Genomic DNA, 72,089 nt, shown 5'->3' on the forward strand with positions numbered 1-72,089 from the left:
GACGCTTCTCTCCTGATCGAAATCGAGCTTTTATGTTGATGTTTTGGAGTTGATCAACGAATCCATTAAGAGAGGAGATGATGGTTTCAACAATGTGAGAAGGAACAAAAAACAACAAGCAAGAAAAATATGCAACAAAGTAAAGCACACAACGCTCCAAATGCTGTGATTGATACAACCAGAGCATCATTATCTACAATATTGCAAGATAACAAAGTCTATTTCATTTAGCAGCAGTTTGTCTTTCAGTGTTTAACAGATGTGGAGGAAAGTGACCCGCTTCACCTTGACTCGAAGGGAATTCATTGGCATGAGAATCACACTTTTTCATTGCGGAGGTAAAACAATAAGTACGGCTCTATCAGAATTCTGTGTCGACATTGTAAAACATAACTTTATTACGTCGTCATATTACATTACATACATGAAGTTTGCTCTCTGCATTGAATCCATCCATAGCCAATAGGAGCAGTGATTATAGTAAGATTTATGAATACAAATAGGCTTGAATTTAACTTTAAATACGTGTTGCAGTGACGGGTTGTGTATTGTTTACAGTACTGAATAGCACCAGATCACTGACACATACAATTAAAATCACTAAAATATTAATCAAATAAAAATACATATTTGACAAATATGATGAAAATAATTAATATGCCTCTCGTTCTGTATCGCACGCAAGGACGCACGCACGCACGCACGCACGCACAGACGGACGCAACCCGTCAGTAATTGCCATAGAAACCGGACCGAGGCTACTTATGGGCCGCGGCGGTTCTGGATCTTCCCTTTACACTTTGGACTTTGACACGAGCAGCTGAAAACCTCCCGTGAGCCCAAAACTGTAAAGACAACTTTGAGAGAGACTCTGAGAGAAAGAAAACTTGTTGGCGAACAGAACACTATTATCGAGAGCGACTGGACCCTGAAGGACTTCAGTGGTCTGAACATCGAGAGAGAGACAGAGCCCTGCTGAAGCGACCCGGCTGTGAGCTGGACCAGAGCTGTGCAGGTAAAACCACTTTTACATTTAAAAACATCTTTTTTTTATCGTCAATGTATCCCTTTGAATTCTCAAAAGTGTTCTAGATCTGTTTAAAAATCAATGATTTCTCAGTTAAAAGTCTCAAGGTTAGAAAGTTTTAAGGTTAAAAAGTCACTGAATATTGTCTATCCTGTAAAATAATATTTAATCCACAGAATTTCTTAAAAATTGTAGGAGATGTGTGGAGTGTGGTAACAATTATCTTAGAGCTTCGAAAGCCCCGTTATTTTGTGTTTAAGGTATCGAAACGTCGAAATTTAACATAAAAATGTCAAAAACAAAATGGCGCCTGAGCCGTTTTTATGGAATTCTTAATACGTGCGTTCGGCACGTGACCTGCAGGTGACTCTGAGTTGGTTTGTTTTGACTGTGGAAGCGTAACCTATTGTACAAACATCTGCTCATTTTACGTTATCATATTAAATAAATGATTTATTAAACATCTAACATTGAAATTCACTTTGCTAGTTGTTGAGATATACTTTGTTTTCGGGGGACGAGAGAGCGATCTGTTCGGTAATTATGGGACTGCATGTGCGCGTGATATGCACCTCATAAATTGAGAGTATAATGAGTTATAAACTCAAGAGGTGACAGTGGTCATGTTGGATTAACATCGCCACAGTCAAGTGCGTCATGACGCTGGTGCTCAATATAAATTGAACACCATCACGCCGTTTATTCCAAACACTAAAGTCCTGACAAGTGTTTGGTGCAGATAAAAATAGCAGATAGACTCAAGCTTGTTAATTATTAGGCCTACATTGTTGTTTGGCACTTATAGAAATAGTAATACTGCTGGCAAAATCGATAACGACAATAGATATTATTATTGGCATTTGAATCTCTCGCTATCAATGTAATAACAACAATGTTTATCATCAAGTGTCACGTGCATTAAAATTGCTTCTGATTCCCTCGTCTGTTTAAACAGAGAATGAACTGCACTGTGTTTGATATTCCTGTTAAATGTTTAAAGGCTCAGCCTCTTGTGTTGTCTGTCGTTGTTATGCATATATGCTGTCTTTTTATCTATTTTAAACTTTGATTATTGCTCAATGTAATCCAGAAATATTTAATGTTATGGGAAATCCTTACGTTTGAAACTTTCCCTCTCAGCTGGTGTGAACGACATCATGGAAGAGGACGCAGGAGTCCCCGACTGGATCCCCTTTGACGACGAAGGTAATGAAGGTGAGTTTGACGTTGAAATTGTGAACGGTGGTATGATGATTGGTTTTTGGGAACAGGGGGTGTTCATTCCTCAGATCTTCCCTGGTGATCACATCCATGACTACGTGCGAGAGGACGACGAGGAAGAGGACGACAACGGACTCTGGTGGGACAACGAGGAAGACGAGGAGAGCGAAGACGAGGAGAACGAAGATTCCGGATACGGCTCCTTCTCGGAACAAGAGGAAGCGGACGAAGAGGAGGAAGACGATGAAGAAGTGGTAGAAGAGGAGGAAGAAGAAGATGACGCGGCGCCCCCAGCCCCTCAGAGGTCAGAAGAATCTGCACCCTCCACGTCAGGCCTCGGACACTCCACCAAGAGGACCAGAGAAGAGGACGATGAAGAGTGTGCACCCTCGTCATCGGGCCTCGGATCCTCCGCCAAGAGGACCAGAGAAGAGGACGACGGAGCGTCTCACCTCGGACCCTTCAGAAGATACTGGCAGAGGGATGAGGACAGCGACTCGGACTGAGGCCGACAGCCTGTTTGCTGCAGGATTGTAAAACCTTTATGTCTGGCAGGACTGATGAAGCACCAGACAGCCTTCCCTCGCGTCTGGCGGGGTTGGCAATAGGTAGCACTCTGCAGCAGAGGATTTGGTCCTGAAGAAGCTCCGCCCCCAGTTGTGTACTTTGGAATTTGGACGTGGGAGTTTGGAAAAGTCAAGACTCCCAGGAACAGCATTTGACTCTCTCTGTTTATTTGTTTAGTTGGGTGAAGCTGAACCAGACAGATGTGCATTAAAAACTACTAACGTTGAGAAAAGTTTCCAAGTCTCTTTTACTCAGGTATTTATGGCCGTGATACAGGAAGCAGCATCCAGGATCTCCTTTAAGACCGAGCAGAGCGGAAGGATGGAGGAGTACAGGACCAGATGGAGAGCGGTGGTCGCCTTTCTTCTAGTGGACGGAGTAAGTAATCTCTCTCCAGGACTGCAGAAGTATCAGTAATACGATTCCACCATTGGAGGTCAGATTCAACACAACAATGTAAATGTTGTGTCGTTGAGTTCAAAAGTATTCATCTCTTGTGTTTGTGTTTCACAGGGCAGGACTCCTCAGGTCTCACTGTTGGAGCAGCTGAGGGTGGAGGTCAACCAACTCGTCATCCCAGGACAACCCAGACACACAGCAGACCTCTGAACCATCTCAGCACCCCAGAGAGTCAGAGACCCAGTAAGTCCGGTCCTCCCTGCCTCTCCACCCGACGCCACCAGCCGAGAGGACGAGGACCGTCCCGTCCCCACCAGCACAGAGGACGGAGTTTGTCTCCATCTGCTTCTTCTGTGCTGGTGGGTTCAGGAAGCTCCTCACACACACAGGAAGCTGTCAGCAGCTGTTTTATCTGCTCAGAAATCAAGAAGGAGACTGACGGTTCAGGCTGAACGAGAAATAGTCATTCTGAAAGTTTTAAAGTGTTTTATTTGTCACATAGAATACAGTATGCTCATGTAACCTGTATGTCCAGTATTTATACCGTTTATTTACTGAATATGTTTCTACATATGTCTTTATATTAGAAACAATATCATAATATTTCTGATACAATTAAATGTATGACAAAATGTATGTATATTTAATGTCTTTTTGATTTCCATTTGACTCGAAGACATTACTGTTATAACTGGTAAGTATTGATATTTGTAATATTACATGTTGATATGAATAAAATGGAGGAACAGCCAGCAATGTGCAGTGTAATTCTTCCCAATTGTATTCAGATGAACTCATAAACATTTGTAATCTTTACTGATTGTCTACCAGAACAAAAAGTGGTGCTACAAACATGAAGGTGCAAGGGAACAAGATGTGACCTTAATATATAAGGGGGAAACAATGTGGTTACTTAATTAATTAATCATGTCCATAACACTGCTGTATCTTAATTATAAATGAACATCGTAGAACTTAACACTGGAGAGGCATCACAAAATAAAGAAATATAAAATGACTACACAGTACATTTGTGTTTTTTTACTTTGCAACAGAGGTCCGGCTCAGAGAGGATTGTCAGGTACAGACTGTCGGTCTAAATAGATCAATAAAACATTTGAGAGTCATTGCAAGATACCAAAATGAAATGATGAGATGAAAGTTCCTGTGAACGTGAGACTCAGTCAATAATCTGTAGGTATTACAGACAGTCTGCTGTCGCCCCCTGCTGGTCACTCTAGATGCTGTGCAACATGCTGGGGTTCATTTCAGGTAACATGTATGTGTTCATAAAGAGAACTGGCTCACATTACTTTGACATGTGGTCAGTTACTGTAAAACTGTAAAAAGGGTCTGCACTTATCCACAAGATGACCCTATTATCAGTTTGTTTTCTCTTATATTTTGTGCAGGAAGCCATTACCACTAATAAGATTAATAATACATATGTTTGTAAATGTATTGAGAGATCTGTGTACTGCCTTTTAACTACAAATGAATTCTTCACATGGGAAACACTATTTCTCTGCACACAACATGTGTGTTGGTGTGCAGTAGCTCAGTCCGTCTGAGTGGCAGTGAAGCGTGATGAGTGCAGTGTGCACAGGTCAGAGGTCCAGAACAACCTTGTCTAGTGTGTTTTGCAGAGTACAGTTATTGCTTAAAGTTTTTCATATTGTTGACATGATCGATGTTAGACATGAGTTGAATGTATTTGTCATAAATAATAGAACAGCGACATTTCACCAAAGGATATTCAGAATCTGTATCTGAATTCAAAATACTCATGATCAAAACATAGTTCCAGTTTATAAAAATAATGATATTATCCTGTAGATGTAATAGTCAGTAATGAGCCAGGACAGGATGATCTTTGTAAACTTTCAGCGATAACAATGCACAATACACTACTTAAACATTTAGTATCAGAATGAGATAAAAGCATTTGTGCAAACCCAGAGGTACTTTTACCCCCAACAGATGTTGAAAGCAATAATGGGCAAATTCAACATTTTTGACAGTTATGCATGCTTAAATCCTTGCATTTTATTCCATACAATCGTCTATGAAATGTTTTCAATCTTTAAACAATGTTAACTTTCCTCATAAATACTCTACATTGTTTCATGGTTTTCATATCATTTGTAATTTTTGAAATATTCCCAAATTATGATCCATTTCAATTTAAAAGAATCCGTTCATCTTTTCAACTCCTCTTTGGCAACCCTCACCTGACAGTTTAACTGCTTTCACTGCTCACACACACCACGCCATTTGAACTGACATCACAACTCCTGTCAATGCTCTGACACATTTCAAAAGGTCTCGTTGAGAAAAGAAAAGAAGCTGAGGGATATTTCAGCCTTATACACAAAATGACTATTTTATCATGTTTATTATTATTATTATTATTATTATTATTATTATTATTATTATTATTATTATTATTATTATTATCATAATGAACATCTTGGCGTTGTTTCTGAAGCTGCAGCACGTGTGGAACACGTTAGCCGATTAACCAGTTTGTTAAGTTTATTGGTGTCACCGGCTCCAATGCTGCTCCCCCAGCAGACAATGACGAAACACAAGTCACTGGCCACAACCGAACGGTAAAATATCTGCAGCATCCTCCTGCACACGTTGAAGGATCCAAGCTTCCTCAGGAAAAAGAGTCGACTCCCCTTCTTGTAGACAGCGTTGCCCTTCCGGTCCAGTCTGTCTTCACCTGTACTCCTCCACCATGTCCATGTCCTCTCCCAGGACACTCAGAGGTCTAGGAGCTGTCGTCTTCCTCCTGAAGTCCACCACCATCTCTCGAGTCTTGGCCAACCAAGTGATTCTCACCAGCCCACTCCACAAAGTCACTCACCACTGCCCTGAACTCCCCCTTCCGTCCATTCTTAATACACCTGACCACTGCAGAGTCATCAGAGTACTTCTGCAGATGGCATGACCCCCGTCATTGGTGTACAAGGTGAACAGGAAGGGAGACAGAACAGTTCCCTGTGGGGCTCCAACATCACTGACCACCGTTTCAGACAGCACACAGTCCATTCTGACAAACTGTGGTCTGCCTGTGGGGTAGTCAGTGATCCAGGAGATGGTGGACGAGTCTACCCCCACCCCCTGCAGTTTGTCACTCAGTAGCAATGGTTGGATGGTGTTAAAAGCACTGGAGAAGTCAAAGAAAGTGACTCTCACAGAGACACCGGTTCCATCCAGGTGCGACTGAGCTGGTTGCAGCAGGTAGATGATGGCGTCATCCACTCCCACAGGAGGCTGGTAAGGGAAATGCCGAGGGTACAGCGATGATTTCACCTGCGGTCGGAGGTGGGCCAAGATCAGCCTCTCCAGCACCTTCATCACATGGGATGTGAGGGCAACCGGCCCGTAGTCTTTGAGGCCGGATGGAATCGACTTCCTTTGGGTCAGGGACCAGGCACGACGTCTTCCACAGCACCGAGACTTCCTCCTACCTCAGGCTCAGGTTGAGGAGGTGCTGCAAGACACCAGACAGCTGGGAGGCGCATGTCTTTAGGACCCTGGAGCTGATACCATCAGGACCAGGGGCAGGGTGGAATAGCCCATTGATGTTGAGGGCTTAAGGGTCATTTATACTCGGGTTTTACGCAGAGACGCAAGCACGCAAGACATGCAAGGGCCCCCTTGCGTCGTCCCATCAGCCCTTCTGACTGACTATCCGACAATACTTCTGACTATCCGACAAAGCTACGCGAGCCGTTCGCAGCCCGCAAGACTGTGATTGGTCTGCTAACGCCATCCTTTCTGGGTCTCGCATTTCTGGTTTCATAGCATAATACCGCTATTTTTTTAAAGCCATAGCAGAAACAAGAACAATGGATCCCGTTGAAGAATGTTTTTTCTGAAGAGGTTCGCCAACAAGACGGCTGACGGGACTATGCAAGGGGCCCTTGCGGGTCTTGCATGCTTGCGGGTCTGCGTAAAACCCAAGTATAAAGGACCCTTAAACCTATTGAAGAAACAGTTCAGCTCGTTGGCGCTCTCCAGGGAGCCCCCTGGCTGTGTCCCTCCAACCTTGAAGCCTCGTATTGTTCTTCTGGAGTTTGGCCTCCAGCTTCCTCCTGCAGGAGTTCTTGCCCTCCCTGAGTTTCACCTTCAGGTTGCGCTGGACTCTCCTAGTCGCTTTGCTCTTCTGTCCCCCTTTAGGAAACCTCTTTAGATGTGCATGAAACCTTCATTCATTTTGAAAGCACTTATAAACCTGTCAACTTTAATAGCTCATAATAAAGCATAACTTATTACTCACCACCTATAAAGCCCAACAATCTGGCCAAAACACACCTCTCCCGACTCGTCTTCACCTGCTGAACCCTGCACCTCTCCTCCTCCGTGAGTCACTCAGTTCTCTTCTTTGTTACCAGAAATGTTGTGTTTGTTTTGTTTTGTTTTAGTTTGTTTTGTCTTTACATTTTTGTTTCGTTCCGTTATTCTCTCTCGTGTCCACAATGTAAAGCGCCTTTGTGTACTTAGAAAATGCTATAAAAGTTGTAATTATCATACTTTAAGAAAGCTCTATAGTCTGTTGAGCATTATGTTATTGCTCCTAACTGCAGGCAATAGTTCAGACCATCATAATAGTAATAATAATAATATTAATAATGGGATGCCATGATGATGCCCATGTGCAATCCTGTGATGTTGAGTGGAAGGGAGAGACTGTGGTCCAGTAGAGATGATGCACTGGAGCTGCAATAGTGTGTACTTAGACTACAGTGAAGCTAACTATCTATGAATTATATTATCTCGGCCATAACTTCAGTCCTGGGCATATTCATGTTTCAGCCGAACAAATCAAAAGGTGAGAACGAAGCACTTTCCTCTCAGAATGGAGACTTCTTCACTGAACTTTCAACTTTCATTTATATTTGTAAAAATAAGTCCAACAGATTAGAACATAAGAGCATAAAAGCATCAAGGTGTAAAAAAATGCAATAAATACAAGAGAATGATTGGTAACCAAAGACTTCATTGCTTTTTGTACGTACTTTTACAGAAAATAAATATTTAAACATATTTCATGTCCATTACGTGCGTTACATATTGAACAGCACACATTCTGGGATACATTTCATTCGGTGATGATTGTTGGGGATCAGAAGTGGCAAAAGATGAATTATGAAAATGCTGAAAAGTGCGACTGATCCTAAATGTGTCCCCTCGTGCACAAATTCAGACTGTTCCTCCATACACTGCATGAAGAGGACTTCTCATGGCATGTGCAGATGGTTGCTTCCAAAGGAAGTTCCACATGTGTCACCAATGAGAACATCTGGGAGAAGAGCATTTATCACAGGGTCTCAACTCAAAATACACCTCATAACGTGGTAAACGTGGTGTTTCCAGAGCTTCCTCACTGGGTAGAGACCTGCTGTCATGGAGATGGTTGAGTTGTCCTCTGTCCGGTTAGGAAGGTCACAGCTGAGACCGGCACGAGACGCCAAGAAGTGGACTCCTCCGATGTCCTTTCAGCGCCACTGTTGAGATCCTCAAGCTCTCCGCCTCTGCTTATGGTTTCAGTTAAAGAGGAATTTTTAAAAAAAATCCCCTCATGTCGTCCCCCGCGGTCTGCAGCAGTCCAACAAGACTACAGACACGATCATTAGCTTCTCTTCTCTAAATCCCAAAACTAGAACGCTCAAACGCAGAACGCGTGACATCATCGGGTATCGTGAGGCGCCGCTCCAGAGACGATGAGTTGGGGGAAGACGTTGGGAGACGACAGAGTTGAGATGTGCTGAGCACACGGGGACGTTCCACGAGGAAATCAGCGCAAGATCAGCCACTCGTCGTCTGAGGAGCGGCTTGATGACATCACCGGTTAGAGATGCAATTCTCTGGTTTTGGGCTTCGCTAGAGAGAGAGAGCGAGTAGGTTCACAGACAATGCAGGGACATTCCTCGGCCATGGAAACAACACATTAAACTGTGCCGTTACAAGCTGCTGGTAGAGAATATTATCACCATATCTCTGATTAATCAGTCAGATTAAAGCGGTGGAGGTGGAGTATGGAGTGTTCAGCCTATTGCTACAGACAGAAGAACACTCCCTCCTCCACACGATGCAGGGGACAACTCTATTACCCAGAATCCCTCAGGTGTACCACCTCTGCACATGAGTGTGGCTTCCAAAAGCTCAGGCTCCTCTTCCTCAGGGACCCGAAACAGATCCCCACGCAGAGCACGACACAAACATGAAATGTAACCGTATTAAAAAGTATCATCACTAATAATGGAGGTGCTTTGAAAGGGATACCACAGTAATTTAGTCTTTCAATCCTGTGAAGTTTCATAAGATGTATTTTTACTTTGTTATATTTTGTGTACGGAGGCCCTGAGAGGCAAAGCAACCACATGCTGGTGTTCCCCTTCACAGTGTGGTCTAAACAGTAATATATTAATAAGGATATAGAACTTGCTAACACACAGTATGTACCTCGTGTGATGAAATTAAAACTGGTCTTGTGGAAAAACATTTAAGCCTAATTCCAAACCGGACCCAAAAGCCTCTATCGGGGAGTGTTCACTTTATGTCATTTAAAATCATTTTGTATGAAACCATCACAGATCGCTTTTAAAAGCAGCTCATTTGTATCTCCAGTTTAAAAGATTAAAGAGTCTTTGTGACGGGTCGAGCACCGGGCTCGGTGCGATGGCGTCGAGGTTGTGGAGGAAACCGAGCTTTGAGGATCCACGCTGTGATTTCACGGAGGGGTTCCCGTCCTCTGCTGGTCGATGAGCTTGTTTCCACTGGATCAAGGTCCAGCTCCTTCGTGGTCCAGGTCTCCAGGTAATCCTGAGCCCGTAAAACCCCCGGACCACCAGACTGGATCATCGTCCGCCCCCCACCCCCTCCTTCACGTCCTGGACCCATCCACTCACACATCCAGGAAGCTGCACGGTGACGCCAGTCTGCTGTCGTTCAGGCGACCGATCACCAGCCGGCACGACCGACAGGAGCTTCGGTGGAACGAAAAGGCCACTTGTGGGACCGAAATCTGAATGTCGCTGTGAACGCGCTCACCCGGGTCCAGCTCCCTCTGCTGTCACCTGTCAGTGACACGTCAAAGAGAGGGCCGGACGCTGCTGTTGGCTTTATCCACATGAATACGATGCAGACGTCCCCGGCCGACGCCTCCTCAGGGTGCCGGCTCGGTGGCCGTCACAGACCCGAGTCCCTCGATAGGTCGATCTCATCAAACGTGTGTCCATGAAACGCAACACGCAGAGCAGATCACAGGGAAACGTGGGATTATTTCAAACCCTGCTGAGTTATGTCGACATTCACCGCCGTGTGTTTGAGCTTCAACACGCGGGACGGATACATTCTCCTCTGCACGGTTCACGTTCACCGCCTCTGCTGGTGCTCTGCAGCTCTCTGCTGCCACCTGGAGAATGATGACATCATCGGTCACCGGACCTCACGGACGTGCACGAGACCGATAAGACGGGGACAAAAAGACTCCAGAGGGAACCGTGAAGTTTTTATAGAAAAACAGCTCAGACTGAAAAAAAAAAATCTTTGAAAAATGTTGATTTGAGATATACTCCATAAGCTATATTTATGTTTCATTTCATTGTTTAAAAGTGCTTCATTTCTCTATTTGAACCCTGTGTGGCTCTGTGTGTTGGGTTTAGATCTGCACCGCTCACTGTCAGGAGAAAGGAATTGTGTGAACTTCAGAACACATTTCTTTTCTCCTCTGACCAAATCTAATAATTAATACAGAGCCTCGATTATAGACTAAATCACACTTCATTAAAAAAAAAAAAATCTCATGTTTCCATGGAGAAGCATTACAGCTAAACCGACATAGCAAATTAGACAAAATAAAAAGTTAAAATAACAAAAATGCCACTTTCTCGTTCCTCACGAGATCCTCTTCATGTTATAAAATGATGTTTTTCATGTTAGTCACAACCCTTTCCTGTCATAAGAACAGCTGTTTCAGCAGAAATCCTTCTTGTTATAACACAAAATCAATGGATCTCTTAGAAACGAGAACACTTTGTCCTCAGAACAGACTGATAATAAAGTTCTTATGAGCAGAACCCTCCTCACATCACTAAGTGTCAGTAGAACATGGAAAGGATCTCGTTCAAACAAGACAATGCTGTCGTTAGAAGGAGACACTGAGCTCTGTGTGTGTGTGTGTGTGTGTTAGTGTGAGTGTGTGTGAGTGTGTGTGTGTGTTTCGTGTTGGCAGCAGGACTCTAGTTTTGGCTCAGGTCGGTAAGTCTTTCAGGTTTGGGGGCAGGTTTTGGTACCTGAAGACCTCTACTCCATGATTAAAAAAAGCACTGATGATAAAGTGTGTGTGTGTGTGAGTGTTTGACAATATTCACAGTTGATTGGCACCAATGTTTTCAGCAGCTTCAGTTCTGAAAATGTCCGAGCTGCTAAAAGCAGTCGTCCCTGCTGCTCTGTTTCCAGACGCTCCAGCGAGTCCGTCTGGCCGGTCCGGCTGTCTCCGCCGACGGTCCGGTCCTCCTCTGTCCTGGCACCCCATCCCTCTCTGTTGTAGCGGGGGCATCCCAACACCAAGGCACTGGTAGACCCTGACGCTGAGGGAGGAGGGCCGCGTCCACCGCCTCCTCCTCCAGCGTCCGGGTGTACAATCAGCTGATTCCTGTTGTTCAGCGGCCGCTCAGGAGGCGGAGCTCGCCGCAGTGTCCTGTGTGGCTCTGAGCGAGGACGTGAGGTGGAGAGGCCAGTCGGTCCAGAAGGAGACTGAGCGTGGATGTGCAACTTAAACAAACGTCTGTATCCCTGAAGATTGCTTAAATGAGATTTGGCACACAGTGGCACTACATTATTGGGTGGTGGGGGAGGGGGGAAGTTAAACAGATCACAGTGTCCAGAAGTCTCCCTGGATCCACACTCCCTTTTGTAGATCCCTCACGTTGTGGAATACCTGTCACCAAACAACCAAGAGTGAATATTAAAAACCCAATAGACAGATGGAGAAAAGTGCTTTATTTACTATTGGGATAAAAAAAAAAGGCCACTTCACCAGTGCAAAGCAGCTTTAATCTGACGGATGCTCTGGACACGACCTGTTCACTTCAAACCACTCGTCGATGCAGCTGAGAAAGAGAGCAAAGAAGAAGAGATGAGGAGCAGCAGAGAGAAACACATGACAGGTGGTGAAAAAGCCCAACACGTTGGTTCTGGTGACATCTAGTAATGACCGGCCTTCACCACTAGATGTCACCAGATCCACCTTTAGGCTCAGTCAAAGCCAGAGCATAACTTTGTGTTGCCCCTCTTCACTTGCTCCCTCTTACCCTTTATGGTAGATGCAGAGGCAGGGCAGGCGAGCGATGGTGTCTCCCTGCACCAGCTCCTCCAGGCAGATTGCACATTCTCCTGCATCCTTGGTCAGGACGTCCTCTGTAAGACCACACCACACCACACCACAGCACAGGCATCAGTCAAGACTGTTGGGCCCTTCATAACAACACACTCCTGCTATGAGCAAAACCGAAAGCACATGAGATCAGAGTATCAGTTTACAGATGTTTGTATGTGTATTAACACGACTGATCCATATATGTATATATGCAACATGTTGTACACACAAACGTAGATGTGGCCTTCATTTGTCTTAATTCAACTTCAACACTTATTTCGTTTATGCTTCTATTTATTATTATTCATGCGAGTTGTCTACCGAACGCCTAAAAGTCACAGATATTGTCATTCTTGGTTTCATTTTTTAATCACAACCTTTTATTTCTGAACCAACATTTTAGGAAATATTTGGGCCATTTAGTTTCATTGACTTCAAAATTATAAAAAGTCCAGAACAATGCTATGCATAGCAGGAAAAGATGAGAACTGCAGAGTGTGTATACGCACACACATGCACACGCACACACACACACACACACACACACACACACACACGGACACACACACACACACACACACACAGTTGTAATTGTAAATCATTCATATCTTTTATGTATGCTCAAGTTGTAATTATTATTTCCAAAATATCCCTGTAGGCAGAATTAATGAGTTGACTTTGTGTTACTACAATCAGTCTGTGTGTGTGTGTGTGTGTGTGTGTGTGTGTGTGTGTGTGTGTGTGTGTGTGTGTGTGTGTGTGTGTGTGTGTCTGTGTGTGTGTGTGTGTGTCTGTGTGTGTGTAAACACTCAGCAGTTCTCATCTTTTCCTGCTATGCATTGCATTGTTCTGGGTCTGGAGTGAAAGTCTGCGTGTGCACCATTAAACCCATCACCTGCAGCAAAACACAGTCATTAGAACCGGCTTTATGTAACAGTGGATTAACCCACATAGGCCCAGAAAAGCTAGTTATTATGGTCTGTAGCACATGGCATCAGCTCAGCTGACGGGACGTCTTTAACGACCCGGCAGTTCATTCACACGCAGAGAAGAAGAAGAACACTGATGTGTGCTGCAGATACTCGCTTTGTTATGAATGTCTGCTTTTATTGCTCTCCACACACACACACGCACACGCACACGCACAAGCACACGCACACACACACGCACACACACACACACACGTTTGTGGGTTCACATGCACTGACTCTGGCAGAAAATTCCTTTTTATAGTTTACAGTATAAATATTATACACAAAAGGAACACTTGGCTGAGTCCAATAAAGTTGGAGTCTAGAGGAGCCGTGTCATTAATATGAAGTTTGCAGTGAGTCAGCAGGTCAGCTGGCGAAGCAAGAGAGAGAGAAAAACTGTAAAACACATGTGATCAACCTGCTCTGCCCAGTCAGCAACTTTCATCTTGTGATCTGTTTGATGTCCAGGAGTTAGCTGAGCATGAGGCGAGGTGATGGTCGATGTGTCTTTGAGGAGTGCCGTCTGTTTCCAGTCTTTATGCTAATCTAGGCTAATCGCGTCTTGACTGACCGGGAACCCTTCCTACTCACTCTCGACTCTAAATATGATGAGTATTCATCCCCACAGTGGTGTCGTTGAGGCGGTGATGTGGCGGACACGGTTTGTGCCATAAGTTGCTCACCGAGTGTCTTCACTCTCGACCGTCATCACACAGAGTGTCATGCATCTCTGTATTCAGCCGGCAAATGTAAAAAAAGAAAAACAACCAGGCGACTCAGATGAACAGCTAGACTTCAGTCCAAAAAAAAAAAATCTCTTTGACCTTTGACCTCTGTAATGACCCCGGCAGGAAGGATCGAGGATCAGTCAAGAGCAGCTTTCACTGCGGCGGGTTGGAGCTGTAGTTTCCTGTCTGTGGTGTTTACTAGAAAGAACAGCGTCATCAGTCTGTTTCACAGCAGGTTGTAAATCTGAAACGGGGTCGTGAAAAATGTCATGCTGCAGAATGCGGCGCTATGAAAACGCATGCAGACGGGGGAGGTGAGGGGCGCTGTAATGTTATGTCACATGACAGCTGCTGTGTGTGTCTGTGTGATGAACCAGCTGGGGTTATATTTAGGGGCCACAGGTCTGTGTGTAAATAAACAGTGCGACAAGGCCAAAGCACTTAGCCGCATCGACGTGAGCTGTGGGGAGTTTTCAGCCGGATCACTTCCTGGTTCTGCGCTGCAGGTTTCCGGCAGTGCCCTTCTGACTGCCTGTGTTCATAATCAACAAACAATGTCAATAGCATGAAAAAGGCTAGACTGTTGACATATTGCACAAGCTGAAGCGAGAGTGTGTGTGTGGGTGTGTGTGTCATAGTGGGCAGTCCTTGCATGGCTAAAAGCAAACGACTGAGAGGAACATAAACATGCCGATTACAGTCCTTTAGGGTCATGTGAGTTAATGTAGCTGTGTGTGTGTGTATGTGTGTGTGTGTGTGTGCGCAGACAACAGGACGGCCTGAACGGCTGATTATCGTATTAGAATGGCCACAAACACCACAGAGCAGCTGTGATCTCTGGGCTAAGAGGCCGTGACGTGGACACACACACACACACACACCCGCACACACACACACACGCACGCACGCACGCACACACGCACGCACGCACGCACACACACACACACACACACACACTGCTGAACAAGTTCACATGACTCGTGTTGTTCGTTAACCCTGGTATTTACACCACATGCCCCTGATTTTAAAAGGCTTGTTTGAAGGACTCCAATCCCTCAGGAGACCTGTGTATGTGCCCTCCAATGTATGTAAAGACACATTGGAAAGCACAAGGGAGGTCTGCACCCCCGTGAGGGTCTAAATGGTTTATTCCTCTTTCTCTAGTCAAGGTTTGGATCTGTAGAAGGTTGTGGGACCAGATGGTGGGTGTGGTCTCTAAAAACCTGGTCGGCTCTCTTCCTACACCGCTGGCTGTAGAGGACCTCCATGGACGGCGGCCCCGTCCTGGTGATGCGGCTCGGCTGCTTTCACCTTGGAGGTGTGACACGGCCGTGAGAATGACCGATGTGCACTAAGAACAGCACCGGAGTATTTTGGTCTGGATGTCCTCCAGGCCAAATCACAAATAATTTGCTCAGGAATGTGTCCACCAAACGTTCCATTGTTCTTGTCCTTACTCCTTGTCCCTAGTATACTGGCTCCACTGTGCCTTTAATTGCTTCTTGCACAGCGCTGATTTCTGAAGTCTGTAATTTATTACGCTGAGAAGATATTTTCAGTGCAAGGATGTCAAAGATTAATCTGCTCATCAGACAAAATTGCCATTTTTGTTTCCGTTCATTATTCAGTCTGAACACTTTAATCAGTAGCAGTGGCCACTTATCCGTCCTGGCAACTTCATTTTGAGTTGACAGCGAGGCTGTTGAAGGAGTGCTTGTTTGGAGCAATAACGTAACATCTGTCCCATCAATCAAAGAGATAGAAAGATGTGTCAGTATAGTTTGTTTTTCTTAGTCTACTTACAACTGTAAAACTACTCTGTCGCTATTTCTCTTAGCTCTGCCGCAGGAAGCGGTAACCTACAAAGCTCTGATTGGCTCCTCGCATCTCCCACAGCTGTCGGCACACGGCAACCAGAACTATTTGAAACGCTAAAACAGTGAACATGTGTGTGCTGAAATGTAGAAGTCTGCCATCGTGCCAGCCAAGAGAGGAGTCTGAAAGCAGCTACCAGTCACCAGAGAGCACCAACGAGGTCGCAGTGAACCTTCCTATCCCACTCACAACAGACTCGCAATACTTCATGAAGCATATTTAAGAATCTCTTTGAAACATGTTTACATTATGCTGTAAAACTATATTTATATATATATATATATATACACACACACACACACACACACACACAACATCTGGCTTAGATGTGTCATAAGTGATGGGATGCACCGCTACACATAAGACATATGAAACAGTAATTATTAGAGTACGGAACAGACTTTGTTGTTGTGTTTGTGAGTGTGTGTGTGTGTGTGTGTGTGTGTGTGTGTGTGTGTGTGTGTGTGTGTGTGTGTGTGTCTGTGTCATATATTCCTGCTCAGACCAGAGGTGAGTGCTGCAATGTCTGAGGACGAGAGAAAAACTAATATAGCATAATAGAAAGAAATGGGAGATAAGTTTGATGACTATGTAAATAATGATGTGGTTATTATCAGCATCATCATTATTATTATTATCCTAGACATCACTGACTGTAATACTGGATACAAGATACAAATAAATAGCAGTAATAATTGACACCAGAGTAAAAACAGTCCTGATGTAGAGCTGCTCTCAAACTCCACTCAGTCACGTTAACCCTTGTGTGACAGATCATAACAGATCACTGATCAATAAAAAAAGAAGCTGCCACTGTGTCACTCTCCAGTTTGGGAAACATGACAGAAAGAGGACAGATTTCCCAGAGAAGCAGAGGATGTAGTTACATAACCAGAGAGCTCGATGATCATCTCGAGGATAATGAGGAGTCAGAAATACACATCCTGCATTCCTTCTTTTTGTGACATTTATTAGAATATATTACCTTACAAGTTAGTTAGTTTTATTCAACACGTGAATTTAACTTGTAGGTCATTCTATTAAAAAGAAAATGTTATTTCTAATGTTTCTCTCAATTTTAACATTCAAAGCTCGTTTGAGTTTGATTCTGATAGTTAAAATAACTCAGATTGTTCTGCTTTCGTCCCTTTATTAATAATGATATACATGAAGTTCAACCGGAGCGGATTCCTACCGTTATACGTGACTCTGGGTTTGGTTAAACACAAGACCAGGTGGAGATCCATCTCATCCGAGGACACGTACTTGGAGCACACGGGGCACTTGAAGCCTGGAAGGAAGACGAGAAGCACGCACACGATGTCAGAAGAATGAGCGGCTAGTAGCGACTGATGCAAACAACTGCTGGTATGGACTTATTATGTACTTGTATGTTGCAAACAAATAGGAAACTTGGCTATGACCCAAAAAAGTGTCGCCTTCGAAGACACAAGTGTTAGTGTGGAGATCACGGTATTGGAAGGGATCACTATTATCAGTAGTATAATATATAATAGATGACATAATACATATTACACCAGCCGTGCAGAGATCTAACTGTTCTTTATTACAAATAAGACAAAATGCAAAGCAACAGTTGTCCTCGTATTCAGTTTGCAGTGTCCTATGAAAAACTCGAGACCTCTTTTGTGTTCTGACTTATACTATATGACCAGTAGGTTGATGAGTGTGAAGTTTGCTGCTGAAAAACCAAACCAGAAAGCTGAAAGATGCTTCAACTCCACATAGAGCTCATGTGATCATTCTCCATGGTAAGTCCCTTACTCCACATCACATGAACAATTTGATCCACTGGTAAAGTAAGAACACCACAGTGGAGCTTTAAGCGTTTTAATGTGGGCACAGTTTTCACCAACCCCTTTGATTTCACAAGCAGCCAGATGAGCCTCCCCTGTTCACAGGTGTTTTGTACCCGTTACCAGAGAGCAGGAAGAACATTAGTGTTCACAGCGAAGCACCAATCAGTGAGAAGCAGATGCATTTCTATGAAAGGTCACAGATAACGTAACAGATGATCCAAACATTACACACACACCCCCTCTCAATGTTTCCAGGCACAGCGCTGCCTGGAATTATCTTTTTCTTTCACTTTCCATCAAAAGCACGTTGTCATAATACCCCCCCCCCCCCCCCACACACACACACAACAATGGCAAATCCGGCGGGTTTCCACTGACATTAGCGTGCCCTTTGTCAAAGATCACCTCCATAGCAACTGTCAACCATCGACTGCCACCGTACAGCTGTGCAGAGCGCCACATACCACCGACAGGTGACGGACGTGAGCATCTGTGGCGCTTCCTCCAATCCATTCACAAGCGGCGACACTGATGGGATGAATGGCTTAGTGAGGCCAGAAGCAGGCGATCTCCCTCCGTCTGACCTATTTAAGTGAATCGCAACATGCACGCCCTCACACGGGACGCCAGCGCTCATGATCTGCCCGCCATCTGCTGACAGTTAGAAGGGTGTCATCGAGGTGTGTATGCATTTGAAGGAGCGGTGAGGGTGAATTTCATTTCTGGACGACTCGTGCGCGGCCGTGATGACTCATCCAGTGAACTGGAGGTTCTTCCAGAGGGTGAAGGTGGCTGTTGCTTTGTGCTCATGTCTGTATGAGGTCGGACCGGTAGCATTAAACCTCTGTCCTCTTGAAGTACATGTCTAAAATCCCAAACATCAGATGGAATAATTGGTTAACTGCTCTTATTTTTAGAGCGTGCTGCTGTGGTGGGATTCACATCTGCATTCTTGTGAACACAAACTGAAAGACAACAATTTAGCGGGATCAGAAACAGCTGCAAGAAAAGTTGCAATTGTCCAAACCAACACTGGAGAAAGGTAAAATGTTTGGAAGATGAGCCAATGGAAAATTGTTTTTTTTCTTTCTCGTCACGCAAACAAAAGCAAAAAGCTCACAAACAAGAAAAAAACCCACTTCCTCTTCACTTCCTGCTCTGATAGCAGCATGGGGACAAAACATGTTGATGGACCAAAAGATCCTTCCACTTGCTTGGAGAGAACAGTCCATCGCTGACCACAGTTTTTGGTTTTGTAAGAAGAGGAAGAACCAAAGAGGAAGTACCTCACAGGCCTAACATAAGAACAGCTCAGAATAACTGCTTTGATGCTTTCACTTTAGATACTTCAGTTGGCTGCAAAAGTTAAAAGAGTTCAAGTTCAAAAACACATGCAACACCGTGGTAGAGACCTGTCAATCACAGTTAGCCCGTCCTAAAGCATCCCCTGCGTCATGGTCTGTTTGACTCTAAATGACCATAATGTACTAAATGAACATCATGCTGTATTGAAGAAGACTTAAAACTAGAGATTGAGACATAAACTCATGTTCGCAATGTTTAGGTTGGGTGAGTTGGCATGCAACATATGGCCATCAATACGTACTCCATCAATAGAGCAAATAACATATCATGACATCACTCACCCATTCACAAACTGATGAGCGGTGTCACATCAGGATTATTAAACCTTCATACACCATACACGCAGCTACAGGAGACATTTAGAGTTAAGTGTTTTGCTCAAGGACACATTGACATGGGAATGCCGGGGATCGAACTGCCGATCCTCTGATTGAAGGACGACCCTGCTCACCACTGAGCCACAGTCGGCCATACCCGGTAGGTTGTTTCAGTATACCGACCATCAGCAGACCCTGAGCAGGAGTGAGGTTTAAATCTAATGTAATGTGTTAACAAGCTAACATAAATTAGCATTAAAGCCATGGTACAGCTGTTGGACAGAGAGCAGCTTTTGACCTGATGATAGTGCTTATTGAAAGGTCAGGGGATTAGAGCTTGTAATTCATCCTGAGGGTGGACATGACTGTCCGTCCCAAATGTACCAGCTAATCCATTCAACAGCTCTCAAACTATTTGATGAAAAACTAAAGTGTCAACGTCAAGGTAGAGCGGGAGGAAAACCTCAACGGATTATCAAAAATCGTGGGGATTAATCCTCTCGGGAAGTTGAAGAGCAAATGTCATGGCAATCATTGTTATCTCTTGAGCTGTGCCACGAGCACCACAGAGTCAGCCGGTTGTCTATGTGTGCCATCATCTGAACCAGGAGCCAATCAGATGGTCCACCAAGGACGCACTGGAGGGACTACGTCACACAGCTGGCCTGGGAATCTCTATCTGGTGCAAGGAAGGGTTGTGTTCAAGGCCCGGCTGGGCTGTTGAAGATGGAGGTTCAGTGAGAGTCCCATTCACAACACCACACGGCAGCTCTTTACTCTCTGAGGTCTTGTTTTTGATGCATTTTTCCCCCTAGTTTGGGCAAACCCGGTCCTCACACTGAGTGTTCATTTCCATAACTCTTAAAAGAGAACAGATAACACAAATCTGGACGCAGAGAAAGCCAAGAGCACGTCAAAGTAATTTAATAATAGTAAAATCCATTCTGTTCTCCTGCCTCGTGGTCAGTGTGCTGACAAAGACCAATGTGACCCATTGGAGCTGAAGTTCTCCTGAATGAGTTGGAAGCGAGCCAACCGCCGCAGCTCAAACTCTTATCACACCGTTAAGCAGCATTCTGCACAGTTCTGACTGCATTAGCACCGTATCACCGCGCCTCCACTGATCTGCTGTTTGGAGAGCTTCCCGAAAGCACCCGGTTTATTATCTGCTGCCCCTCTACTCGGCCTGGATCAGCACATCCTGGACTCTGTGATATTGAATGGGATTTATGAATGGTCATTTTATCGATCAGTGCGCTGACCGTGGACACGGCTGGCTGCATCCCACAGCGTTTCACAAAGGCAGGCAACTTGTTAAGTTGAGAATTGCCTGGGATTGTTGTAGGGTGACATCCATCACCTCCTCTCTCTCTTTCTGCAGTCTGCTCTCTGCTATCTTTGCAGACTAGGGATGCAGCAATACCACTGTTTCTCAGATGAAATACAAGTACTCACGTCTGGGTACTTGCTAAAACAGTACTGATACGAGTATTTGCTAAAAAAACGTTGCGACTTTGAAAACTAGGTATATTTTCATCACTGACTGTAAAAAATTAAATATCTTGAGGCTCTTGCTGACATTTTTCCATTGTTTTTTTTCCTAAAACGAGAACATTGGGATATTAATAACCCAGCATTTAACTAACAATAACTATTTTGAACGACTACAGTTAAAGGAAATAAAACAGCAGACAGCTGGCCCACCTTAAAGATCAGCCCACCTGATGTGAACAAATGTATTGTTTATTCAAGTTAATCAAATTAACAGGAAAATAACTATTGATTAGTCATGTCTATATGGAGAAAGTGTTTCCACTGTGATTCATGGTGCTGTTTAACTGCTGATTAAGAATAAGAATGTAACTGAAGTGTGTGTATTTATGAATGAATTAAAATTAGATTTCATTCTCTTAACCAGAAAATGAAGGCTTTCCTCTTATCCGTTTGGGTGATACGTTCAGGTTGTTCCATTCTCATTTTTGCCAAAGCTGACTCAGTTTGTTTGGTTGAAATAAAAACCGTGGATCACCAGCGTTGGGTTACGCCAGCTGTAGGTAGTGAATATGTGGGGTCCTAGCACAAGCGGCATATTTTGTCTTTTTCATTCCTTGAAAATTTGCCCTTCTGTGCTATTTTGGTGCTCACGTGGGAGCAGAGGTGCAAGCAGGTGGGACGTTCACTGAAATGTGGCGGTGCAGAGAGAGCTGCTGGTATTATGGTGATTCTATCCACAAGGGCAAACTTAGTACGTGGAGCAAATGCAGAGCAATGATGCAATAATGCTTCAAAGATTGTCCTGTTGATGCATGTATAATCCATAGTACTGGCCCCTGGCCTACAAGGGACACGGGGAGGGTACGAGTGGAATGATATCAGAATTGAGGGGCTAGAGGGGGATTAATCAAAACGCCGTTCGTCGGTTTACAGGACCCAGAGATATTTGAATTAAAAAGGCGTGGGAAAGAATGTACATGACACCGTGGCAGTTACATCTGAATAAAATGAACACTAAAATGATCAATTCATCTAATGTAAAAATAGCTACGCTCTCAAAAGTAGCTAATTGTGGATCGCTACGTGATTACAAGGTCAGCGGTGGGTCAACCGAAGCAAAATTGAGCATCAAAAACACTTCCAAGTCGGGGTAACAAAAGGTTTTGCTGTCTTTCTCTCCAGCCCGCATGAACGCAGTATCAACACTGCATCAACACTCTCATAATACCACTTTGTTTGTTTGTGTCCGATAGCCTATTATCAGAGTTTACATGGCAACAAATACGCAATCCGTCTGTCTGCCACTGTTTCTATCTCATATTTCATATGCCAGACATTACCTGTGGTTGTTTGTGCTGTTTATGCCCCTCCCCCTTCTCTCATTCACCCCTCCACGTGTTAAAGCAGTGACTGTGTGGTCAGAATGTGACATATAAAAATTTAAAGGCAGCTTCCTGTGCACCAATTGGGATGTGTTTAATGACGCAGATATCGACGCTGCTACAGAGACAGTAACAGGCTATATTCATTTAAGTGTGGACAATGTACTTACTAAAAAGGACGTCATTGTGTCCCCAAACAATAAACCATTCATAACTAAAGGAATGCATTCATAGGAAAAAGGCAGCAGATAGAAAAAAGGACTGAGTGGAGCTAAAAACGGTACAAAAGGAACTTAATCAGTTGTTGAATGAGGCCAGAAGAGGACAAAAGTACATTACTAACATCAGTTTATCACTGTAACCTCTAAAAAAATGTACCAATATGGAACCAAGCAGAGGTCCCATCTGTCCCATCACTGCAGTGTTTCAGACTCTCTCACAGAGGACTTGATTAGGAGGACCAGACAGGATTTCTGCCCGCCTCTTAAAAACCTGCGCTGGAGAACTGAGTGAGTGAGTGAGCCTTCACAATGTACCCGTAGATCAGATCTGTTCATATGCATCTTGGTGTCCATCTTGACAGCTCACTATCACGGCATGTGCAGGTCAAAAAACGTTGCTGGTAAAGTGTATTGTGTGATGCAGCGGCTTGGAACTGATAAAGTTCCCATGGAAACACATCTTTGCACATCTTATCTGATCTGACACACAGACATGAGAGTGGAAAAGTCCCATCAGTCTCTGTGAGTCATTTGGTGTACAACAATGCACGCAACAGGAAAGAAAGTGAGGCACATGTGGAATATTGAAACAGTGGACATTGACCTAATCGAATGAAAACCGTCTCCACGTAGAAGAGTAGAAGTGAGAGTGAAGAATCCACCAGGTGGTGTGTGCTGTTAATCATCTGCCGTCTGAGACTCGGCAGATGGACAACACTTAAGAAAAACAGCAATGAAGCGGTGGGGGGGTTGTTTAAAAAGAAAAGAAAGAGAAAAGAGAAACAGACGGCTGGCAAACAAAGCAAAGGCTTTAAGTGGCCGCTGACTGGCTCTTCATGCTGTGCATGTGGCCGGGGCATGGCTGTGTGAGTGTTTCCACAACAGACACTGAACCCACTGGGACACATTGGATCTAGCCCGGTTGGTCTGGTAAACACACTACCAGACTGCACTCTGTGTGTGCGTGTGTGTGTGTGTGTGTGTGTGCGTGTGCGTGTGTGTTCAGGCAGTGCTGACGGTGTCGGATCAGGAACACAATGAAGCAGCTGATTGTATCATAATTACAACGCCACCGCTTTAACACTAAAACTAGCGTACGTTCACCGTGAGCTAGTATAATAAGTACTCATAATGAACACTTGAAATTGGATCACTTTCACTTTCCCTCGTTCTGTGTGTGAGCTGCCACGGTGTCTCTCTCTCTGTGAGGTCTAACCTCTAATCATCGATATGAACTCGTTTCCCAGAAGGTGACTGTGTGCATGCCGTGGCTCAAAGCTCCCACATCATGTTCATCAAGATCATCTTCACGAATTCAGTGAATTATTATCATAATTATATAGTTAGGAATTTTGAAGTGTGAACACAATCAGCAGAAGTAAGAAGCCAACGCGGCGCTATAAAGGAACTCCACCACGGTTGCATGACCAAGACTTCATTACGAGCAAACCAGAAGTGCAAAGATGCAGACTCTTGTGTGTGTGTGTTGTAGGACCCCGTCCTGCAGCTCTCGGTGGGGCAGAGAGAGTCTAATGCCGATAACAGACACTCATGATGAGGAGGAGCAGGACCTGCACCAGAATCCCTTCAGTTAGAGAAACACCTTGCTACCGTAAACTTGACATTATGCTGAAAGTAGCTACGCTGGACAAACAGTCCTAGAAAACGTGGCCGCTGCATGTTAGAATGAAACTGCAGTAAGAACCTGCTCCTTGTTGGTCCAACTGCAGGAATCCTACTTCCTAAAAAACAGAGATGGAGGTCACAGCTGCTGAGGTCCATGACCAACAGCTTGGTCACAGCAGCATCAGTGGCAAGGTACTCTTTCATGTAGAGTTCAACATTGTGTCGCTGACCAATTGCAAACAGCTTCAACAGCACCGGCCTGTCAGGGAAACTGAGCGAAAGCCAGAGTTTATAATAAAAGAAGCCGGTCCCACAGCTTTGGAAACCTCACATGGGGCTGGGCCTTTCACCGCACCGTCAGGTGCTACCATCCGGGAAAAAAGCTAAAAATACCTTTGTCACTTCCGCTATGATTGGGCAACACATCCTACAGACCAGTTGAGGCGTCAGTATGCTTCAGACTAAGCAGAACCCGACGATCTAGCCCACTTTGCTCAGCGGTCGACCCGGGTGTGCAGAGGTGAGGATGTATTTTCACACTACTAACGAAGGAGGGAGCAAAGCTTCAAAAGTGGTCTTCAGAAAGCTGCAGGAGAGCCCCAGCTGCTACGCCATGCAGGGAGACAGCAGCACACATCTGCTGCTGCATTCAGACAAAGAGATTAGGAGAGCGGGTTAGGTGGCCACCGGCTTATCTGGTCAAAATAGACTTGAGCTAACCTGGACCGGCTCAGCTCCGTGGTACACTGAAAGCGTCGGTGTCAGGCGGCACGTTTCTCCTGTGAGACACAACATTCATGGTCTCAGGATAAGGGCGCTTGCAGGCTTCGGATCACTGCGTCCTTGCGAATGAACAGAACACAATGTTGTGGAACACGACCCCTCAAGCAGCTTTAGATCTTTGCAGGCAGTTGAGCATCAAACCCGTGCTCGAGTTCTCCTAGAAACACTTCTTTCTTTTTGTAACAGTCTCATGGACCTGAGCTGCAGGAAATGCAGCGACTGTTGGGGATTTTTTGTTTACTTTGTTTTTTTTATTATATTTAGTTTTCATCCTATTTCTGGAAGAAGGAAACTCAAAGTCAGAAGGAATACGTTGTATTTTCTGCTTAGCTCTAAGAATATGTTTTATATTGCCTTTGTGTATTGACATTTTTATTTGTTCATCAACAAAAGCTGAGAGAGTCTAACGCCACATGCGCACGCGCAATGCATCCTGGTACATGTAGGCGCAGCAGGAGAGATCCACTTTCTCCTTCAATACAGCATGCACTCTGGAATGTACGTCTTCAGAGGACTACATTTACCATCAGGCAGCATACAGATAAGAAACCTGCAAACCGTCCCTTTAAGGACTCACTTCTAGAAAGATACTGCAGCTCTGCTTTACGTGGCTTACACGATGTTATTCACTTTGTGTCATTGCCACTAAATATACTAGTACACAAAATGGAAACATTCTAAATATATGACCGTGTCATTCAAGGCCATGTCTGCTATGCGAGCTGGTACAGGGTTAATAACTAACTACGGCCCGCCCCGGTCATTTCTTATCTAGAGTTCATGAGTGCCAGCTACCAACAAGGAGTCGTTACATTCCAATAAAAAGTGGTCAGTTCAGACGATGCCTCCAGGTGTGCAGCAGCATCCGTCGGTGGAATCTTGGAAATCTCTCAGCAACATAAAGGCCCAGCACACGTGGGCCTGTCCTGATTATTACAGTATACTGACCGTGTGGCTGTTTTATTGTTTTGAAGTTATTAAAATCAAAGCATCGGGTCTTAAAATTCAAAAAGGGTATAATCTATCGCCACAGGAGTATAAATGTGCTCAGTAAAACAGCAGATCGATGACGCCGTGTTTTGATTGGAAAGTGGACGAATACAGAGCCCTGCCAGCCGCGACACTTCCAGATAAATGAAAATCGCAGCAGGGGAGCAACAGTGCAGAGGTGTGACTGTCACATTGTGCTTCCTCCGTGGGCTTCCTGGTAGTCCAACAATTGTATAGGAGGTACTGTGGGGAATACATATTTTTGTTGCAAAAAGTGTTGCTTTTGTTGTTGAGAGACATGTACAGAAGAGGTTTGAGAGCCTCTATAGCAAACCTCTGACCCAGCTATAATTACTTTTTGAAGGAATAAAAAAGGACACAAGATGAGCTGCAGATGGAAAAATCTTAGACTGCACTCGTAAAAGGCCCCTGAAAAAAGTGCTTAAATGCTGTTTCTCAGTCAGAGAGCAGCAGACTGTGAGTTTGCCACATTTAGATCTGTATCCGTTTGGTAAAACACCTACACTCTGATAGGAGGCTCCATCCATATGAAGCACGTGCTGACGACACCTTAACTGGGACAGATATTCTACAACCGGCCCACACATAATGGTGACGGACTTTGGACAATGACATCATCTCCCAGTACACCTTTAAATGTGTTCTGTTTTAACAACAGGAACACAGTGCTCTAAAGCTGCTTTTCTCCAAAGGTTCGTAAATTGTATGATTAGATTTAAAAGGCATCCAGAGTTCAACCCAGACCCTTGTGTGGCCGCCCAAGGGCACTGCGTTTACTCCCAGGGATATTTTCTGTGTACATGGTTGCTGCTGTTATATGGAAGGCAAAGCTCTACTTCAGAGCGAGCAATCTCTTCAATCGTCTCGCTGCCAGTTCCTTACTAAACTGTAGAGCCAAAATGTTCAGACCCACACAACAGACTGATGAATTTATAGGCTTCATTGTCAGTGTGAGGTAGCTAGTATTGAGGATGGGGGTGTATGACACACGAGACGTGGGCCTGTTTCAATGTTCTCTGCAAATGCTGCTGTCTCTCTGTCCAACATTAAAGTATATCGAAATTAACACTCAGTTTTCCTTAGTACCAGCAAAAATCCAGCCGGATTAATGTTGATGTTTTGAAATACAAAACATCTGTAAGGCGTTTCAAACACAGGCAGTGAGAGAGAGGCCAGTGTTTCCATGAATGACCTCTTAGACTGTGGCGGGCCCGATATTCTAACTTGTCCCGCCACAGTTTCATAATGTGGCGACAGTATTTACGGCGGTGGGCTGTCTGGTCTTCCCGGTGGGTCTGGAGCAGTGTCAGCGAGCCATGCCAGACCCGCTTTGAAACACAGACCCCGTGCTTTATGGGTGTGAATTTATTGCCGTATCATCAACATTCATATCTATACAAGTGACGTGTTTGTGATTAAATTGTTTTACTAGAGCACAGCAATGGAGGACGAAGGTGCCACAGTAACACCGCAGTGTACAAAGACTCTTACTTTTAGTACTTTCAAGTACATTTTTATGTCGCTACTTTTGTTCTTTTAATTAAAAGTATTATGCAAAATGGCCTATTTCATAATATGTTAGACTATACAATGATGCACTAATGTGTTTATTGTTGCGGAAAAGGTGAAGCAGATTTTGACCAGTTCATCTACTAATACATAATACTAGAAGTACTTAGGTACAGTACTTGCGTAGCCTACATGTACGTAGTTACGTTCCACCACAACTAAAACAAAACGGTTTCCAAGAGCCCTCAAAGTGCAGCAGATAACGTTTCACTTTAAAGTGCACACGTTGAATTCATCCGTTGTTTTGGCCCCTTGGAGTGCTGCCGCCGTCTGCCTCTTGTGCTCCGACGTCACTTTCATTCATTTAGACTCCAGTTAGTGGTGAGCTGAAGCTGAATGGGGAATAATTCTACAACAGAGCGACACCGAGTCCTGACGGCAAGCGTTGAGTTACACCATGTAAACAAACCACAAACACTCCATGGTTCCCATCAGCTGAATAAATACACAGACAATGAAGTTAATATATCGCTAGCCTGTGATGAAGAGATTAATATGCTGGTTGTGTACGTTCCATAGCAACCGCCTTATGTGTAGGCGAGCATCCCAGGAGGGACGATTTCATTTTGAACTTTAATAGTAATAATAAAGCCTTTTTTTTTTAATTAGAATGTGTCTATAGCCTTCACAGCGTCATACTTGATGACCCGTTTTATAAAAGCAGTAGCTCAAGACAGGCTGTGATTATGTCACAGCTGAGGGGTTTGTTCACCGCGACGTGAGACACACAAATGACATTCTGCTCCCCTCTGTGCTCTTTGTGTGGCTGCATGTTAGAGACCGACAGCTCAAACGCTGGGCAGGTTCAACACAGACGTAGCTCAATCTTAAAGCGTGACACACGCCACGAGAGTTAAGAGAGAGAACGGTGAACACACGCCTTAAATCAACTGGACTACTGCTACGCCACACACTCCATCTCCTTCCTTCCTTCTCACACACTCACTCACACACACACACACACACACACACACACACACACACACACACACACACACACACACACACACACAACTCTACAGGCCTCGCTTGGTTGTTCATCAGGTTGTTGTGTAGCATTGATCGGTGCAGGTGAACCTTAATCTGGATTTCTCAGGCGTCTGTGCATCATCAGCGTTCAGCACACTCCACTGAGCAAACTGACAACGCAGTTATTTGTTAGTCGTCTTGAACATTAAGAAGCTGCTCTACTGTATTTCTTTCAGATTTAGAGGCTGTTCAATTCGGATCCAACACCATTAACACCATTAACAGATACACCACACCACCTGCTAACACAAGCTGCAGACACACGCGTGTGTACGGCTCTGTGCTCACTATTGATTCATCCCTGAGGAATCAAACCAAAGACTGGAGTTAATTATTAGGCCATGCTCACATTAACAACCTGTGTACCCAACCTGATGGATGTGTGTACTGTGCATGCATGCGCTTCTTTTAGTTCATACACTCCGTTGCATGCACGCCGATATGAAGCTTAAATAAATAACATGACTAAAAGGGACTGTGGGATGATGAACACATCACATATCACCCGAGTGAGTTGATATCTACACAATCTGGGACAATCCCTGTCTTAATCTGCATTCTGTGCTGCGGTAGAGGGATGTGACCTGTTGATGGTCCGTTCACCCCCAAAGCTACTGCACAGTGATGGGCCTCAATAGTTGTCTCACGGCCGGGTTGTACAGCTCCGGATCGCCGGTCACGTGATTGGCCACCGCGGCGTGACGTCGGGGGTTGTATTTCTCCAAAAATAGATTTGGTTTCACTTTTTCGCTGCTGCATTTCTTTCCAGGTCACAGGTTCAAAGGTTGCGTTCAGAATAAATCTATGATGAAGGGATTGCTTCCACATGGCTCTCAACATGGGGATGGCTGAGCCGGCGGCGAGAAGCCAACGGTGCAAACGGCACAAACAGTTTCAGAAAGTGGATGGACAGCAAACTGTCCCTGAGATGAGGGAAACTCCAGGTTTTAAGCTCCAGACTCTGCACACCGTTGATGTCTGCCTTTACCGAACAAAATTCCTATAATATTGGATAATATTAGAGCGTTTTTTAATTTTTTATTTAGAAAGAAGCTTATTGTAAACTTGTTTGAACAGCATTCCAGTTGCACTGTTCAAATTGACTTCATGTGTTGATTTAGATAAAATAAAGTCACTGAAGGCGGTGGAGTTAGGATCCAAATGGATGTTGAACATTTAGACACCATATTTGTACCTTTAAATCATCAAACATTTAATCACTGGATCAGATTGTGAGCTTTCAAATCATGTCCTTTGACTTTGAGTGTCCTTCTTCCACGTCTCTCGAGCTATATTCTTTAATTCAATGTGTTCATCAACAGTTGCCGACTCTTGTGTTTTGTCCCCGTCAGATTGAAGATGAGCAAATACGTTTAAAATGTAAGTCTGGTAAACAATAAATGATTAAACAATACTGAATGAAACTCTGTTTTCACTCGTTGACACTTTTTCCCTTTCTAACTATGGCTCTGAAAATGTGCACAATCCATATTTTACATGCATTAATATCTCTACTTCACGAGATTAAAATAGAGTCTCTGCCTTTTATTTACTTGTTGCCATGGTGAATCATGGCATCGGAGCTCTATTGACAATGGCTTGTTTCTTTCAACCACAGAAGAGTTCAATTCAGAGTGAACCAACTTTAGATCAGCTGTTCTGGAACCGACAACTCAGAGTTTTTCATTTCAGGGTGAGTGGAGTCAGAGTTCAGGGTTGGTGGAGTCAGAGTTCAGGGTTGGTGGAGTCAGAGTTCAGGGTTAGTGGAGTCAGAGTTCAGGGTGAGTGGCGTCTGAGTTCAGGGTGAGTGGAGTCAGAGTTCAGGGTGAGTGGAGTCAGAGTTCAGGGTGAGTGGAGTCAGAGTTCAGGGTGAGTGGAGTCAGAGTTCAGGGTGAGTGGAGTCAGAGTTCAGGGTTAGTGGCGTCAGAGTTCAGGGTTGGTGGAGTCAGAGTTCAGGGTTGGTGGAGTCAGAGTTCAGGGTTGGTGGAGTCAGAGTTCAGGGTTGGTGGAGTCAGAGTTCAGGGTGAGTGGAGTCAGAGTTCAGGGTTGGTGGAGTCAGAGTTCAGGGTTGGTGGAGTCAGAGTTCAGGGTTAGTGGAGTCAGAGTTCAGGGTTAGTGGAGTCAGAGTTCAGGGTGAGTGGAGTCAGAGTTCAGGGTTAGTGGAGTCAGAGTTCAGGGTTAGTGGAGTCAGAGTTCAGGGTGAGTGGAGTCAGAGTTCAGGGTGAGTGGCGTCAGAGTTCAGGGTGAGTGGAGTCAGAATTCAGGGTGAGTGGAGTCAGGGTTGGTGACTCAGTAAAGGCTAGAGAGATTAGTGTCATAAATAACCTTTGATTTAATAAGTATCTGATAAATGGTCCAGATGAGTTTCGTCTGTCTTTGTTCTGCTGAAGCTGTGCAACGTGCCTGCATCGTGGTCTCACTCCTGCCGGCTGGAGCCACCTGCTCTCATCCACTTTCCAGACAACGCTAAATCAATCTATTGTTATATTCAGAGTTTTTGCTTTTTCCCTGTGGGCAAACCCACAAACACCACTTGAGTTCAACGAAAAACTATGAGACAGGCAGCCAAAGGAGAAACATCTACTCGAAGCGTCCGTACACAGCAATGATCAATGAACTCAGCGAGACGACGTTCACAGGGAGCCTCACGCTGTTTATCATCACAATGTTTGGCTCAACGCGCATGGTGACTCATCCTCCTCACACATGAGCGCCATTAAACCCAGCAGGAGCCACTCTGTCACTGGCCGGCGTCTCCATCAGTCTGCAGAAGATGCATCAGCACAGCTTTGCTTCCTACCGAGCACCTCGCTACTTTTTGAGTATAGATCCGGTGTACGAGGTGACATTAGAGCTGTCACCTGCATAAACCTGTCATAGAAATAAATGGGATTGACAGCAGCACATTTGTTTTTGTTGCATCTTGACATAAATCCATGTTGCTGCGTTCAATGGCTGCTGATTGAAGGAGTGTCAATTATTCTCCAAACCTTTACCTTTACTGTTGGCTCTGCTGCACTGACTGATTTCAGACAGCCCGTTCTGAAACTGTTGCGTAGACCGACCTGATGTAACGGCAACGTGGTTAAAGACACTTACTCAATGTAGAAGGAGGCTCGGTTGTATTTTCTAAAGTTGACCGTTGCACCTTCCAGACAGAGTTCACGATATATGTCAGTTTATCTCGTCTCAGGAGCAATGTAGCTGTTTGTTTTTTTGGATGATTCAACTAATCAGTAAACTGCATTAAATAATCACATGGTTTTGTTAAATCTTCTGTGAATTGAATACTTAAATTAAAAGTGTATTTTCTCATTTAATGAAGAACGTCGGTGTAAAATTGTCCGGATTTCTCGGAGAAGTGTGAGCGAGTACGCTTGTTATAATCAATGTAATTGGGTATCACGATATCTCGATATCTGATTCCATTGAGAGACGATGAATACTCAAACAATCTGTCATCATCTTACTTTGAAAAAGCAACACATGTGATCCGATACAAGCAGAAGCAGAAGAAGCTGTCTGAGCTCAAGCACATTCACCCAGGAGACGTATACAATATGTATGTACGATGAGAGCTACGTGAAACCAGAGTCAAATTCCATGTATGTGTAAACACACACGGCCAATAAAGCTGTTTCTGATATGCTCCTTATTCACTGTCTACGCTGCCACCTTTGTAACATTACCTTTAAAGTCTCGTTTGTGGAATCCAATTATACAAGACGATCCAATACAGATATATTCCTGCTTAATAACTAGTACTTTTATAATGGTTGGATGTATTTGATGTAGGCAAAGTCTCCTTTTTAAATATGTGCATATTTGTCATATTTGGAGAAACACAAGTTCACCCAAAGTGATGTGTTCATGTTGAATGTTTTAATAAAGAGTGCAAATCCCCAACGTAGTCAATACATTGTGTTGTAATAGAAGCTATTACCTTGATGTAGTCTTTGTGGAAGTGGATGAACTGCCTTTCTATATGACACCGAGTGCTGAGGTAGACTATTTCCAATGAAGGATGGACTCCTGGTACCTGGTCTAGTGAGGGGAGTCACACTTTGATTGGAAATCAATTTGTCCCACAGTTTTAGTAACCTGGGGGGATTTCACCATTTCATAAAACTAACACACAGTGGATATTTGATTGGCTGATTCCATCGTTTTAGGCCCATTAATGATTTAAGACTTCAGAATGTTATTCAAACTTTTGGGAAGTAAATTAGACTCCCAAAAAAAAAACTATTACTTACCTACTACTCACAAAACAAAGACACACATCCAAATAAGTTAAAACATCATATAAATCATCTACGTTTTAGTTTTGGTGTCTGTTAAAAAGCTTTCCCCGGGGGTCATGACCTCTGGCTTGTTACGTTTCTTTCATGTGATGTCCACACATGGTACATGCGTTTGTTTGTTTTCCTGCGCTGTCACGTGACCAACCACTCTTCTGGTCATGTCAATAGAATGTAGTCCGCGCATTGATTTGACTACGTGAAAACATCTAAACCACGTCCCCGGTGACATCGGCTCCCTCCCAACAGTCCCGTGCCCTCTTACCTCCGAACAGATGAGGCGAGAGGTGTGCTGGTAGCGACCCGATGAGCAGTCGGGGTCCCTCGTGCCCTCCGCCGGAGCGCTCCCGGTCCGCCTCCTCCGGGCTGCTGCCGCCGGACTCCTGCGAGCTGTAGGCTCCGCTGCTGTTCGGAATGTTAATGCCGGACTGGGGTCTGGTCCCGGAGCCCCCGGAGCCCCCCACAGACCTGGCCCTGGCTCCGTGGTGCTGGCTGGTGCTGGGGGAGGCTCCGGACGCGCTGTACGCGTGGTACCGCACACCCACGGCGGTAGTCCTGCTCACGCTACTGCCGTTGCTGCTGGACGTGCTGGAGGGCAGGTCCGAGCCCGAGTAGGCTCTGGTCCGCCCGTTGGCAGCTGGATTAGCGGCCGGGCTGCTCTGCTTTGCCCCCATGTTGACCTCCAGTGACTCGGCTTTGAAATATTAAAGAGGCTCTCTGTGAGCCACTGCGGGACAGTGCGCCAGATTGACGCCCGAGGCAGACGGCTTTACCGGACACACGTAACGCCGCTAACGGGAGGGAGGGGGACAAAAGCAGAACTTAACTCGGCGTCGCTACGACCCCGTCGACATTTAGGAGACGCCAGCGGGTGAAAAGTTGAACCGGCCAGCTGTGACAGAAGCTCGAGAGGTGTGTAAAACTTTAGAAGCCGTCACCATTGTGTGGCGGCGCCGCAGGTAAAGTGGGACCCTTCCTCGTTGGAGCTGCCGCTGTGGACCCGCTGAGCTCCGACCGCTGGTTCCTCCTCAGTGTCCGCTCCGCCATGGCTCCCGAGCAGCGCGACAGCGTGAAGACACGGGCTCCTCACACCTCCCCGCCGGACAACGCATTGCTCAAAGGAAGGAAGTGATGGAGGAGAAAGCCGCGCACAAAACCGTTTTATCAGCGGCAGCAAGGAGACTCCGTGCAGGCTCGTTGTCAAGCTGGCAAACGGAACTCACAAGCATTTCCGCTGAGGAGTTTCAAAATAAAGCCGTTGCGGTGTTTCATGTAATTCACAATCCCCAAGGTCCACCTGGCTAGGTAAAAGAGGTCAACTTTTCTGATTTAGAGAAGTGGTCTTCGTTAGGTTCTCTCCATTTTGGCGGCTGTACTTTGTGGTACTGCTGGGAAATATCTTATTCAGTGAGTAGAATAGTTCCCTTCACAGAACAAACCAAAAGTTTACATCTGGACTTTACAGGATCTGGTAGGCTGCAAAGGCAATGTGAGCAAGCCAATATGCTCACAATGGAAACGTATTTTAAATACTAGAAAAGTAAGGCACAGCAAGGGTTGTGGCGAGGTGCTGGAAGTGGACTTGAAAGGCACTGGATGCATGTCTCTTTAATTCAGATATTGGGCCCTCTGGCTTTCTGCAGGATCAACAATCATAGTAACACACATTATCTGAGCCACGCCTTTATCACACATCTACTGGTGATTACATCAAACAGTGGCGGGAGCTGCAGACAATGCAATTACCCCCTCCCACTCTCCCCTAGGCGGTATTCCTATGTTCCTATATGTATTTCATTATTATCTTTTATCTATGTTATGTTATGGACCACAGTCCAATGAAAAAACATATAATTATATTTTTCAAAAGAATAAAAAGTGGTTAGTGAATATTCATCTCTTTTGTTATGAAGCCCCTAAATAAGATATGTTGGAACTAATCAGTAGTTATGAGTCAAGTAACGTCTCAAGAAAACACATTAAGAGTGTCTCACATGCCTTTTGGCCAACCCCAAACATATTTTATAGTTTTTTCTGCAGTAGCTTTTCTTCAGCCCTATGGAGAGTCCTACGGACAGATACAGTGGCGCTTTAGAGCCCCATCAGAGTTACCTTTACTCTCCTGCGTCTGATTAATGTCCTCTGTCGGCCGGTTTGTTGTGGTGCCTCATTCTGTCCACGTTGTAACAATGGATCAAATGGTTCTCCCTTTAAATAATGCGACACGTAGATTACACACAGGTGAGCTTTACTTCAAGATGTGACCTTTGGAGGTAATCAGTAATTCTGCCCCAGGTAATTGAAACTGTGGAACAAATTGTTTTCCGATGTAAGCTAACGTCTGATTCCCCTCACGGCGACGCTCTGGACCAGGTACTTCACTATGTTGGCAGCTGAAAGGCTTTCACCCACACGGGGCCATCAGTCAATGCAACGAGTCCATCTCTCACAGAAAGAGGAGGAATGTCTGCACAGCAGTCCATGTGCACGGCCCACTCTGCAGGTTCTTTTGTAATTTAGACTTTTTTTAATCAGATTTTTAATTTGACTCATTTCGCTCCACCTATTATATAATAATGATATAATAATTATTATATAATAATACATATATTCTAGATGAACATCAGGCAGGCTATATATATATACATATATATATATATATATATATATATATATATATATATATATATATATATATATATATATATATATATATATATATATATATATAAGTCTAGGACAAGTAAACATGTAAAAATATACATAAATGCTGAATAGATTTAGAATATATAGTATATATATATATATATATATATATATATATATATATATATATATATATATATATATATATATATTCATAATATATAAATTCTATACATATATATATATATATATATATATATATATATATATATATATATATATATATATATATATATATATATATATATTCTAAATCTATTCAGTATTTATGTATATTTTTACATTTTTACTTTTTTTTAAGTTGTATGCAAAATTTAAATCTCTATAATAAAAGAGAAATGCATGGAGCCAGAGTATGCATCATGTTTTTCATACTCTATATAGAAAATGTCAACATTCTGATTTTAAACTGTTTATATGGATGAGTCAGAATCCAGAATGCTAATCCAGACAGCGACATCACTGCTCAATGACACATTATTATCATGACTGCTTTTATTGATGACAGTAGTACTTATCCTTTCATGGTACTAGTGCACTGCAGCTTTTCATGTAGTCTGCATGGTCGACTGCACCACACACCAATGGCATAACAATTAATGCAGTTTATTAGGAATAATAAGCATCATCACAAATAAGATAGCTGATGCGTTTGCAGAATTGTGAGCAGTTATGCAAAGTATGTATACTTTAGAGAGAAAATATAACGCTAAGTGTATACAAGGTTTCTGGGTTTTCTTGTTGGATGCTACTGCAAGATGTCCTACATCTATATCTACATATCTGTACTGCATGGCATCATGTAGTTAGATAACCCTGTAATGAACTATGTCCAGCAACACGTCGGTAAAACACATCAACAAGCAATGCATAATATCCCATCCTATTTAAAGTTGTCTAGTGTCTGACTGAAGGAACCGCCGAACACAGTTCAAGTGAGAACACACCGAGATGACCTTCATGGCTGGTAAAGGAAGGTCATGTCAAGCCAGCCCGGCTCAAGCTGCGGCCTGGTCCAAACACTGGATATCAGTATTTACAGTGTGTCCGTCACATTGCATTATGGGTCCAACTCAAGTGACACTTTTTATTGTGTAACACAGTTATCTTTGTGCAATTACTGCTTGGAATTTACTACCTCTTCATGTAACTTATACAGGTAATAAATCTGTCATTTAAAAAACAATTAGAGGCGCACCTCAGGACATTAACCCCTTGACATTTTCCTTTGCTCTTTGTATGAATTATGATTCAACTGCATCATATACGTCCTGGCCCTCGACTGTACTAGGACTGTAGTATTTGTATTTTTAATTCTGTTTGTACTATGTTTGTTTCACCTTATGTTTTGCACGGTTTTGTATGTAGTATATTTTGTTCTGTGGCCCCCAGAAAGATTAGCGTCTGCGAAGGCATCAGCTAATAATCCAGTAAATAAACTAAACTAAACTAACAATTTAAGTGACACACTTTGCTCCAGATTATATACTCATTTATATTTTGTAAAAGTACTTTTCACTTGAACGACAGTACTGTCATGTTACTAAATAGACATCTTCCATCTTGTCCAACTTGATAAGGTCTGAACTGTGAAAGGACACTTTGTCATTTGCATCGCAAAATTAATATTTAATGTCACAATTCCACTGCATCGGGCACTTGAAATGTTGTATTTAACTCCGGGCAACATGATCTCTAAAACGAGTCAGCAGAACGGAAGTCAGGCTCTTATTGTGAAATCGAAAGGGACTATTTTTGGTCTGATGAGGATATTTATGGGAACTTGATAGGCTTGAACGTTCCGCGTCGGCTGACGTCAGCAGCGGCGCAGCTACGTCATTAACACCAGCGAGCCTCGCGCTGCTTCTTCCTCCTCAACTCCTCATCCTAATGTTTCCAAGTGACCGACAACGTGCTGCATTCAGGTGCTGTCCTTCTGGCATGCTTTTGTTTTGCTACCATCTTGTTTATGCGATGCATTTATCAAATGATGGGAACAGTTCCGGACTCACATCAGTCCGTCTCATGTTGCGTCCTGTCACCAGAAGCTGCTGCAGAGGGATTTATTTAACCCCAAAGTAATGTATTTTTGAGGGGCTGAAGGCATTCAGGTACATGAAGACCACAAAGGGAATGACGAGTGTACAGATTTCGTGTGAGCATCTGAACACACCATTGTAAAATCATGTTATTTTAAATTTTATTTTTAGACGTTTATTGAGTCCAGTACGTGTCACATTTTCAAGGCTCATTCAAGAAACAGCCAAACAAAAACATTGTTTAGGTTCCTGTTACACATTGCACACAATATTTTCCCAAATCATTTTTCCCATTTCAACAAATTATACATTCTCAAAAAAGGTCAAGTATAATGGGGTTTGAGGGACTCTCTACTGCAACATTTTTATTTTATTGTTTCTGTTGTTGACCTGTCTTTTAACATAATTTAACATAATAATAATAATAATAATAATAATAATAATAATAATGTCGGATGCAGTAATTTTTCATAACCCATACATGTCTTGCTTTCCATAGACTCTCCTTTACACAGTTATTGATAGCCCACCATTTAATTACATAAGCTGATTGATGTCTTTGTAAGTTGCCATAAGTTAAAATCATGTATGATGTTGACAGTAATGAATAGGCCTACGTGCTTAGTGTAAAACCTGTGTGAATGCTTTATGGTAAGTGTGTGTGCAGTAAACGTCAGTGAGGACTCCCCCGAGGCTTTCTAAAGCACAATGACTTCCTGTCAGCAGACACTGTGTGGACAGCAGAGTTCATAGAGCCGGTGAGGAAGGTAGTTATTTCTCACCCTCCGCTGCGTTAATCCTTCTAATCTCCTCTGTCTGGAAATAGCCCGGGTTATCCGTCGATTGATGGCCGCAGCATCCCTCAGCAGCTGCACGGTGCAGGGGAGGACGGGCGCGCAGCAAAACCTCAATCACATTAGCCTTAATGCTGCTGTTGCTTTGAATGAAAGGTCAGCGCGGGAGCCTCAGTTAGGTGTTGCTGGTGTTGGATGGCGGGAATCCTCGGCCCGTGCTGGGTATCTGGAGTGTGTGTATTCAAGCTTCTGACACAGCATTTAGACACACAAACTAAAACTCGATACTACAAGAGTGCTAAAAAGTGTATTTAAAGGTGCAGTTTGTAGGATTCAACGTCATTAAAGGAATCTTTGGGCAAGACACTGAAGACTATTTCTGCCTCTTGTATCAGTGTTTAAATAAGCGTGAATGTGAATTGCAGTGTGTGAATGTGTAAATGTGTAAATAGCATGAAGCGTCGTGCTTTGAGACTTCAGAAGACAGAATCAAATGCACGTCCATGACCTTTTACCAAAACTGTAAGAGAACTACGTTGGTCGTTGTGAAAACTCAAATGGCCCTCCACCAGGTGTCTCTGCAACAACGACCGCTTCACTCTATGATTGAATAGATACATAACCCACAATTGGCTGTGTAGTTCTATTAGCTGCTAGCTGACAGCCAAACACACCGTCCAAAACAATAAGAGCAAACTGTGTTCCAGCACGGTCCCTCGGTGATGAGTATTGAGGAGTCAGCAGTCAGTCAATACCATTATTAAACGCGACTGTGGCTCGGTGGTTCGATCCCCGGTGGCGCTGGCTCATGTTGATGTGTCCTCGAGCAAGACACTTAACCCTAAAATTGCACCTGCGGTGTATGAATGGTTGATGACACTGATGTGGCACCTTGCATGCTCCTCTCATCGGTGTGTGAATAGTTGAATGATGTCATGTAGTGTTGAAGCGCTTTGAGTGGTCAGAATCCTAGATAAGCGCTATACAAGTACAGGTCCATTTATCAAACAGGTAACGAAAGGTGTTTTGAGAATGTGTGAGTCACTGCAACCTTGGCAGGTCCTCGAGCATGCAGCCATAACTGAGCACCCACATTATGATGCTTATTGTCATTTGGCTGCAGCAGTATCAGCTGTAACACCGACACAGAGAAGCACACTCGCACACGACCCATCTCATCATCTCCAGGCTGAAACTGATGGAACCACCACCACTGGACTCTGTGCCCTGAAGTACACTGTACATTTATATTGTTGTTCAGCGCATTTCCTGGGACAACATCGATGAAACATCCACCACAAAGCAACATGTGTGCATGATGGTCGGATGGAGCCGTACCACCTGCAGTCAATACTTAACTCAAAGTATCACTTATAGATATGAATTGTTCAGTGCAGTGGAACAAGCTGCACACTTAACATTGATGTATTATGATCTTTATTAAGATGATATTAGCAAACAGTTCCTCATATACACTTCAAACACACCCAGGTAAATATTAGCAATGATTTGGAAATGTGCTCAAGATCCTCTTTCTTTTTTTTTAGCTCCGGTTTGGTCTCCTCCGTCCTGAAGGAAATGTCTAAACGCTGACCTGTGCTCTCCAGCTGCTGTCCTGCTGTCTGTGAGCTGCTGATCCTCAGAGCGGCTTTCATCAGAGATGAGGACCGAGGGAAATACAAACTTCTGTAAAAATCACAGTCCTGCAGTATGTGTGCGAGAGCCACTTAAGTCTCTACATAATGACGTGTTATGTACGCCCCAATATTATTTACAATCATTCAGCTGTTTTTCTATTAGTTGAAAATATATATTATATATATGTTAATACTATGATGACTGCCCTGGTGTGTTCGTGCGTGTTGTTTTTGTGTTGTTTTTGTTCATAATTCAGTTTTCTGCTGTGATTACCGGAGCTCTTTCTCCAGAGATGAGCTCATAAACATCAGGGGAAACACTCCAGTGGATTTACTTCCACCTTTTTTTAACTGCTGCTGAATTATTTGTTCCAAAGTACTGTTTTCTGTTTATTATTTATATTATATATTTGTATTTTAATTTGTTTTATTCTATGCTCATGTTTATTCTGATGCACCTTTCACCAAAGTGAATCAATAGAGTGATAGAGCAGAGAATATGTCACCGGTACTAATGTCACTAGTAGCAAAGCTGTGGTCAAATGGATAACTTTGGATAATAATCAGCAGTGGTCTCTGCCTCCTGTACATGGAGACTGACTGACAGAGTGGAACACGAGTCACAGCCGAGCAACGCTGCAGACCAAGTGGACCAGGAAGCTGCAACTACTTTATATGCAAGATTAAAGATTCCAGATGTTTTTACTGTCATACGCACAGATAACAGACACTTATTCTACACAATGAAAAGCTTGTTTTGCTCCGTCCTCCTAACACAGAATTACAATACACTCAAGGTAAAAACAAAACTCAAAATATAAAAGATATTACAGTATTGCACAAAAATATGATAATAGTATTGTCATAATAAATATGACAATAGCGTTGCTATGATATGATACAATATGATAATACTATTGCTATAATAAATATCATAAAATATGATACTATTATTGTCATGATAATTATGATAAAATATGATAATAATATTGCTATGATAAAATATAATAATATTATTGCTCTCATAAATATGATAAAATATGATAATATTATTGCTGTGATAAATATGATGAATATGATAATAATAATAATAATAATAATAATAATAACAATAATAATAGTATTGCTCATTGTATCTTTCTCCTCTATGCGTTACTGCAATGTCCAAGTTTGGTCAAGACATGAAGTTACAGCAGCCATTCACAGTTCAGTGATGTGTGCGTGTGTGTGTGTGTGTGTGTGTGTGTGTGTGTGTGTGTGTGTGTGTGTGTGTTTTAGGGGGTGGGGGAATGCATTACACATGTCAAGTAATCCTCGTACATTAACCACAGCTGTTTAATAGGCACAGCCAGGTAACTATATGTATTAACAATCATGTGGTACTGGTACAAAGCCCATTAAATATAAATCTGTAAAACGCACTAATTACAAAATCATTCTTAGCCACCAGTGTGGTCCAGACTGAAATATATCGATGGTCCCGAGAGGATAATCTGCTGTCATCGGGTCACAATGCACACTCACAAAAGGTTGCGTTAGGGCACAGCTTCGTGACGCACACACACACACACACACACACACACACACACACACACACACTGTTTGCTCATATTTAGCAACGAGGCCTCATTAAAGCAGACAAGGAGCCTTTGGAGAAGCAGGATCAAGGTCCTGGGGAGCATTTCATCACTTGTAGGGACAAGGAATCAGGTCTTTGTGAATCCTGATTCCCACACTGATCCCATTCTTTGACCAAAATAGAGCCGTGCAACTTCAAGGTCCATAAATCAAGCACCGAATCCTCTTGAAATCCCTCATCTCATCAGCCGTGGATCACACCTTTACTTTGAGGAGGACTTCAGGTTGCATCACGGATGGCCACAACATTACATCATCATTCAGGCATCACACATCTGACGTGTGTCTGCTTTCAAGCCACGATCTCAAAACAGATTTAATCCTGTTAATGTCCTCAGTACAAAATAATGAGGACAATTATGTATTTTTATATTATTTAATATTGTATTTTTTATTTTTATGAGGAAGTGTAATATAAAGTACCTGACAACTCCCCCTCGTGGCCATTAGAGGAAACTACAAAACAAACAAAAAGCAACTGTAACAGACAGAGTGAACTCTTATAGATGAACATGCATAAACAAACCAACATAGTAATCTATTAATTCCAATATAGTACCTATGTGGCACACGTTGATGTTTATTTAGGAACACATCTTAAGGGACCAGCTACTGTTTTTGGAAGACAGGAACTTTCAACCGAGGACGGGTGCTAAAGGGAGCTTCTGTGACGAAGAGGAGTTTACGTTGAGCAGTGCAGGTGGTGATTAAACCCCCAACGATTTGAAAGTATTTAAAAGTTCGAAGGGTCAACTGAAGTAACATCCCAGCGTCTTTCAGCGAGACACTGAACAGCTGCTAATGCTAAGGATGGGTTCAATACAGATGTCAAGCCTCTACTGTAAGCATAAGTAGTGACAAAGCTCTAATAATAGTCATATGGCATAGCCTTTAGCAAGGTAACATTGACAAGGTACGTTATGAAATAAAAACAAGGCTTGGGCCTGGTCAGTACTTGGATGGGAGACCGACCGCCTGTAAGCTCTTTTTCACTCCTGATCTTTAAAACTTCAGGTTAAAACATGCTTTGGTCGGCCCAGTTTCAGCTTATGGCCATACCATCCTGAACACGCCCGCTCTCGTCTGATCTCAGAAGCTCAACATGGTCGGTCCTGGTCAGTACTTGGATGGGACACCACCTGGGAATACCAGGTGCGATTTTTTTTTTTACTTCAGATGTCAAATCTCATGCTTGTGTGACTATTGTCTATATGTGTTTTTGCATTTATTTAATGACACTGGCCTTTCCAAATGTTCTTTCACATATTTGTGTTCTAATGAAATCAGAGCCATAGAGAACATTGTGACACACAGCAGTTAGGCTTTGTTAGGGTTTGGGCGAGGGCAGCAGAATACTTCCTGTTGCCTCCCCATCTCGACTTCTAGAGAAGAAAAAAGCTTTTAGAGTGTCCGTGTATCATTATCTTTATTGGTTCTCTTGACTCTTTTTGTCTCCTCGTTGTAGACCTCCTCTCTTGACCCACCTAGCTGTGTCCTAACAGATCCAGCATGAGGATGGAGTCTCAGACATGGAGCAAGCAGCTGAAACAAACATCCTTCAAGCTGTATGCAGGCAGTAATCACACAGACTATTGAGAGCACAAATCACCTGAATGCGTCTCACCAATGGGTCATCCAGAGACTTTGGACATAATCTCCCCAAACCGATATGTGGAATCTCATCATACCTCATGCCTCTCTCCTACACACCACTGGGTGGCAGTGTTGCTTTAATGAAATCAGTTCAGCCACACAAGTCCTAAGAGACCGTCAACAATACCCAACATGAGCAGCTGTGAACATGTCACAAAGTGTTGCACTCAACCAGTCAATTGTTACACCTGGTCACAACTCTGTCACTCTTAATGCAGCTGCAGGTGAGTGGACCAGTGGTTCTCAACCTGTTCACTGATGCACCCTCTGTGAAATATAGTTTGCAGCCGAGGACCATCTCACCAGCGCAAAGAAAAAAAGAACGTACACTTATCTTGTATTGGATATGTATTAAATAACAATTTCCAAAGGATTTCTTAATAGATGCTCATTTTAAATCTATATATTTGTAAATCTCACGTAACCCCTGCAGCGCCTTCGCGTCCCCATTTGAGAACCACTGGACTAGACTATGAGGTCAGGTTTTACACTGATGGTGTTTCAGATAACATGCGTAGCCTACTTTACTCTGCACAAGACGTAAAGCAGGAGTGAAACACAATACAAATACTGCTCAACAGGTGGCACAATATTCCACTTCTTTCAGCGATTTACCTTTATTATACTCATTATTTACACAATTGCGGCAGACACTAACTACACATTCATGTAAGATGTTATTTTACTAATACTGCAGGTTTTACTTTTTTTTTTACACTTCTTGTGTGAGTGTGTGACTGTGAAGAAGTTCCATTGTAGCCTAAAGCAGGGGTCAACTCGTCTCACCTGAGGGCCTCGAGCCAGGGGGCCTTGAATTTGATATTAACATATTTATACACCGGGGCTGAACTACTCATCTTTGATTCATGCCACTTGAGAGCAAGCCATCCCAATAAAACGCTTTGTTAAAAATATTTAATAGCCAGCCTTTCTTGAAACTGCTTTTCATTCTGATCAAACTTGTCAGCTTCAGAACAGACAATTTATGGAGCCCAAAAGTGTTCAATATTAAATACATTTTAGTGAGTATGATCTATAAAATAATACAAGTCATACAATTAAATTGTAAGACATATAAATTAAACAATATTTTTTAGTGTTACTAGTGTTATTTCATTTTTTTTTAAAAACATTTAAAAAAGGGAATTACCTCCCTTTCTGGCTAACTAGCTTGGTTGTGCGCTTGTTTTATGACTTAGCATCAAAGTGAAACGTCCGTCGAGCTGCCGTGTTCATTCAGAGCTACCTCTGCTGTGTTTTGATTGTAAAGATGTTCCTCAGACAAACACAAAACTCCGATGGACAGAAAGTCTGTGGTCGCATGAGCCAACAGGAGCTAGCGAACACTGAAAAAGCTGCTCCTTCATTTTGGTGAGTAATAGTCTATTCTAAACTCACAAGGCGAGTTAGCTCAGAAGCATGAGCGGCCTTGTTAGGCTCACGCTGTGTTCCCTCTGCGGGCGACAAAGCAACGGGGACATTAAGCTACACATGGTGTTGATGCTGTGTTGATGCGTGAGGGACGCGGCGCGCGACAATTCAAAGTTGAGCTGGTCTCAACTCTTTTCAGCGCTACAAAGACAAAGTGAAACGTCGACCAGCCGTTCACTTTGTTCCATTCCATCCGAAAGAAAACACCATTAGCCAGTTCCCAGTGCTAATGACATGACGACGCCAACGAGCGCTTGAGCAACTCTTAATCACTCATCGGGGACTCCATGGCCGAGCTCCTGCCTACATCCCAAGAACTACTAATTTCTTGGACCGCCGATCGGTCACTTAGGTCATCCATTTCTTGCCAAATGTAAAACCAAAGGCCAATAATCTCCTAGCACCCAGACTTTGGAGCAAACCCACTCTGCTGAGTCTGTTTTGAAAAAACATCTAAAAACTTTTAAATAAGCCTTTCCTACTACGTTAAAAAAAAATTCCAAGTTCATGGATTGATGTAATGACTGGTTGCAGCATTCCCTCTGTGTTCTGAAGTGTGTTGTGTTTGTATGTATTTTTTATGATGTATTTTTTCTTGATGTACATTGTGCTTAGTATTTGTGCTTTCTGATAGCATGTTACTGTAACTTGTGCTATAAAGGTGCAACAACAATATGGTTTTACAAACTGATAACTTGGTAAAAAAAAAAAAGAACAGGGTGCTTTGTCAGTCCTAAGGTTATTAGAAATGCCTTTTGGGTCTAGACAAGAAAGAAATAATTTATACTTTTGGTCTCCATAACTTTCCTTTACCCATGCTCACACAGCCACAATCTCCTCAGAGACAGTACTGAATTTGTTGAATGCACTAGAAAAAAATGCGATGATTCATGCAAAAAACATGAGCCATAGCCTGCATTGACGTGTGTGTGTGTGTGTGTGTGTGTGTGTGTGTGTGTGTGTGTGTGTGTGTGTGTGTGTGTGTGTGTGTGTCTGGCAGCTCTGTGGTTTTACATCTCACAGGGTCGATGTGAATTCTGATTGTGATGTGTGGCTCCAGTTTACAGGCGCATATTAAAGCCGATTACTTGAGCGACCAGTGACTGACCTCAGTAATACACCAACACTGCCTCTGTGTGTTCTGGGTATATGCCGCTCTGCATTCCACACAAAAACTTGAAAAGAAGAAGAAAAAAAACACTTAATTAATTGCCTGACATATTTTCCAGTCCTTCTCCCAGCCAATTTAGTAGGAGATGTCAATCAGGTGGATTAGTCTTGTTTTTCTGTTAGCCCTGTGCTGACAGTGGGAAATGATAAAAAGGGGAGATTATGTGACAGCAAATTTGTGTTGATATCATTAAACTTTCATCATGGACTGGGTCTAAAGCTCTAAATTGCTTATTAACTCGGCTTTTTGTGGCTGTTCGCCTATCAACACTTCAAATGAGCCAGATATCAGAGCGCCTCTCCCCCCCTCCCCCTAGCCCACCACAATCCCTGCTCCCATTCGGCTGTGGAAACATCCCTTGTATGATCAAAACATGATCGCACGCGCGCAGGTTTTATTTCTGGTCCTATGACGTCAATAATTGTAAAGTAAATAAATGTAAAACAGTATGAATATTGTATACGTATCACTTAGAAAGTTGCCTTCTGGACAGCTACAAGAGTCTGTGCAGAACATCTGCTATTTGCCTGTGAGAATGTCTTCCTCCTTGACAAAAGGACAGACAGTGAAGTCCAGAAGTGAACTTGTTCACGAGCACTCGCCCGCTTAGCCGAAGAAGGAGTGAGAGCCGCTGCTCGGAGAGCTCACCCGCCAGCGCAGAGCTCCCCGCTGAGCCGGAGAGGCCGGGGAACCTGGGAATCGCAAAAGGTTCTTTCGTGATGGCTGTTGTGCTTGTGTTCTCATGATACCAGTACGGCGTGTAACTGAATTGTTCTTTTTTTTTTTCTTCTTACGTTACTGAAAAAACGCTTGCGTATAGTATATCTCGCCCTCTCTCTCCCTGGAAAGATGTACGTCACTTCGGCGTTCCCATTGGCTGTGTGTGAATGCAGAATGAGCCCTGGAGGCATGGAGTTGTCGAGAAGCGCTCCCCATGGGCACTTCCTGTCCGGGAGTCCTCGCCTCCGTTTGATCGGAGAGGGCCTCATGATTTGTGAATTAATCATTTATCATATAGGTGAACTTTTTGAATATGTATTTCAGTTTCTGGCATCACAGTAGACCACCACCACTGTGCAACTGAAATTGTTCATTTTGTTGGCGAAATTGCCTTTCTTTATACTTTATTTATTTCAAGGACAAAGCTGACTTTTGAAGCTCTCCACTGCTAAAAACAGCACTTAGTTTCAACGAATTACAACCACCACTTTATTTATTTTGATGCTTTATTGTTTTTTTTCTTCCCCCTGTGCTAAGTTATATCAAACTGAAGCATAGGAATATTTTGAAATGTGTCTCTGATTTAAAGTCTTGCTCTTCTGGCCTCAGCATGTCCTCATGTGTTGCCTCAGTGTTGCACCACAACCTTTCTGAGCCCCCTGGTCTGTATTACAGATATCACAGCAGAGACCTGTTTTCGTAGTGATCGGGTGTCAAAATCTCCATCTCGAGGATGAACGTATGAAACGGTACTGCGAGAAAATAGGGATTTAAAAAAAACAACTGAAATCACAATTAAATCTCGCTTTCTGTGATAAGAATCACGTAAAAGCTTTTTCGACTCCGACAGCAAGCTAAACCCAGACATGGGCACGGAGACACAATGTAAACACATTCCACAACATTTTACATCTAAAATGACCTACATTATATCGGCAGCTATGTTTTCCCTAGTTGGGAAGAAGAAGCATCTCATTAATTAAAAAAACAGAATCAAAGAAAAGATATATCAGAATCTAACTAATACCATTTTGTATGTAAACACATCTAAAAAATATATATCTTTTGGAACTTTAATTCATATTTAAGTCTGGGAATTGCCACGCTGCAATGGTGTATTCTTTTTAATCTCCCTTTCTACAATATAGAGACTAAATATGAATTGATGAGACTGTCACATGAGGTTATGTCTACGAGCTGACCGTGTACTGTCTGAACTCATTCCACTAAAATAATGCAATAATCAAAATACAGAAAGGCCCCATTCACAGAGCAGAACATTATACATATTCGGTGTCATCATTATTTTAATTATAGATTCATATTTTTTTTATTTTATTCATGTTCATCACATCAACTAATTATGAGATGTCAAAGAACAGTGAAATGCTCATAAAAAACTCAAAGCACAATGTCATCTTTTCAAAAGATTGCTTTGAAAAAGAAGTACGACACTACTATACTACTACTTTTTTCACAGGTTCTTACTCCCCACACAGTGGTCAGTGCCCCTTTGGATCACTTTGAAACAAACTGCTTTCTCTTTCAGCTTTATTTTTGCACATGCAGAGTAGTCTTGAACACATGGTTCATGTAGTAAATTCAAACAAAACTGCTTTGTTAGGCTGAGGAAATGGTCATGGTTTGAAACCTCTTAGATACCTAGGCGTGTGTACTTAAGCTAAGTATTTAACGTTATGTTAACACAAGTCCACATTGATATTTGATTTCACACAAGCAGTGGTGTCCTGGGTTAAAGTCCTGTGTTCGTAAGCTTCACCCATCCCCCCGTCCAACCCTGTCCTAAAAATGACGTTTCCCCAGAACTAAAACACTTTCTCAATTCTGTTTGATAGAAACGTATGTCCTTCCTGGTTACGTTTGTGTTTGACATGTTACAAATTCGTTGATTATACACATATTTTTGTTTTATGGTTTGTGTTTGACGTATTACGAATACATTTATAAGCGTGTGTTTGTGTTATTGTTTTATGGATTTCCCGCTGAAGTTAAGCATATTTCAATTTCTGAACTCTGCGGAGGAAAAAAAGGGCCGGTGTGAGGCCGGTATTGGGGCCGGTTTGAGGACCGCTTGTCCGCCGGTGTGTCGCGCCGGGATCAGGTCCGGGCCGGGGTCCGGACCAGTAACAGCCCCTGTCGCGCCAAGTCCAGTCTTCTCTGAGTCGGGTGGGTGATGAACTCCATCCAATGCAGTATACCACTGCATGAACTCAGCAGGCACTCGGATCTCTGTATTCAAATTTACTGAACATTGAGCCAAAGTAAACAGCCTTTACTTTCATTTGTGTTATCCCAACTGGTCTAACTTGCAATTAGCTGTTGCTTGTCTGCATGGGAACACACAGTGTGTGGTGTGTTCAGGCATCCTACACCATGGGAATATCTCTTTACCTTTGTTTGGTCTGTCAACACTTCATGTCATGATTTACTTAACACAAGAACGCTTCAAACAGTTGGCCCAACCTCTGCAGAGAAGTCCCAGTGTAGGCCCAACGCACACACACACACACACACACGCACACACACACACGCACACACACATGCATAAGGTGGGAAAGCCTGCAGGTTCATCTCCAGGATGTATACAGATACAATGTAACACCAGAGACAGGCTGGGAAACTGCACTCCAGGTTTTTAAAGAGCCATTATTGTTCTTTGAAACATGAGGAAGAGCAACAAAGAGCCTTTGTGTCACGGCACCCTGGTGACCATATCAACAGTACACAGCTCTGGGCTGAACAAGGACCTTAAGCCACTGATCACATTTCTACACGTCTGTCTAGATACACCTGTGTGGGATTTCAGTGCTTTATTTGAAACTACTATTGATAAAAAAGAAGAAAAAAAATTGATTACAACAATTTTGTACATCCTAAAAATTAGGTATGGTTCAATCACATACTGGTAAAAAGCTCTAAACTATATGAGATGTGAAATAAATCACGCCACGCGGGTTGGGTCGTCAATATGCAACCCAGAGCTGAAACGCTAACCAAATGTCTGTAGCTAACAACATCAGATATCTACCAAGGGTGCGCTTTTAATAAATAAAATGAAGCTGGGTCCAGTTAGCTGTCGCAAGCTACTGTGTAAGCTAGCTACTGTTAGCTTTGTGTGAGCTCGCTACTCTTAGCTTTGTGTGAGCTAGCTAATGTAGGGTTGTGTGAGCTAGCTACTGTTAGCTTTGTGTTAGCTAGCTACTGTTAGCGTTGTGTTAGCTAGCTACTGCAGTCAGCTGGGCACTTAATACTAAACATAATACTGCAGCTTTCTGATTCGTCCACATTTCACTTTAGAACAAGTGTCTTCTGTCAAAAATGCTTCAGCTTAACCTACATATACACATGCGACCTAAATAATAATACAAACTCAGTTCTGGTACTTGTCTCATGGCAGATTTAACATATTTATCTGTAACTCAATCTGTAGCTGCTGCAAATCAAACCCATGTATAACGTGTTAAAATAAGAGCTATGATTTTTTTATTTACATTTAAAATGGATATTATCGTAATAGGTGGTTGTTGAATGATTGGAGATTGTTGACTTGAATGCATCATTATTCCAACAATAAAACATCCAAATACAAACATGTGTTTTCATGTATCAACACACATGGAGCTATATAAATGGTTGGATGTCACAAAGATGGTATAATACTCTGGGTTTCGGCTGCCTGACAGCTCTGCAACATATACCACGGATGCAGTGAGAACACCTGCTGAAGTGTGTATGTGTGTTTTTGTGTCGTGGATCATTGGGAAAAAAGCCAGCACTGCTTTCCCCGTGGCAGAGACCAGCTGAGGGCTGAAAACTCTGCCTAGTGTACCCTGTCTCATTTGCATGCATAGATGGCATAGTATTAGCATAGTAATAGTGGGGTGGGGGGGGGGGAGCGTAGAGAACTAACAGGAGATATTTGGCAGCTGATACTCAGGGCCCAATTACAAGCGCTCGCCTGCATTCTCCTTTACTCAGGGGCTTTCTCATCTCACAGCCCTCTGCTCCGCTCTGCTCTGCTCTGCTCGGCACAGTGGGCCTATCTTCAAACTGTCAGCCTGTTTAGAGCTGGAGATTGCTCTGTGTATGTGTGTGAGAGAGGGGGAGAGAGAGAGAGAGCGCGAGAGAGAGAGGGGGAGAGGAAACAGACCAGCTCTGCACTAATGAGGACAGGGACAGCTATAGAATCCTCTCTACTGCCTCGCCTCTGCACCTCTTCCCACAGGATGTGGAATGTAAATGCGCTTTTCTTATTCTGATGAAAAGGGCAGGATGAAGACCTGGTAGGTGTTCCAGGGTGGAGACTCAGAAAAGAATGAAGTCACTGTGAAAAGCCAGTCTTGACCTGTGGATCGTTGGAAACGGTTCTACTAAAATGATTCCCAATGAAGAGGACAGATCTGATGGAGTCCTCAAGATAAAGTGTGTCCTGAATTGTTATTGGCACTGACTGAATGTGTACCTTTTAGCATTCAAGCCTATATATATATATATATATATATATATATATATATATATATATATATATATATATATATATATATATATATATATAATTGTGTTCTATGATTGACAACAATTACTAAATACAAAAGGTTATATTTAGCTGTCTGTATCTTTTATGTAACAGGTGCCGAAAAAGACTTCCACAAAGGATACACTGGTGTTTCTTCGCTCCCAGGAGCCTCCTTTCTCCTTGCTCTTTGTCTCCTTGTGGTGCATTTAAGGATTTAGAAGACCCTCCATGATGGTGGAGGTATTGATTGGCAGCCATGATCATGTTTCCTGTTGTCTGAGCACATTTGTGCAAAATGTCAGCGTGTCTTTTCTTCTTAGGATGAAAGACGACCCTGCAGCCCCTTTAGAGCTCTGATTAGTCCACCGTTGATGACGTCCCTCCCATCATTAAGCTATTTTGCTTTGGACCCTTCACCTCTGACGTCTTTTAAATCCTAAAATTAAATATAAACTTTGTCTCACAGCACAGCTGCTGGGTAACTCAACCTTGCTGAGCCAAAGTCAATATATTGACTGACTGGCATTGATATGAGACTTGAACAATCACTCAAATAAAAGCTCTGCTCCGCTCAGATATGTATCTAATATGGATGGAGGTGAGGCTGCATGAGAAGAAGCAGAAGCGGCAGGGTGGTCCGTTTCAACACGCTCTCTGAGCGAGAGCCCACTCTTCTGGGCCCAGTCACATGCAGCATCTTCTCCATCTCCATTCGTACACCAAGAAGAGCCCCTGCAGCTCCAGCGAGGAGAGGAATGATTGAGTCACCTGGGATCTCAGTAGAGAACAGAGAGAGAGAAGCTCCCGCAGGACCGCAGGTCAATACCAAAACAGACAGCCGCTCCTATTTACACACATTCACCCGTAGGCAACATCAAACCGGCCTGGAAAGAGAGAGCTGGAACAAAAGACTGGAAGAAAAAAAATGTTGAGTGGTATTCAGACTTACGGCTCTGATTTAATGAAACTGGGAGCAAGTGCAAAGGCAAACACAAGCTCATGGTGCAATTAAATGTTACACTTTTGCTGGCCGGGGGCTCCTGTGCAGCTGTGGCTAACTCATAGGCCGCTGTGTGTGTGTGTGTGCGTGTGTGTGTGTGTGTGCCGAACCTCTTGCTTTTTATTTCGGCGGCCATGTTAACAAGTGAGTGTGTTTCAGGTGCATCTCGGCCTCATTGCTGCTCCCTCTCTTCTAAAGATCCTATTTATAACGCGTTCCGCGCGAGTCACAGCAAAAATAGACAGTAAAAGTGATCTTTTTTACATTTCATGCAACATTGCCTCAGTTTCGATGTCCATATCGGTTGATTATGTAATGAAGAGACACAAAGGCATGCAGAGAGCAAGTCTTGAACACTCTTCACCACTTCCTGTTTCCGTTTTAGAATAAGATCAGCCTGAATCAACAGACTGGAAATAAGACGGCGGCGAAGCCGTTGTGATGTCACCCATTGGTTTGTAGATTGATATTTTGCTGTCGCCATCTTACCTTTTTACTATCAGTGAACAGATGTTACCATATTTGGACAGCGAAGGCGTAATGTAGAGATGCTGTACACGGCCCTGGTAGCGATAAAGACCTGTCAATCACAATGTAGCTCCACCCTAAACATACCTTGCTTTATGTTCTGTTTGACACTAAATTGACCATCATTTACTAAATGAAGATCATGCTGTATTGAAGACTTGACACTAGAGATTGAGACTATACACCTCATAAAGCAGCAAACATGACTGTGGACTCTTAAGCCTCGGTTATACTCCACAAACCCACACACACACACACACACATGCACACATGTTGAAGTTCTGTTTATGCTACTCTTAGGAGTCAGTTTAAGGACATGTTCCACATGTGTGCATCACATTGCTACGCTACTCTGCAGTGTCGTGGTCAAATCCAGACGAGGCTGAGCGCTCACAAGAGGTTGGAGCTCCGTGGATGTCCACACGAATACACGGCCGACCCTTGCAGATTAAAATGTACAGTAAACAGAGATGGAAACAGATCTTGTAGCGTCCTTGGTCCTCAAGGTACCCGAGGGATGCCGCAGCACCGGCTTCGGGAACCATTGGGTCTGGGGATACCATCTATAAGCAATATATAAAGATATCCAATTTTATCTCAATAAACAAACACAATCCATGATACATTTGTGACAAGCCACTCCCTTGAAATGGAAAATTTCTTTGGCCTGTCCAACATGTAAATTACATAAACAATAGGATATTTGGTCTTACAAAGATTGTTGTTTCAAGATTGCTGTATGATTAGGAACAGACCATATTTTTTTTATCTAAGACTGGGCTTTAGCTCCGGAGTGTCACATGTGTTCACAATTAGCTGGGAGACAAAGGTCCGGCTGCGGTCGGCCTGTGGAGAGGGAAATCATGAGTTCATGATCTTTAAGGGATTACAGCTGCATATTGGGAGGAGTGTGTGTGTGTGTGTGTGTGTGTGTGTGTGTGTGCATCTGAGGTCCTCCATTCTACGTTTCACCTTCCCACAGCATGCTTTAATTTACAACATGAGCTGCAACTGCAGATCTATTTTACACTCTGTTGTAATCTCTTGTACATGGATAGACATACGTATAATAAAATTATGAGTATTAAGAGTATTTTTCTAGGTTTCATGGACTACACTATTAAAGTATGTGCTGGACCTTCATTGTATATTGGTGTGCATGTGATGTTTATGTACCATTGCCAATTGCAAAGCACAAAATCTGCAGTAACATCATTCACATATTTACACAGCAACAGATGCAGTGTGTATTTGACCCTCTTGTGTGTGCCTGTGAAAGTCATTTTTGCTGTTATCTGACTAACTGACTGCAACTGGCAAAACAGCCTCCGTTCTTTGATTTTGAACTCCTGCTCAAAATAGATTATTTACAAAGTAATACCATATGTAGGGAGGATTTGAGATATGAAGGTGTTATGAAAGGAGATGCCTCTGCATCCAACAGTCTGAACAATGTTTTATCCAATTGCTGTGAAGAACGCAGGGAAGGCTGTTTGATGTCATTTAACTGGTCACACGTGGGTCAAAGGCAGGTTGACCTGCAGCGCACGCTACGGCCCACGAGTGAAATTGCAACGTCACAAAATCACAAGCTACGCACATTCAGACAGAATATGATGAATAACTAGTTATAACTTGGATAATGAAAACTGTTTGGTAGCTGACGCTTTTATCCAAAGAGACTCACAATAAAGTGTATTCAACTTTGACTACAAACTCAGAACAACAACAATCAGGAAAGTACAATTTCTTCAATAAAGTCAAGCTACAAAGTGTTATCAGTAAGAGACATTGAAGTGCGACTAAAGTGCTGCTACTGCTCTACCTTCCTTATTCAAGGTATAGTCGAAAAATATATGTTTTTAGTTTGCAACGGAAGATATAGACACTTTCTGCTGTCCTGATGTCGATGAGGAGCTCATTCCAACATCGAGGAGACAGGAAGCAAACAGTCGTGACTTTGTTGAGTGTTTAGCTTGCAATGGCGAAGCTACAAGCCGATTGTCCGAAGCCGAGCAGACCTGATCTGTTTGTAGCACGGTATGCCAGAACCAATGTTTTGAATCGGGTGCGGGCGGCCACCGGGAGCCAGTGAAGGCTGCGGGGGAACGGAGTAGTGTGGGTGAATTTCGGGAGGTTGAAGATCAGTCGAGCCGCTGCATTCTGGAGCTGGAGAGGACCAGGTAGACCTGCCAGGAGGGAGTTACAGACGTCAAGGCGTGAGATGATCAGAGCCAGGACCAGAACCTGGGCTGCCTTCTGTGTAAGCAGGAGACGTAGTCTCCTGATGTTGTACAGCATGTACCTACAGCAATGCGTTGTTGCTCAGCCATTAGCCATTGTGCTGTCACTCCCTTTTTTAAAAAAAATCTATGAATAACTATTACCAGCATGCTCACATATCAGAGTCATCTGGGCGGAAATATAGACTACATGGGTACCAAGTGTGCTGGGAAGCGATTATGGTCTAAATATAGAAAAAGGTGGGGTCCATATGAAATTACCAATTTGTGTTGATTGAAGGTCTACAAAGGTTTGAGGGTTTAAGGTTAAAAGGTAAAATGTTGTCAATGGAGCAATATAACTGCTTCAGGGTCCTGATGGAAAAGAGCTTCCTGATGGAAAGACAAAGCAGCTGTGGAAGGGAGCAGTGCAAAATGTATTTTAGACAGCTGAAGAAAATAAAATCCAAGCCCACACTATATTTAGAATACTTACACTACTTTACCTTGCCGTCGGACCGCCCTTTCTGATCGGTAACTGATGCCATTATATTGCCACTCGACCTCAATACTAAAAACTGTATTTATACCTCTCAGAACCAGGGTCGCTGCCTCGATCGGTGAGTAAGTCAGTAAGCTCGAGGGAAAATAGCATTTTGACACTAAAACATATGCAGAGCCACCAACTCTCACGCTTTCGCCGTGTGACACACGCTTTTTCATGTTTTCACACGCTCACACGCCACACAACCAATATCTCACGCCAAAAAACAAGTCTGGGGCGCGTACGTTCCTTTTGAAACTCCCCGACGATAGATGGCGCTAAGGAGCGCATCTGTAAACCTATTCGCTGCATAGACATCCTGTTTACCCCAAACAGACAGTCGCGGGACTGTGTCTGCGACTGGGCGACCGCCGGCAGAGAGGAGCAGAGAGGCTGAGGTATCGGGCTCTCAAGTCTCACGCGTTGAACGTGACTGTCACTCAATGGTCTTAAGTCACGCCCTCCCGACATACAGCTGTTAGCTGCTGTGCGTATTTCTAGTAGTCTCACCCCCACCCCCGCTTTTGAAAAGTTGGCAGCTCTGCATATGTATTGTACATTTGAACCAAATTGAGTTTGAATTTGAATACATAAAAAACAACACTTGCAAATTACAGAATGGTATAATAATAATGGACCCACCTTTAAACGGAGCCTAAATATGAGCTTTCGTCATATAACCTAGCTGAGTGTATCCCTGATCACACTGCAGGTTGGATTTCTGGGAACCGTACTGCACAAATAAAATGAATTGCCTTGTAGTTCTTGCTTTACACAAGCAACTTGTATTCAAACGGGCAATGAAGATATTTTATTTCCTAAAGAAGGGGACGAGTGAAATGCATCTTGCTTATGTTTGTAACATGGAGCTATGCATTGTCGAGTCAAAACAAAACTCAACCTCCTTCTCAGTGCCATCGATGCTAACCACGATTGGTTTGTGTTGCAACCCTGAAGGTCCAGAGTTACACAAAGCCAAAGCTGAAAGTGACACTCAGAAGACGGAGAAACGCCCTGAGGGATGCAGTCATCTGGGATTACTGGACTGGAAAGTCTGAATATCATATTTCCATTTCCTTGTATTTTACTTGTTACTCCTGTCAACAGAGAGCCGCTGCAACTGGATGTGCTTAGCTCAGTAACTCGGATCTGTTTCAGCTTAAAAAATACATTTCACATAAGAGAATCAGTGGTTTCTGTAGCCACGTTATTTCACTCTTTAGATTGCTGTGAAACTACTGGCAAAGACTTTCACATTCAGCATTTAAAGCCACTGAAAGGTGTACCTTTCTGACAATGGAGAAAGTAGAAGTAAAGTAACACGAGCCATAAATGTAGTTCATTGTTACGTATAATGCTAAGTTTTATCTCTTCTGAGTATTATTTGAGTAAACCAAGCAGCTAATGCTCTCGTTGAAGTTTCTGCTCCCTTGCAAAGGTAACAGTGTGACAAGGGTTTTTGATTATCTTCTTACTTACACAGTCATACACTGGAGGTGGAACTCTGCAACTTTTGAGTTATTGTCTTGGGTAACAGAAAAAATATTGAAATACAAATCTTCTTTGTTAAAATGTGCTCTGTTATCGTGTGATCTGGATGGAGGCCATATCCTCCAGAGATAACTAGTAGTGTCAACAAAAGAGAGCATGTCTATGACAGTTGGCAGCCTCTGCATTGCTCGAAGGCACAATAGGATATTGTAAGCAGGGCAAAGTGTACTTTACAGCACATATCGAAAAGTACCTGCCGTGAATTCACACACTTTAACACATTCACACACTTTTAGTCCCAACTTGATGAACCGATAATATTGTTATCAAATGCCGTTTCCAAATTTCAGCCTCCTCTTTGACACGGGAGGGAACGCTGAGCTCCCGAGCGTGGAACGCAGCATCACACTGCAGACTCACACTGCAGACTCACTGGGAACACAAGTGTGTTCATCACCAGGCACAGTGGCAGGTCATAGCTTTGTTTACCAGGAACACTGTATTTTTTTTCTAAGACACCCAAAATGGTACACACAGCAGCTTTAACATCTCGAGATAGTCTCTGCGAGGCCGACACACATATACTCGGTGGACCGTGTTGACAGGAGTCTAACATCTTAGTCCCTCGCTCTGCATGTAATTACACACTTCCTAAAAACCATCCAACTTTGTTTACGCGAGAAGTGGCCGAGAGTGCTCTCACAGCCCGCTAATGAGCAGACATGGGGATATGGTGCTCATGCCGAATGTGTGGAGCGACACACACACACACACACACACACACACACACGGTCTCCTCTCTGAAGGCCACCTATCACAAGCAGAAAGCAATGGGAGAAGCTGGAAACATGCTGTGCTCCATTGTTTGTCTGCGAAGCCGCATGCAGGCAGGATGGCTTATGAACAGCCCGCACGTTACAGCCAAGCAGAGGCAGTTATGGGAACATTATTATCAGATCATTCTCTGGTTTCACAGGAATTTCTCTGTCGTGAGTGTGACTTTGCACATGTTGCTATGCACTCTTTTCTAATTATCACACCATGACTGCTTACCCAGAGGCCACAGGGGTGTGAACAGATGACACTTAGCTAACATGAAGCCCTGCCTGCATAGATATCTTTAAACACTGGTTACGTCGTATCTGTGTGGACATGTAAAAGAAAGCAAAGGGGAAACAAATGAAGTCATCTCCACAATTCGTGCGAGTCTTCCTTGGCAGGATGCTGTTCGTGAAAGGCCACCCAGATGTCTGAACATCTCATATAACAAGACTCCCAATCAACGTTTTCTTGTCTTGTCATCTCGTTACATTGCTAACCAGCAGCTCCACCTCGGCGTCCGTCCAGACATGAGTCCATCTTCGTTTTCGCTACGGCACCAAGTGCAACATTTGTATAAATGAAGAAATAATTAGCAACTGCTTTACGATTGTTTTCTATTTGTCTACACCACCAAAGGAACACAAGGTCACTGAGCATGCTCAGAATCACCGACACGGGCTCTGCGACAGGGTCTTTGACACTACAGGTGGAAATACACCGAAAACGCATTGAGGACAGTTTGTGATCCAATCTGTCAACCGCCTCTGACAGGTGGACAGGGACGCATTGTGACCACATTGAACATGTGTCAATGTAATTGAGTATTCCATCCCCATACAACCACTACGTGGGCGCCAGTAATGTGCGGGTTGACCCTCAGGGTTCCGGTACGCTTAGACGAGGGCGTTTGGGAAGGGTCAGAAATTGACAAAGCAAATTATGAATAACTTACAGAAGTATTGCATGCAAGAGTCCACCCTCTCCTCTCTTTCTGTCACTCTCTCTCTCTTAATTGGAGCAATCGGATCTCACACTTGAGACATATATTAATACCAGGTGTAAATCATACCTGGATACCATCTGGATGTGAAACACATATCCATACCAGGTGTAAAGATGAGGCATTTGACAGTCAATGTGGTGAGGTAACCGTACGGGCTGCTCTGCAGAGAGCAACGTTCGCTGTCTGTCACGCACACATGGCCAGCATTGTGTCTTAATCATTCGAACTATTGAGGGATTTACTTTTCTTATTTTTTTCACTTTGCCCTTACCAACTATCTATTTACTTCTATCACAAGTAAACACAGTTGAAACAGTGTCAACCTTTTATCAAACATCATCAATTTGTATATGACGGAAAGATTGAGTTCTACATAGTGCCAACAAAGACGTTTTTAGTCATAACGTTCTAGTACTATAAACATGTTAGTTAATCCTACATTGGGTAGATCAGACCACATCTGGTGCTCCTGCCTGAGGAGGAAGCTTGTGCATCAGGTGTAGCTGCAAGGACCCGAATCGGATGTCATTATCCAGATGCAGGTTGCATGTTAATACCAGGGGCAAATCCTAATGCCCTGATAATCTGCCAAATCCATTTTGAAAGTGCCTGAAATAATTAGGGATCATTCCATGAGGATGAGCCCTAATTATTTCAGCCTAGTATTTTCATTTGCACACAAAATGATCCAAATGACTTTTGTCATGACAAATGACACATGACCTTTCTTTGGTGCCACTGTTACAAAAGCAAAAGACAGATGATACTATAACAATGACAATCCGAATGTTTTCCTTTCAACAGTCCATATTTTGGTGGGTTCTCCACAGGCCTCTTCAGTGCAGGAATTCTCTGGCTCAGGCCACACTGCATATGCACACCACAAGACCACTGATATCATAACCATTCATATAACTGTGCTTTGTATCAGTTTCTATAATCTACTGTATAATGTACAAGCACAAATGGGATGCCAAATATTCATGTCCAACCAAAGAATGAGAGCTCCACAAATGTGCTCCGCTGTAATCTTAACCAAAGACACACACACCAGCTCAATGGATATCAAATGCTAGAGTGCGTCCAGAAACCACGGCATTCAATCAGATAGCAGGACAGAGAAACAGCTTCACTTTGAATAGCGTGGCTTAGCGTGGAACCGCGGCAGTGTTGACAAGTATTGTGTGTGCTTGTCCTTCATAGCAAAAGCAAAAAGTAACAGCAGATGTTTTGGATTTACCCCGAAAAAAACAGATGCTGAGGGCTGTGTTGAATCAAAACAGACTTGAAAAGATTTTAAGTCACTCGTTTGTTTCTAAAAAAGACTTTCCAGGGATATCCGTATGCCTGGTAAAGATACATGTTCATAAGACCTATGTCTTTAAGTTCTTAGTCAACACATTTGGACTTTTTCTCCAGTCCGCTGTGTTTTCAGCGCACATAGCTTCACTTTTGTCCACAATAAACTCCCTTTATGACATCATTAACCTTCCTGTTTACACTTAACCCAAAATATGATTGAAACCTGAGGGCTAAAACATCAAAACATAGTCATCCGTACAGCAATTGAATTGTCAAAATCTATGAAAATGTTTTGTGTTGTTTAAGGCCAGGTCACATCAGCATTTAATAACCAATTCATTTTAATTTCCACACATCGGAAATTGTTGTGAATCTTCTGTGTTCACAGAAACTTCAGTGGGATTTGACATATTTCATTCGTAAATAGCAAACCATCTTGACAGAGCTGACCTTTGAGGGAATGAAGAGCCCGAGAGTCCAAAATAGAGGTAGTTATCTCAGCTCATGAGCTCTTTGATTTTAGCTATCCAGTCTCATATAACTCCAAAAGAGGCAGGGTTAGTCGTGCAGAAATCAGTGTGGCATAGAATCTTGTGGGAACACAGATACACCGCCGAGCAACAGTGCTAAAATAACTTTGTGGATTTGAGCAGATGATGGTGAGCCGACTCTTTAACTGACCAGTACATACACATTTTTCCTTTACCAGGGACATGCTTTCTGGTTCCTGTAGTCATATCCTGTTCCTGTCCAGGCAATACGCTGCAGCAACACTATCCTTCCTCCTGTGGTGTCTGGCACTTCAAGGTTTATAGACAGTTGTGAGACATTGGTAATATTCCCAGGCTAGTCATAATATTAACACACTCTGCTAGACACACCAAACCGACATCAAAGAAGTATCAGCGAAGAAGGCCGACTATTGCGTAACCCCACGTCGCCTGAGTCTTCGTCAACCGTAATGACAACAAGCAGTCGGTTTGTACAGTAAGACCTAGGACAGCGACGATACGCTGTTATACATGCTTACATGCATGAAACAAAGCAGCTTTTGCCTGCTCTTTACACAACACGCTCTACTTATTCCAGGTGGCCATGTCGTTGTGTAAGTTATCGGGTATTGAAATGATCAGATGAGATGAAGATTAAAAAAAGGTAGAGCCTTTTGTTTGTGCCCTCTTGACTTTACTCACTTCAGGTTTACTTCTTCTATACTGGTGCACTGAAGCTGAACAGCCAATCAGAAGGAATTTCTCTCACCACCGGGCTACAACATATAAAAAGACTCTCTCCTCTCTCCATCCATGACCTGACTGTTGAGGTGTGTTGAAAACGAGTACCTACTGGCAAAGCAATGCAAAACATTTCAAATAAAGTACATATTTTATATAATATTTTAATTTTCATTCTCAAAAATGGCCAAATCTTATTTCAACTACTTTCTTACTTTAATCCACGCAGCTCATTAGTTTGACTTCTACTTCAGTGAATGGAAAGGCAGGACTTCCAGTTCAGTAATCTTGTTTTCAGACCTTCCAGCCCTGCTTGCCGTGTTCAGTGAGCTTCCAGCTTTCTCAGGCAGAATGAAGCGGCGCTATAGGGCTCAGTTCACCTTGACAGCCCGGCCCCAGAGAGAGGATCCGGGTTCAGAGAGCTGGAGAGGTGTGGAAGACGCACTGGGCCAGTGGGGCGAAAGAGTGACGGAGGAGGGGGGAAATAAAGAGGTGTAGGGAACCTTTGGCTTGCATTTGACAGCTGGCAAGCGGAGGAGAAACACAATACGGCAATAGGAAGCCTGCAGAGGGGAGGAACTGTGTGAATGCACATGTATGGTTGTGAAATGCACTTTCATAAGTGTTTGTGTTAGTGGCCGAGTATTTGGTAGAAGAAAGCGATCCAGAATGGAATGCAAGTGTAAAAAAAATAACGATGCATGTGCAAGATTGAACTAGATAGGGCGATAGATTCTTGTCATGAAATTTACATGGCCACACGGAGCTGGCATCTATACGCCGGGCTGCTGGAGCGCTGCATGCCCTGACACACCTTTGAAGTCTGAGCTCAGCTTTTTCCTCTCCACTGGAACACTGGAATATCACCAAGTATCTCTCTCTCTCTCTCTCTCTCTCTCTCTCTCTCTCTCTCTCTCTCTCTCACGCATACACACACATATCATATCTCCTCTGTGCACAGCCGAACACAGCGGCAGTCATCAGGCTGTCTTCCCTGCGCGGGCCTCACGTACGCATAGTGGGAAGTGAACCAGTGATGAGTGTTGCTCTGCACATGTGAGACGCATTAATCCTGCAGCAGCTCGGTCTGCTGTGCATGTGTAATCACTGCATATTATTATCTATCTACACTGGCGTCTCCGGTCGGAGCTTCAGCGAGGCTCCATTTGTCTGAGGACTGTGGTTTATTTTTTGGCATTGGTCCGATCCAGAATGACTAGCAGCAGAGAGAGTGGTGGATTAGTGGCTACTCTGTGCTCATGAGGATACTAAGATTCAATTCAGAGCAACTGAGGGAACCAGTAAACTGTTGCCTGCCACTGGGGTAGTAACTACTCGATAGATGTAGCCTCACTCTTGGACAATCGTTGTCTGATCCAAGTCGTATTCTCGACGCAGCATTGCCAGAAATGTTTTTTTGCAATGTACGTTTCTAAACCAAAAATATGTTCCAAGTTAGCTAAAGCTCATGGTTTGTGTTTAAACATTAACATAAAGTCACGTTCAATTCACTTCAGTTTTATTTATATAGCCCAAAATCACAAATACAAAATTTGCCTCGGAGAGCTTTATAATCTGTACACATTATATCTCTGTCCCGGGACCTCACATCGGATCAGGAAAAACTCCCCCAAATGAAGACAGTAAAACATATTTCACAGGGAAAGTAAGGGAAGAAACCTTCAGGAGAGCAACAGAGGAGGATCCTCTCCTGGATGGACAGAAGCAACAGATGTCATGTGACCAGAATGAACAACGTAACAGAGTTACAGCACATTATGTGAATATGACAGAAATTATTCATATAATGAGGAGTAGGCATGGACCACGATCCAGATCCATGTCAGCAGGAGTTAGAGGAGGGGCATCAGCAGGGACGCCATGGCAGGAGGCAGGACCGGCTCCGGACACAGCTACGAACAAAACGTAACAACAGTATCAACTTTTGATTCCACACGGGACACAATCAGCGGTCTTCTGGGTGTTTCTTAACCTGTACACCACCCCTTCCACTCCACCTGCACTGAGTGCATTTCCTCTTGAAAGTATCTGGGGAAATCCTGGCCAGCGTTCGGACACACTTTGGACACATGAACATAACGTGGACCCACGTGGAGCAGCCACATGGATGCTACGCACATTCTACTATTAGGTTGCAATGTAACTGTTTGCTAACATCTTCATCATCTGCAGAGCAACACAACTAATACATTAATGTAGGAAGTGCAACACATAGCCATCTTATGAAGATTCATGTGACATGGGGGTTATATCAAAAATAATCATGACTATCACAATTATCTGGTCAATATATAACGAAGAATGGTGATTCAAAGAATGTTTTTACAAAATGATGGAGACATGGGAGATTCAGAAGTGGGTCCTTATGCATATAAACATTTAGTAATGTAAGAGGAATGAGGGGTAGGAGTTGACTGTATACTGTAAACACACTATTGATGATGTTAGATGAATATTTAAATTCAAGAAGGAGAGGTTGCAGCAGGGTAACATGCAAATATATGGTGATAAAGGGAACTCTTGAGCAAGTGTTTGGTGACAGGGAATACAATGGCACACTGGATGATGCTGTGGTTCAAATCACAAAGAAAACAGAGCGAGGAGGGGAAAGTAAGAGGTAATGAGGTATTGTGGGTTTTGTTTGTATTAAAGTGGCGAGTTTCTGCTTGAAGTTACTGCGAGGTAGTTTCAACTGATTCTGAAACAGTCTTTATGTAACACGATCACCCAAGAGACTGCTGTTTACGTCCCATGAGAAACCAGAAGGCAACGTGGAATCATTAGTCCCGTAACTTTTGAACTTAACCCAAGCCTTGACTTATTCATGGAACTCCCGTACTTCAGTAACGTCATGTTCGTACTTATTTTAGCCCAAACCACAATCTTTTCCCAACCCTAACCAAGTAGTTTTGTTGGTGCACTGATTGCTTGTGTTGGTGGACATTCGTAGGAAAAAAGCACAACAAATGACCAAATAACTTTTTACAAGATAAATGAACCGACGTGTGAGGATGTGTTGCCTGGGCAGCGCCGCTGTTTAGGAAAGGTTTCAATGCACATGCTTTGTGCTCATGAAAGCACCGCGGTATACACTCACAACAGGATTTCCTCTCTTTCACATAGTTAGAAGTGCCTACAGGTCTAACTGATCAATTCTATTTTTTGTTTTTTTTAGTTCTATTGGCATATAGATGCTACTTATGCCGTGTACACACCAAAACACTTGTGAATATTTGCAACGCTTTATGTGGTTAATTCGCTTTTTGGCAACCATTTGCGACAAAAAAGGGGGTTCGGCTACGTTACCCCAAATTATCAGCACATAGCCTCACTAGCTAACCTAAACTGACCCGGTCATGTTCCCGTAAAACTGTTTTTATTCCTGCTATCGACCATGGAAAATTAACAACTATTTCTGCGTTGTACTTTTTGTGGAAATACCACAAATGTTGCAACATCAAGCGTCCTCGTGTCTGAGTTCATACTATTATCCTTAGTCGCACACAGCTGCGTCTGGATGAAGCCGCTTCCAGCGCTACTTCAGGCGGACCGGCAGCCATGTTGAATTGACGACGGGCGGAGCTTCTCAACGCTGATTGGCTTTCGCAACTCAGCGTCAAGCGGAAAAGTGAATATTTGCAACGGTTTTTCCGGTCATTCGCGCCACCTGGCGAAAAATGTGTTTTTTTGCAAACATTCGCGTCCGTGCATTGACTTTACATGTAACCTCCTCGTGCGAATATTTCGCAACTCTTTTGGTGTGAACACGGCATCAGACTAGCTTATAATATTATGGATATAAAAAGCTTATTTCAAAAAAGATAAACCTGTGCTACTTAGTCATAACCCTTCCCCATTAACATTATTACAATAAAAAGGATACTCTCATAAACAACACTTGTATCACTATAACGACAGTAATATTATTGCCTAAGAAAGGATGCAGCTGTCACCAGTCAGTACGGAGGCTTGCTCTCGACTTTTACTCAATTGCCGTCTTTTATGAGCGGCTGCTGAAAAATCAAAGAATCGTAGAGGAGGTATGGGGGCTCACCTGGGAATCTGGACTGCACCATCCTGTGCAGAGCTCACTGAAACTCATGTCATTCTAATAGCTGGTATACATTTAACAACTTTTGCACAGCTGCAGCCTCAGAGTTGGAGCCAGCACATCTAACGCAGCGTTGGAATTACATGCCCGTCACTCTCTGGAGGAACTGCGATGTGTTTGAAGTTGAGCAGCTCCAAATTGTAATTCTGTTCTACCGGAGAAAATCCTTGTCCCTGACACATCTTTAACAGTCTCTTGAACCATTTATTTTATAATTCACAGCATGATAAGTGAGCCATGCGCCTGCATCTCTCCCTCTCACCTCTAAAATACATCCTGTAATTTATCTGCGTTCTACACATAGGCCCACCTTTTAACCTTTTCGAGCACTACCACTGAGAGTCATTACTCAAGACATGCGCTGCCTCCCCCCCTCCCCTCCCCTTCCCACATGCCTCCCCACTCCACCCCACCCACCTCCACGTTTAGCCCTGGGGCTGGATATCTATAATTCATCTTTTATCTGGCGCTCACAGTCCTGCTTGCTGTTCCACACAGCCGTTGCCCACTTCACAGGGTAAAGCCGCCTGCTGCCGCTCGCTTTCACACAAATCTCACAGGGCACCCAGATATTGATTGTAATCCAAGGTAAACAGCCTGGTTTGCATAATCATGCGTTGCACAAGCGCGCATCACGTTAACCGGGGCTGCAGTGCTTAGGCTTCGGTTTCAGGGGGCTATGGCGTGCCAAACTGGCACCAGCACCACTGCTTTATAGGGTCTTAATAGCAACAGGGGGCCTGACCCTGAATCCTATCAAAGGGGAAAAATGTTGTGAAAGGAAAAACTGTGAAAACGTGCGTTTGTGTGTGGAAGTTAGAGCTGGAACAAGAAGAAGCACAACGCTTGACCTCCCTGTGGGGTGCAGTTTATGACATTTTCCAGCTCAGGGTACATAGCAGTGTGCTGAACGCCGGCCAAACATGCAAATCAATGTGGGGTCAGGCTGTGTGCTGTGTATCCATGCTGGACTAGTTAATGGCTGTAAATGAGAAAGAAAAGAAGGACCAAATGTGAGGGTACTTTGTTCCACTGTGTTGAAACAGGGCTTTCTTCTCCACAGTGATGATTGTAGAGCTAGACCGATAAACCGGCCGGCCCGAGATTAACTCAGCCCAGATCTACAGTATCTGTGTATGTATCAGCTGATTAATAAGAAACTTCTGAACAGGAATGCTGAACCAGGTTTCACTCGTCTGTCAAGCTGATCTTTACACTAAGAAATGTCTCTCCGAGGGTTCTGGATCAAGACCGTTGTTTATGGTATGTGATTATCTTCCAACATATTTTGAGTACATTTGTTACCTCCGGCTATGAACTGTAGCCATCTGGCGACCAGTCTTTAGAAGCGTTTCCTGTGTAACCTGCAAGGTCACCTGTTTCTATTTAGGTGCTCGTGATTAGCTAGCAGGGGCAAATCAGAAGATGGCTGCTCTTGTTGCCATAACAAGAGAGTAGCCAGATTTTTGTTTGATGTCTCACTACAATACTTCCATGTCCATATGTCCCTTTGTATAATGTAATGACGATGTGAGGAATACAGGAAACCAGGCAAAGAGTCTACATCAGAGCTACCAACTCTCACGGTTTCGCCGTGTGACGCACGCTCTCACGCCAAACAACCAACATCTCAAAGCAAAAAAAAATCTTCCGGTAGGTCTCCCGTAAAAAGCCACTCATCAGCCAATCAAAAAAAAAGAAATGGGCTACACGAATAGCCAATCAGAAAAACATATCTTTTGTATCTGGTCGTCATTGTCCAATACGTGCATGTTAGCATGCTCACTGTGGCTAATTAGCAATGAATGGAATGAACAGTACAGCTTCATGGGAATGGTTTAGTTTTGACTTGCTGATGGCGCTTTCTGACTGAAGGGATCTAACAGTTCAGATAATACAGTTCATCCTGAGAAGATGGTCAATTTCAAGGCAATCCCATCTGTAGTTATTGTAATATTTCTATTATATTATTTAGTTTAAAACAAAAATGGTGGTCCCGTCGACATTGGCATCCTTGTTTTGAGTTTCTATTATGATAAAGCCTTTTTGAATATTTAATAGAAGCTCCCTATCCTTTTACAGTGAATGACCCAGAGCACATAAGACAGCGATTCCTCTTTGCCTTCCAAACCACGTGACTTGCATTCATTACCCGAGCTCAGTATTGCAACACACTGGAAAAAACCTCCCGTCTCTCTCATGGGTCCCATTGCAGCAGTTGGGATGAATATTCTGCCACAATTTAATTATACATTTATTATGCTGCTGGTGTTTCCCAATCACACTGATTCTCCAAGCTGGACATTGCCTATTTATAATTTTACTGAAAGAGAACAATGGCTGCATCAGTTCCCACTTGGGGAGTTTTTCCTGATTCGATGTGAGGTCCCGGGACAGGCATGTCCTATATGTACAGACTGTAAAGCCTCCCAGGCAAATTTGTATTTGTGATTTTGGACTATACAAAAAAAATGAATTGAATTGAATGCACTTCAAGGAAAAACAGACAACAGAAGATCTGTCTGCCACCCAAATCTCGATTTAATGTATTTCACAAACGTTGCTCAACATGATCACATTACTAGTTTGATTACATACAAAACAGCTTTTATTCTATATTTTATAAGTTAAATTCAAATATTTCAGTTCAGTCTGACTAGACTTCTTTCTGCAAGAGGCTTGCATGTGGTCAAGGTTTTTAACAGAGGTGCAACCTAAGGGATAATCATACTACAATATCTAACATATTGCTTGCAGTGCAATACATTTTCTGCTGGACCATTCTGCTGGCCAATGTGCAGGCGAAGGATGAAGGTTTGGATGATGAAGGATCATCGGTGTCTGCGCCCACCAGAACAAAGCTCATTGTACTAAAAGACACTCATTACAAACAACTTAACTTAGCGTTCCAATTAGTATCATAGTTCTTTATGAGAATTATCCATCTTGCTAAACAAGCTAGCTAGCTAGCGCTTATATTACCCGCTAACTTTTCAGCCTTTGTGATGCTAACGGGACTTGCCCCCACCAAGCCTTGCTCTTCCAAGGTCCATCTTCTTGTTTGTATGGTCACATTTGGTTCCATAAAAAACAAGATGGCGAGAGCTGGATCAACCCACTCGGAGCTTCAGATACCGATGGGTGTCATCATGGAGACTACCACTATATTTGATACATTCAATGGTTTCTACTAAGGTATAGATTTGCTCGGAATTGGATGCACCGAAAACCAAGAGAGAGTTTTAGAATAAGTCGTGAAGGAAGATACACCACTAGCACTGGGTTCAAATACCCCCGAAATGAATTGTTCCTAGAATACTTTTACACGGTGACAGTCTGACCTCTCTTCTAACATCACCGTCGTCAGGCCAGAATTTACACCTGACCTGTGGTACACGAAACATGTCTTAAATAATCCCATGAAATGTGTTGTGGAAATATATGGTTCATAGTAAAGATTGTACCGGGAATGAGTTCCAAAGGGAAACAAACTACGTCTACATTTTGCAGCAGCGTTCTTCTGAATCTCTTTTCCACTGCATGCACAAAGTCATTTTTTTCATTATGCAATGTGGGCCGATGAGCTGTTATGGTTGGCTTTTTATCAACTGCTTTCACTTTTTATTATAGACACTTTTTAAACGTTTTAACGTTTTTTAAGATGAATCATACAATGTTGTTTTTTCCAACTGTTAAAACCCCAGTTTCTATTTCCACTTTTCATTTCCATCTGGACCATTAACAGCTACTCAGCTTTTATAAAGACTCAGCTTGCATTTATTTTTTCCCCATTTCTTTGAGGGAGGGTTTCAAGTACAAACCATTTATTAATATTTGATTAATTTAGGTAGATGGTCAAAGAATACTTAACTAAATTAAAGTGAGGTAATCTGAATGCAGGGCCAAAATGTACACACAAGAAAAATATGATCACAGACCTCCCATAAAGCTACACCATTCTCAGGGTTTCCATCTCAGACCGACAATTAATGTTGGCTTTTTGTCGTTATCCAACTATGGTCAGTGTCGCCAGATCAGAACCTTGCCCAATTCAAGAAAAACTAGCCAAAATCACAACCTTAAATCCATTACATGTGCAATAGAAAGCACACCATGAGCATACAATACTGCATATCTGCATTAAATAACCCACAAAGAGTGCAGCTAGAAAACCAAATATGCAAATTCACGTAAGTAGGTCGCCCCTTATCCTCGATTGAATACAACCCATGTCAATCACATTTTTTTTTCGAAATTACTGGGTCAAAAGTGGACCCAACAACGTTTATTAAATTTTTTGGACCAAAATTTGACCACTTGTTTGGGAAAATTGTTTTCCACAATATTTTTAAAACCTTGCCAGATGTTGACAAAGGCAGATCAACACTTGTTTTCTCAGTCAAAGTTGATCAAAAGTCCGAACCCTGCCTTTAACTCAGAAGTTTTTGTTCACTTAAGATTAACCAACTGTAGTTACCATGCACAAATATGTATTATAATTTAATCAAAATGTGCTATTTTAATGCAATTTGGGCTTTTGGCAGGATCAAGCACTTTCTATTGGCAGGTTGGTTGTGTAATAATTCCCAAATGTTTCTTTACCGTTACCCTGACAACTTTTTAGCTCCGTCACTGCGACGGCAGTCTGTTATTGATTGACTTTTCTGTGTGTGTAATGTGTGTTGTCGCCTGTTGGGGGCAGCTATCGGGGCTTTCAGCTGACCGACTGGGCCATCAGTAACGTGTCACCCTGCTGTCTGCTAATGCCACTGGGTTTGTTGTGGTGTATGTGTGTCTGGGAAACTGCTGCTTCACTCTCCATCTCACATCATCACTCAGGAAGCACAGCGAACATCAAAGTCAAGTCTCCACTGACCAAAAGCTCCACTGCCCATTATACGAGTCAACGCATATGGAAAAAGAAACAGTGAGACTAATGAGAAACCACGGAAATGTAAGTTTAGAATGCCAAATGATTTAAATCTTACCCGACAAGAGGACACCCGGTGTTCCTTATAGAGTATTTACTGTGCCACATCATTTTAGTTTTTGTACAAAATGTACATTTGAGAATCTCTTTCCTGTGTTGTATGGAGATTAGTATCAATGTTAGTGGAGATTGTTGATGATTCATAGTGGAACAAAGCTCTGGAGCGGTCTTTGCTCCAGCAGCACTAGAAGCCATGACCTTGGGTGGGCTAAATTGGTTTCCGTTGGCGTGCTTTGTAGCAGGGATTGAGTCTCTCTGAACTTCTGCCAGATCAGTTTGGCACCCTGACCCCCTCAGTGACTCTGTTTGCGTCCTTCTGCTGCCCTGCGAAGGTCAGATGATTTAGCACATACCTTTCAGCTCCACAAGCGTACAAGTCATGGCCTGGGTGCTATTTCCAGCACCGCGCATCGTTGCCATTGTCACAAGGCAGCTTAGAAAACAGTGCTGATAATGGAGATTTCACAAGTATCACACATAATGTTGCATTGAATGAACACAAACTGAATGAATCATGTGAAGATTATACTTATAATAGTATACTTAACAATATTCTGGACTACTGTTTACTCTTTTCTTTAATGTCTTTTTTATATTTATCTTGCTTATTGTATGCAAGTACGAAGAGCAAAGTGAAACCGGCGTAAAAATTCCTTGTTTGTGCAAATTTACATGGCCATTGAAGCTGATTCTGATGAATACAAACTTGCAAAACTGAGATTCATTTTCTCTTTAAAAAAAAAAGACGTCCTGTTGGTGTTTGTTTTGATGATGTTTGTGCTATTTGGTTAGCATTATAACTAACAAAAACAATGAATTGAAATTGTACTGAATTTTCAGATAGTGCTCATTATATTGTTGTCCTTAACAGTAATCCTTAACAGTTGCTTAAAGGCACAGTTTGTCAGATATTGAGGCATCTAGCGATGCGGTTGCAGATTGCAACCAACTGGATGTTCCTCATTACTCCTGCCTTTCAAAGACTGCAGTATTGTGAGCTGCTATATGTGAAACTGTAGTAACGCCACAGGAGCAACAGTTTCACAAGCGTGTTGGAGAACAACAGTGTGTGGTTTATCCATTCTGGGCTACTGTAGAAAGACACATGGAGGGGCAACATGGCGAACTTGGTGAAGAAGACCTTTTTTCCTTAAATTTGAAGGGCTCATTAATAAATCCCTTTTGTTTATTCATCCCTTGCCCTTGAGTCTTTTTTCCTGGGTTTATTTACAATGTTACTCCCTGCTTCTCCTTGACATCCATCAGAGTTGAACACCAGGCCTCTGCTCCTCCTTTCTAGTCGAGAAAAGACAATAAAAAGAATTAGATACAGTGTTGGAGGTGGCGCACTAAAAATTCCTATGAAAGTTGCTCAATGACGCATTAAGCAAGCA

The 72,089-nt window shown here is 43.1% G+C and overlaps 2 protein-coding genes across 3 annotated transcripts; one reads left to right on the forward strand and one right to left on the reverse strand.

Moving 5' to 3' along the window:
• Positions 1–771: 771 nt before the first annotated feature.
• LOC137781696 (uncharacterized) lies at positions 772–3,016 on the forward strand. Of its 2 annotated transcripts, none has more exons than XR_011077227.1 (3): positions 772–1,015; positions 2,168–2,233; positions 2,299–2,460. XR_011077227.1 is itself a non-coding variant. In XM_068570611.1 (3 exons), the coding sequence occupies exons 2-3, from the start codon at positions 2,237–2,239 to the stop codon at positions 2,752–2,754; spliced, it is 444 nt and encodes a 147-aa protein (XP_068426712.1). In that variant the 5' UTR covers positions 772–1,015; positions 2,168–2,236; the 3' UTR covers positions 2,755–3,016. The 2 variants fall into 2 exon arrangements, 1 of the variants encoding a protein (XP_068426712.1); XM_068570611.1 differs by having other exon boundaries at positions 2,168–2,242; positions 2,317–3,016.
• Positions 3,017–8,208: 5,192 nt separating this feature from the next.
• On the reverse strand, positions 8,209–34,303 carry znrf2b (zinc and ring finger 2b). The gene is made up of 5 exons (XM_068570761.1): positions 33,369–34,303; positions 17,381–17,476; positions 12,544–12,649; positions 12,270–12,342; positions 8,209–12,170 (listed from the first exon to the last, which is right to left on the reverse strand). Exons 1-4 carry the CDS (start codon positions 33,775–33,777, stop codon positions 12,285–12,287), a joined length of 669 nt encoding a protein of 222 aa, XP_068426862.1. The 5' UTR covers positions 33,778–34,303; the 3' UTR covers positions 8,209–12,170; positions 12,270–12,284.
• Between the last annotated feature and the right edge of the window lie 37,786 nt (positions 34,304–72,089).

The sequence above is a fragment of the Clinocottus analis genome, unplaced genomic scaffold, assembly GCF_023055335.1.
Source record: "Clinocottus analis isolate CAN_PGR_092001 unplaced genomic scaffold, fCliAna1.0.p SCAF_9, whole genome shotgun sequence".
In the NCBI taxonomy this organism is placed as follows: Eukaryota; Metazoa; Chordata; class Actinopteri; order Perciformes; family Cottidae; genus Clinocottus; species Clinocottus analis.

Excerpts from the sequence above, each read along its gene's own strand:
- znrf2b (XM_068570761.1), bottom strand. The coding sequence starts at position 33,777 with ATGGGGGCAAAGCAGAGCAGCCCGGCCGCTAATCCAGCTGCCAACGGG. Across the intron at positions 12,650-17,380 it reads ACCCAGAGTCACGTATAACG|AGGACGTCCTGACCAAGGAT; the intron begins GTAGGAATCCGC and ends GTGGTCTTACAG. Across the intron at positions 12,343-12,543 it reads CTCTGCATCTACCATAAAGG|CTGCATCGACGAGTGGTTTG; the intron begins GTAAGAGGGAGC and ends TCTCTTTCTCAG.